Source organism: Haematobia irritans, chromosome 1 (assembly GCF_050003625.1).
Source record: "Haematobia irritans isolate KBUSLIRL chromosome 1, ASM5000362v1, whole genome shotgun sequence".
In the NCBI taxonomy this organism is placed as follows: Eukaryota; Metazoa; Arthropoda; class Insecta; order Diptera; family Muscidae; genus Haematobia; species Haematobia irritans.
The window spans coordinates 83612254-83684342 of NC_134397.1; the positions used below are offsets into that span (position 1 = coordinate 83612254).

Below are 72089 nucleotides of genomic sequence, written 5' to 3' on the forward strand. Positions count from 1 at the left end.
TCTAGCATTTAACACCATTCTAAATGCATTTAAAACTTATCGTGTGTTGTACTTAATTTCATTTTTACCTTTAAGGCCGGTATTAAGTTGGCATTATCGCTCTAAAATGACCATGTTTTGCATATTACTTTTCTTTAATAATTCATTTTAAAGCAAAACTTTAACTTAATGCCCGCTTTTATATTTGAAGGTGTCCGTCAACTCCTCTTGGACTACTTATTAATAAAGAGGAACTAAACTTTGTTTTTATACATTTTACTGTATAATTTTTCAATATTTCCTCCTTTTTTTCATTTTACTGTCCCAACTCTAAGAAGAGTATAGTGCACCTTCGTTATTTTTATGATGATCCCTTCGTATTTTGTGTATATTTTCCACCATTTTAATTTCCTTTGCCTGAATATTTTGACTTACTCCTCGTACGTTCCGGTTTCTTTTAACGAACCAAGAAAAATGGTGTACCCATAATGCCAAAATGATAAACAAAACACATGTCCACACATACGTAAAATGTTGCTCTCAAGGCGAAAACACACACTGTTTTTTTTTTTTCAAATGTCTATTCTCTTGGTTCCGAATCTATATTCTCTTTATTCCGAATACTCATTCTAATATTCAAATTAAATAATATTTAGACTTCAGCATATAAAATTTTTGGCCTTATCATAAAACAGTTTTTCAAAACAACATACAAGCGGTTTCACAAAAATTGCTCTCTTTTGATTCTCTCGCTGTATTATGTTGATATCTTTCGTAAACCCTCCCGGTTTCATCTCTATTTCTTTCTCTATACACTCTCTGTCGCTCTCTGAATAAAATATCGCAACATATATATGTTTACTCGAAATTTGTAAATTTATATATGTTTGCATTCACACATATAATTTTTATGAAACATGCATGCCCCAAGCATAATATATTCTAACATATTAACATATGTGTCCCAAACATTTAGTGCTAGTTTGGAAACATTACATGTTTGCACTTAAATATATTGTGTTTAAAAATTGTGTCCGAAACACATTTTGTTTATATCGGAACATATTAAAAAAATAATTTTCTAACAGTGTAGTTGTTATTGATGTAGGTCGGATCGTGTTGCAAATGGGCCTTATCGGTCCACTTTTACGTATAGCCCCCATATAAACGGACCCCCAAATTTGGCTTGCAGACCCTCTAAGAGAAGCACATTTCATCCGATCCGGCTGAAATTTGGTACATGGTGTTAGTATAAGGTCTCTAACAACTATATAAAAATTGGTCCACATCGGTCAATAATTATATATAGCCCCCATATAAACCGATCCCCCAATTTGGCTTGCGGAACCTCTAAGAGAAGCAAGTTTCATCCGATAAGGCTGAAATTTGGTACATGGTGTTAGTTTATGGTCTCTAATGACCATGCAAAAATTGGTCTAAATCGGTCCATAATTATATATATATAAAAATAGGTCCACATCGGTCAATAATTATATAGCCCCCATATAAACCGATCCCCCAATTTGGCTTGCGGTGTTAGTTTATGGTCTCTAATGACCATGCAAAAATTGGTCGAAATCGGTCCATAATTATATATATATAAATAGGTCCACATCGGTCAATAATTATATATAGCCCCCATATAAACCGATCCCCCAATTTGGCTTGCGGAGCCTCTAAGAGAAGCAAGTTTCATCCGATAAGGCTGAAATTTGGTACATGGTGTTAGTTTATAGTCTCTAATGACCATGCAAAAATTGGTCGAAATCGGTCCATAATTATATATGGATATAAACCGATCCCCATATTTGACCTCCGGAGCCCCTTGGAAGAGCAAAATTCATCCGATTCGGTTGAAATTTGGTACGTGATGTTAGTATATAGTATCCAACAACCATGCAGGAATTGGTTCATATCAGTCCATAATTATATATAGCCCCCATATAAACCGATCCCTAGATTTAACCTCCGGTGCCTTTTGGAGAAGCAAAATTCATCCGATCTGGTTGAAATTTGGTACGTTGTTCTACTATATGGTATTTAACAACCATGCCAAAAGTGGTCCATATCAGTCTATAATCATATATAGCCCCCTTATAAACCGATCCCGAGATTTGGTTTTGAAACCTCTTCATCCATTGTCACATATCGACGGAAAAACTCGGGTGTATTACGAGTTAACAGCTGCAAACACCGCTCAGAATCATCAACACGTTGTTGTTTTTGGTCAAATGTGAGCTCTCGCGGCACCCATTTTGCATATCCAAATATTGATGAATGATATGACCAACACGTTCCTTTGATATCTTTAAGGCCTCTGCTATCTCGATCAACTTCATATTACGGTCATTCAAAATCATTTTGTGGATTTTTTTGATGTTTTCGTCGGTAACCACCTCTTTCGGGCGTCCACTGCGTTCACCGTCCTCCGTGCTCATTTCACCACGCTTGAATTTTGCATACCAATCAATTATTGTTGATTTCCCTGGGGCAGAGTCCGGAAACTCATTATCAAGCCAAGTTTGTGCTTCTACCGTATTTTTTCCCTTCAGTATTTTATCAAAACACCAAATTCCTTTTTTTCCATTTTTTTCACAATAACAAAAGTTGCTTCACAAAAGACGCTCTATCTCACAAACTAATTGACTTACAGACGTCAAATTTTGACAACCTTCATTTGAAGGTTGGTACTATATAAAAATAATATGCATTTAATATTAGCGACGCCATCTATGTGTCAGACCGGGGACTTATCAGCCAACCTGTTACCACATTACCTGAACATTTTATGAATTCGTGCTTAATGAGTTTTTAATAAATTCGCAAATATATCTTAAATTATGGGTTTCTTATTTGTCGCTCATAGTTGCGTGGATGGCTAACACTAGCTATCGAAAAATAAATGGGTATACCACATTTGCTGCACTTACCCAACATGCATTGTTAGTTGTCCAGACCAACATGCATTGTTAGTTGTACATCGAAACAAGTTTCCTTTTGATCGGGATCCCGGGAAATTTGAAAAAGTTACCGCTTTCCCAGGAATGGAAAAGTTCCGGATAAAACGCTGGTCTTCATGTCGAAAAGTTGAAATCAAATAACAGCGGAAAAAGCGATGAAAACACAACGAGAAGCGCATTTTCTCCCACATACCTTTTAGCATTTATTACTGGTATTAATATGGCATTTTAAAACATTTACATACAGTCTTACTTTCTTTCTCCTCGGAATTTGAAAATGGTGCTCAAAAGTCTCGTTCCTATTGCATTAAAAATAGTGAAATATTTTTCACAAAATACGAATGGTACTCGATGTGTGCCACAATATACAAAATATTAGTATATTTATCTCAAGTAAACGAGGTTTCAGTAGTAACCGTAGATTGTCTTGCAGAACATTCATCTGAGGTTTCATCGAAATTCATCACATGTTTTAACCCTTGTGTATGTGATAACACCGGATGCGATACCAGCGTGATAAGGTCCCGTGGGACCTATAATAAAAAACGACTGGTAGAGAGGTTATCCCTACGATATTTTTCGATTTTTTACTATGGGTGGAGTCTTCTATGACTCACAAATTGCATATATAGATATTCGTTAGTAAATATAGAGTTTTTTTTTTAATTTTTAATAGAATACAGATAATGTTTAAATTTTTTATTAGTATTCTAGAGGCCCTGATGTTTGTCAAAGGCGTGGTACCTATAAGTATCCTTATACGTACCAAGCAACAATATATTGTTTTAGAAGTTGAATGTTCTGAACAAACTGGATTTTTGAAGGAAAAACAAAACGATTTTTTGTAGTGACGTTCGTTTTGTTCGCAGTATTATGTGCAGTAGTTGCTTCAAACTTGGTCAAAATTGAGGAACATTTTACCAAATTCCAGGAGCCTATGGGTCTGGAATATGTATAGAAATATAAAAACTTAGACCATGATTTCTATGTAGTTCAAATAACTTTTTTTCCACTTGTAGTTTCGCTATAGTGGATATATCCCCGGAACACATAAAATTATGTACTATGAAGCAATGAAACCAATGGAAACTTCAAAAATGACAAGTTCTTCTAAATAACGGAATTTTCTGAAAGGATGTTATTGTTATTAATTGTTCCAAATATAAAAATCGCATTATCTTTATGCAACTTTTTAAACTGCGCTAAAACCACTGATGCAATTAGTGGTAGGTCCCAATGGACCTCATCACGCAGAATCGCACTAAACTTTTTAAAATACCTATAAAAACCGATTTAATGATTCAATCACATAACAAGTATATACGGCCGTAAGTTCGGCCAGGCCGAAGCTTATGTACCCTCCATCATGGATTGCTTAGAAACTTCATCTAAACACTACCATCCACAATCGAATTACTTAAGTTGCGGTAACGCTTGCCGATGGCAAGGTATCTTAAACCCTCCTAACATTGTATGTAATTAAATCAAAAAAGATCGATCCAATACGTATATAATTCATTTTGACAAAGTAGACATAAAATTTTGACAAATTTTTCTACAGAAATAAAATTTTAACAAAATTTTCTATAGAAATAAAATTTTCACAAAATTTTCTATAGAAATAAAAATGTTGACAAAATTTTCTATAGAAAGAAAATTTTGACAAAAATTTCTACAGAAATAAAATTTTAACAAAATTTTCTATAGAAATAAACTTTTGACAAAATTTTCTATAGAAATAAAATCTTGGTAGATTATTTTTGGCTCGAGTGGCAACCATGATTATGAACCGAATAAAATTTGAACAACATTTTCTATAGAAATACAATTTTGACAAAATTTTCTATAGAAATAAAATTTTGACAATGATGAAAATTTTATTATGAACCGAATCAAATGTTAACAAAATTTTCTCTAGAAATAAAATTTTGACAAAATTTTCTATAGAAATAAAATCTTGACAAAATTTTCTATAGAAATAAAATTTTGGTAGATTATTTTTGGCTCTAGTGGCAACCATGATTATGAACCGATATGGACCAATTTTTGTGTGATTGGACCAATTTTGGTATGGTTGTTAGCGACCATATACTAACACCACGTGCCTAATTTGAACCGGATCGGATGAATTTTGCTCCTCCAAGAGGCTCCGGAGGTCAAATCTGGAGAATGTTTTATATGGGGGCTATATATAATTATGGACCAATATGGACCAATTCTGAGACGGTTGTTAAAGATCATATACTAACTGAATATTGTGTTACGGTTTATAAGCTTGGAGCTAAGGCTCGATAGGAAAACTAAGGTTTTCAACTAGATAAACCAAAGGGAAAAATGGGGAACTAAAATTCCACGGGATTATCCACAGATTGATGGAACTTAGGTTCCTAGATTAATGGGTCATTTCGCATGATCACACTACTACCACGAATACTTACATGGGAAATAATATGTCGGAATGAGAGGAAAAGAGACGAAATGTTCGGGTTATATGAGATAACAAATCTTTTATTGGGAGCAGAGATCCTTTGTCGTCGACAGCTGGATGAAGAAAGAGGCCGGAAACTTAGCCTAGATTTGACAGGTAAATTCAGAGATTCAGAAAAGAAGAAAGAGGAAAGCAAATAGAAAACAGAGTTGCTACTTAAAATTATGACAGCTTAAAACTATAATCTATTACATGTTAACGACTAGTCTAAAAAGGGGAAATTCATTTTAATTTATCTTTACAATAGGAATTCAATATTCATTCAGGTTTTCGATTCAATAATTCAAAATTCAATATTTTTTCCAAACTACATTAAACATCCTCCCGGCCTTGGCCAAGGAGGCCAATTTAATGGTCCAGAGCCTCTTCTAGCTGGCGGAGGGCTTCCATGGCTTTTTTTAAGATAAGTCGGCGCGGTGAAAGCCCTCTGTCTCTTCTGGTGGCGTGGGTGTTGAGGCGTCTCGATCTCTCTCGAATCTCGTTCGCTTTATCTCGTATACGTTGGCGATCAATTGCTTCTTGTAATTGGTGTTCCTGAGCACGACGGCTAGTTAGAAGATGGCGGACATCTGAGGGTACACTACCACGTTTAATCTCATCATATGTCACTCGTACAAGGGGGGCAATGTGTAGAAGGGTATGGTGTTCCTCTCCACAATGACGGCAGGCACTCTCGGAGATGCATTCGTATGTTTTATGAGACCTCGCTAGACAATTAAAGCAATAACCTAGCCTCCTAGCTTCTGTACGTCGACGACCCACGTCCATGTTTAAAAATTTCTTACAAAAACGTAAGGAGTGGATGTCGTCACAGACGAGACACTGGCGAATGTTGCTTGGTGCCCTGTGGAAATAAATTGAAACATTTTAAATATTCGTACAATTTGTGTTATTGGAAGAAATGTATCAATATACAGATACAAATCATGACGCTGAGAGAGGAACTTATTTTATTTATTGATTTTTGAGAAGTGAAGAAAGGGAGAAAATAGAGCAAAGAGAATACCAACGAAGATAAAGGAAACAAAAGGTTGCGACAATTATTTTGAGATAGGGTTTGTTTGAGAATTTGACTGAGATTCGTATGGAAGAGGACATAATTTGGTGATATCTCGAGTGATAAGGCCATTATTTGTGCGAATGTCAACAATACGGACAAGACCATCACGACCTTGATGTACCGCTTTAATACGGCCAAGTTTCCACTCGCAGGGTGGTAGTTGATCATCTTTAATAACGACGAGTTGGTGAATTTTGAGATTTTCCTTTGGATACTGCCATTTGTATCGCTGTTGTAACTCCTTTAAATACTCATCTTTCCAACGACGAGCAAATTCGTGCTGTTGTGACTTTAATTTATCCCAACGATCAGCATATGATAAATTATCTGGCACAGTTTCTGGAGCTGCAACTAAGGGAGCACCTCGAAGAAAATGACCGGGTGTCAAGGCAAGAATTTCAAATGGATCGTCAGTCATGGGAGACAGTGGACGAGAATTGAGTACTGCTTCAATTCGTGCAAGTAAAGTTGTAAATTCTTCAAAAGTGTACTTATGACTTTGAGAAACTTTACGGAAGTGGATTTTGAAAGATTTCACGCCGGCTTCCCATATTCCTCCCATATGAGGGGCATTTGGGGGTATAAAAGACCATGCAAACCCATGAATTTCATATTTTTCGGCAATATCACGAGATGCTGTATTCAGAAATTCTTTGAATTCGTAACGTAGTTTTCTTTCAGCGCCGACAAAATTCGTTCCGTTATCAGACATAATTTTCGAGGGAAGTCCTCGTCTTGCTGCAAATCGAGTGAAAGCTGCGAGGAAAGATTCCGAGGAGAGGCTGGAACATAATTCCAAATGTATGGCTTTAGTGCTAAAACATACGAAAACACATACATAACCTTTTTGATAAATAGCCTGTCTGAGATTAGACGTCTTTATAGAAAATGGACCGGCAAAGTCTAAACCCGTTACAGAGAAAGGAGGTGAAAAAGAGCTTCGCTCTATGGGGAGAGCGCTCATTTGTTGAGATTGCAGTTTTTGTTTATAAATCGTACAAATTTTGCAAGAACGTATACACTTCTTAATCGCTGATCTCAATCTGGAAACATAATATTCCTCTCGTACAGAACGCATCAATAAATTGTTTTCTGCATGTAATAGAGTCGTGTGTAGATAAGAGATGAATAATTTGCAATATTGGGATTTAACTGGGATGATTATGGGGTGACGTTCACTAAATCTTAAATTTGAATTAGCGATTCGTCCATTTACTCGTATAATACCGCTGGGATCAATATATGGATTCATTGTGTAAAGTGAACTTTTGCGATTGACTTGTTTCGATATGATCAGATTAACATATTCTTGGGAATAGTATTTTTTCTGTGTGAGACGAATCAGCAAGTTTCTAGTTTCTTTAAATTCCTGATGAGTGATCGATAACGAGGTGGAGACTACTTGTCGTCGTGATGTTTTGGAAAAACGAAGTACATAAGAAATAACTCGTAAAGCGCGAGCCCAGCATGAAAACCTGTCCAAAATATCTTCGTCGTTGTCACTTAAGTGAAAAGTTTCAATTTTTCGAATTTCTGGGGGATTCTCAATGGAGACAACAGATTTAGGCCAATTTTCGGGAGGCTCAATAAGCCACTCAGGACCGTGCCACCAAAGTGAGTTATTCATGAGTTCCATTGGAGAGCAACCACGCGATCCAAGATCTGCCGGGTTTTCGTTGGAACGAATGTGACGCCACGAGCAGTTTCCTACATTTCGTATTATTTTAGCTATACGATTGGCTACAAAGGTTTTCCACGTATGTGGAGGCTTTCCTAACCAACCCAAAGCAATAGAGGAATCGCACCAAAGAAATAATTCATAGTTATCAAGGGAAATGTCTTTGAGAACATGTTTAATCAGCTGAGAAAGGAGGACTGCACCACAAAGTTCCAAGCGAGGCAAGCTGAGTGGATCAATGGGTGCTACTTTGGTCTTAGACACCAAGAGATTACTCAGTACTGACTCTCCTGTGTCTACTCGAATGTAAAGTACAGCGCAGTATGCCTTCTCAGAAGCATCACAAAATCCGTGTAGCTGAGTTTTGTATTTGGGGGAGAAATGTACCCATCGAGGTATTTTTATTTGAGACGTATAATGAAGATACTCTATGAATTGATTCCATCTTATAAGTGTATTCGGTTTCACATTCTCATCCCATCCTGTACCTTCTAGCCACAAATGTTGCAATAGAATTTTGGCTTGAATGACAATAGGGGAGATCCAACCAGCCGGGTCAAATAATTTGGACACTGCAGATAGAATCTGTCGTTTCGTTATCGATTGCGTGATCTTCGGGGGATCAATCTTATAAGAAAATCCATCTTCAAGTGCGTTCCATTGTAAGCCTAAAGTCTTCATTCCACTTGTTTCATAGAATTTTAAAAATTTTGAATCTAAGACTTTATCTTCGGAGACAGAATTGAGAATTTCCGAATTATTCGAAGTAATTTTCTTGAGTTGAAAGCCAGCGGAGCTTAACATTTCAAGTAGTTGGGACAAGGAATCTATTGCAGATTCTGGATCATGAGCTCCAGAAAGGACATCATCCACATACATATCATTCCTAATTATCTTCGCAGCACGAGGATAAGAATCTTCTGAATCCCGAGCAAGTTGGATTAAAGTTCTTATAGCCAAATACGGAGCACAGTTTACTCCAAAAGTCACTGTCCTTAGGGCATAATCTCTGATAGGACTTGTGGGTGAAGGACGGAAAAGTATTCGTTGGAAATGAGTGTCGTCGTCGTGAACTAATATTTGACGATACATCTTCTCGATGTCGCCGTTAAATACATACTTGAAGATTCGCCATCTGAGGATTAGAGTCATGAGGTCAGATTGAAGGGTAGGACCTACATGGAGTATATCGTTAAGTGAGGTACCAGAGGTGGTACGTTTTGAGGCGTTAAAGACAACCCGAACTTTTGTACTGACACTTTGTGGTTTGAGTACAGCATGATGAGGCAAGTAAAATGATCCAAAAGAGCCATTAATAGAAGATTCTTTTGAAGTCGTGGGTCTCATTTGATCAAGATCCAAATATTCCTTCAAGACATTGTGATAGGTCTGACAAAGTTCGGGTTTGTTCTGAATGGATTGCTCCATTCGAGCATATTGAATAAAGGCCTGAGTTCGAGAATGGCCAAGCGGTGATCGGAATTGATAATCTTCCTTAAAGGGGAGACGGACAATGTATCGACCGTCTTGGTTTCGGACAGTAGTTCTAGTGTAAAGCGATTCACAGAATTCATCCGATGGAGATAGAGTCTTCTCTTCTGGAACTTCTTCTTGCTCCCAGAACAATCGCAACTGTTTACTAATAGGGTCTTCAGTGACATCTGTTACTTGGATTGAAAAAGAGGAAACGAATTGGATATTGATTGGTCCGCTAATTACCCAACCAAATATAGTCGCTTGAGCTAAAAGTGAGTCACAAATATTCTTTACTCCATGAAGAAGTATTTGAGGAAGGATATTGCTACCTAGGAGCAAATCCACGTGACCCGGGCGATGAAACTGTGGGTCTGCTAAATCTAATTCTTGCACATCAGAAACATTGATTTTCTCTTTGGGAACGAAGAAATTAGGCAAAAGTCTAGTGATCTTGGGGACGACAATAGCTTGAGTGTCAATATTAATATCGTGCGATTGTGAAAATAGTGAGAGGGTACAAATATGATTGGAATTGGCAACAACTTGACCACCAACACCGCGAATCTCAAAATTCTTGCTCTCAGTAGGAAGAGAAAGTCTTTGTTGAAGACTTCGAGAAATGAAAGTTTTTTCTGATCCTTGATCGAGAAAGGCACGAGCCTTAAAAGTGTCTCCTCTATGCCTGATGGTAACAATAGCTGTGGGTAACAAAGTGTTTTCTCTAGAGGAAGAGCTATTAGGAGAGGAAAAGTGGGCAGAAGTCTCTAAAACAGTAGCACTATCGGGCGAGTCAAAAATTTGGAACGACGATTGTTCATTTTGGCCAGCTGATGCTGTTGTGAAATTCGATGTCGACGATTGGGGATGAGACTCCGATCCGTTAGGATTGACTGAAGCTCTAACCTTAGGAAAGTGTAAAAGAGTATGATGGTTTCTTTTACATTCAAGGCACACGAATTTGCTTTTACAATCTTTTCGCACATGTCTATAAGAAAGACAATTGAGACATATATTGTTTTCATTTACAAATCGATTGCGAGATTGAGGGCTTAAATCTCTGAATTTAGTACAATCCTTTAGGGGGTGGCTTAGGTCACAAAGCTTGCACTTGAGATGCGCAACGCCTTCAGTTTTGAAAGAGTTGACTTCGGCGGATCTTTTAGTGGGAGAAGATTTCGGACCGTGAATACTGTCAAGTCTTTCAACAATTTCGTATCGATTGGAGAGAAAATTATCCATTTGGGACCAAGTTGGGAGCTCCTTATGAGTATGGAGAGATTGCTCCCACAGAGACAAAGTTTCGTGAGGTAACTTACTCGAACACAAGTATACTAAAATGGGGTCCCAATCTTTAGTGGAAATATTGTGAGTTTTAAGGGCGGCTAGACAATCATTAATGGTTGTCTGAATCCTTTGTAACGCCTCACTACTTTCTGAAGAAATAATTTTCAAATTTAATAAAATTTTCAATTGATTATCCACAAGTATCCTTTTGTTCTCATATCTGCACCGTAATGCTTCCCAAGCCAAATCAAAATTTTCTCCACATAACTGATATTTTCTCACAATACCAGCAGCCTGACCCTTTACCTTGAGCCGAAGATGGTAAAGTTTCTGAACGGGAGTTAATTTGGGGTGATTGATATATACTGCGGTAAACATATCGCGAAATGAAGGCCACTCTTCATAACTGCCTTGGAAATTCTCAGTATCGCAAGGGGGAACTTTAATACAACTAAATGATGATTCTGAATTATCGAGTGGCAATGACGACTGAGATGGGTTGGGAGGAGCTACAAATGACTTTTGTGCATCCATCATTTTTGCCTTGCACGTGTGAAAACGTAAAGTACAGCTTCTGTACTTATCCTTGGCAGCGGTTATGAATTCATCAGTGAATTTCTCTTCTTTAGTGGTGAAGATCTTTTTATAGGACATTTGGACATTTGCCCATCTTTCATGTAAATCCTGAGATGCAACCGTTAAGGAAGAGTCAGAGTGATCTGTCTCAGGTCGATCTTCAAAGTCCGGACAGAACATGACTAGATCGTCAGAAAAGAAAATAAAATCTCCTTGTAAATTATCCATTATGGGCGGATAGTTATATGTGAGCAATTCGAGAGACAAATAGACGCAAGTGAAAAAGTGACAAAAATGAGTGTATCAAGAGAGTCCAAATTCAGGATGAAAGGTTACAAAAATTTTAAAAATAAAATTTTACGACAAAATGTGTGGGCTTAATTTTTATTCGGCGATAGAAAAAATTCTAGTGTGAAATATTCAATTTAAATTCGTTTTAATTCTTCTTCTGCTTTAAACACATTAACGTGTGTATAATGACCGGCATAGAAATATCAGAATGCACCAAGGTTTCCGAGGATTGATTTCGTTGCAGACTGCCGAAGTGAGACATTAACTTGAGCGGTCAACCCAAAATGGCAACTGGTACCGACCTTTGAGTCTGAGTCAACCTTTGCAAGCCATTTGAAGCCATGACACAAGCAAGCAAGTTTGAGTGCTGACCCCAGGACTGATTTCAGGTTTTTATAGCGAGCAATGTTCAATTGGGTAGTCTTTAACTAGTCGTTCACTCAGCAAAACACGAGAAAGCATATATGACTTCGATGGGAAGGGTTTCAAAAACAGAAATGTGAGAAAGATATTGAAAATTTCAGTGATCTTAAAAATTGATATTGTATCTGAGATATAACCTTATAAATCTTATCCGTTAAGATTCAAAAAGTTCCAAAAAAAAAAACAAATTCATTTAATATGAAAAGTTTCGAAATTCTCGAGTATTCTACAAAGTCACCAGAAATTTATTCAAAATTGGGATAAACAGAACATTGGAGTATGATTTGCAATTTGGTTTAAAAACAAGCATAAATAAATTTTCTTCGCACACCAGACCTTAGATCTAAGTGTACGGTACAACCAGAACTCGTGAAATATTATAAGTTTCACCAAATAATAACCATTGGTAATGAGCACAATTAATTTTAAAATAAATATTTACGGTTTTCAATCCAATGAGAATGGATACACCCACTCTATTTCGATAAATTTAAATTCACAAATAGATAATTAAGACGTTTGCATACGCCCAAATAATATTTCGTCTTGGGAAAACTGGGTTTATAAGTCTGGAATTCGTATAAATCTCTTTTCACTTTTGATATAAAATCTTTTCAATTCTTCAAAGTAGTCTGCATGACCCGTGGGTTCTAGTAGCGAACCCCAAAAACATCTGTTTCAAGTGTGTACAACTTCGGTTTCTTGTAGCGAAACCTCAAAACTTTATTTTTTTTCCTCGATCCGATGTTTAAAATGCGATAGTAAAATTCAATTTCAATTTCATAGTATTCGATTTTGTGTTTCAATAAATTGTGTTTATTGTGTTTCAATAAATTGTGTTTATTGTGTTTCAATAAATCGTTTTGATTTATTATTCTTCTTCTTCTTTAACAACGTTTTAAGAGTTTGTGATTGTCGATATAAATTTTTTATTCGATAGAATTATGGAACTATATATTGATGATTGAGAATATTGGTGATGGTAATATGGATTAGTAATATTGAGCAATATATTAATTATGTTAGTGATATACGTAATTGTTTGATGAGCTACGAAATTGTTCTTTTTTATATATATTTTTTTTAAGTATTCAAGTATATCTTTAAAAAATCAAATCCAAGATTTTAAGTTTTGCTTGAGACTATGAAAATGCAATAAATTATTTCTCCTGTAAATATTGCTCATTTACTTTGTGTGCTTTCGTTATGATCAATTGAGAGAATGTTTTGTAATAACCGACAATAATGATATTTACTTTTCAACTTTGCTTGAGTGCTTTGATGCAAAACAATAAATTATTTTCTCTTATGTAAATGTTGCTCATTTACTATGTGTGTTGTCGTTATGATCAATTGAAAAAACGTTTTGTAATAATCGACAAAAAATGGTGTTAACTTTCAGGCGATTCATTAATTAGATTTACGATGTTAAAAAGTAAGAGTATACTTCAGGGGTCACTGAGTATACGATATGAACAATTGACCAGCGAGAATACGGTATAAAAAGTTGTAGATCGTAACGAAGAAAAAGCACCAAAACTACTTATAAGTGGGAAACGGTGACTTACAGAAATTCCAAATGAGATTACAAACTGTTGTTGTTGGTATTTAGATTATGCTGTTGTTGAGAAAGAAGTCCACGCAATTGCTGTTGTTGTTGTATTTGTGGCAAACAGAAATGCAGATTTATCTGTATACAAGCAATTCCTTCGTTGGTCGACAACTCCACAGACTTGTTGTTTTGTTGTAGAGATGATGTATGATGCACTGCTCTAGATAAAAACTTTCCTTGTGTTGCTACGTTGACCAAAAGATTCTCTCTCTTCGTTGTCTATGCGGTTGTAAGAACTGGGTTTGGGAATGGGTTTGATCGAATATTGAATACAGAAAGAGATTGGTGGCTTTCCGTCTTGTTGTCATGATATGGCTAGGCAATAAACTGAGGTAGTGCACCAAAGAGAGATAATATACCGACTTTGATGATGGTAAATGTTCCAAGAGAGTTGACTTTGGTGGCTAATGTTGTATGTGTGGAATGGTGGTGGTTTGGCGGTGACGTAAGCAAAGGGCTGTCGTTTGTTTGTTGCAAAATGTATTTATGAATGATTTTGTTCGGCTTTTTGTGTTACCGAATTGTGCATGGAGACCACTGTGGTTTGATGGTCAAAATATGTTGGACAAAAACAAAAACGACCGACCGTCTAGTTGATGTTTATTTTAAGTACCTAGAAAACAAATTCCATTAGTGATGTAATCTGCATAAATTGGAGTTGTTATCGAAGAAGGCAACAAATAAAATGTTTATGGTTGTAGAATTAGAACACACATTTACTGAATTCGATTGTTGTATGCGTCAGTTGTGACGAATGGAGCACTTTTCTCTCAATAGGAAGAAATTGCTAAGGTCTCCTATGGACGTATACGCACGTTGGATAAAATATGTTTGAGACAACTTACGGTTGACAGGTTTCTATATAATTATTGCTTAATACGCCTTGGTAAATCTGGCAAAAATGAGCATAAAAAATGACCAACGAATCGGTTGTTTCTGCCGTTTAGCGGTTGTCCGACGTGGCTGTTTTTGCCTTGATGAGGGAAAATGTGGACGGTAGTTATCTTCAGCAATGGTATTGTTGTGTTTTTGGTCGTTGCGGCAGTGTACGAAAAGAAAACGTTTGACGAATATGGGGCAGATGGTATAGCCAAAAACTGGGTAAAAGGAAATATTCGTTATATTGTTTACCTGTCACTTCTCCAAAAAATGACGAGCGCTGGAGGCTGCTGCTGTTGGTATCCCTTTTAGCGGGCGGCACTTGGTTCGTCTTCCAAAAGATTTTTATGCGTTTTTCCTTTTTTTTTCTTCGCACGGCAGATTTTAGTCTCCTAACAGCTTGTCTTTTTAGATTTGTGGTGGCCGATGGTTTTTGGTCTCCCAACGAATCTTCTTTCTTGTAGTTTTCACCAGCTTTCAATAATATAACGAGGTGTTGATAGCTATTTAAAATTTTTAATAGCTTTTACGAAAAATATTTCCTCGAAATAAATGTGGTGTGTGGGTTTGCTATTTATGCAAAATGGCTACCTTTACAAATGGCAAATTGTGTGACGTTTTTTGTCCCTCTTTTACAAATTTGCAATCGCTTTCTGAACACTTCCTATGGTACATTTAATGATGGAATAGTGTTGCCAGACACGTTCTCGATAAATTTCGACACTTGTATATGGGAATTTTACAAATTGTTAGATTTTATGATTTTTAATTTTATTAATTGAGCGACTGTATTTACCACAATTTCTGAACAAGGTAGGTTCGAAGGTCACTGGTTCATATCCGGTTCGAAGGACCATGAATATTGTGTTACGGTTTATAAGCTTGGAGCTAAGGCTCGATAGGAAAACTAAAGTTTTCAACTAGATAAACCAAAGGGAAAAATGGGGAACTAAAATTCCACGGGATTATCCACAGATTGATGGAACTTAGGTTCCTAGATTAATGGGTCATTTCGCATGATCACACTACTACCACGAATACTTACATGGGAAATAATATGTCGGAATGAGAGGAAAAGAGACGAAATGTTCGGGTTATATGAGATAACAAATCTTTTATTGGGAGCAGAGATCCTTTGTCGTCGACAGCTGGATGAAGAAAGAGGCCGGAAACTTAGCCTAGATTTGACAGGTAAATTCAGAGATTCAGAAAAGAAGAAAGAGGAAAGCAAATAGAAAACAGAGTTGCTACTTAAAATTATGACAGCTGAAAACTATAATCTATTACATGTTAACGACTAGTCTAAAAAGGGGAAATTCATTTTAATTTATCTTTACAATAGGAATTCAATATTCATTCAGGTTTTCGATTCAATAATTCAAAATTCAATATTTTTTCCAAACTACATTAAACACTAACACCATGTTCCAAATTACAACCGGATTGGATGAAATTTGCTTCTCTTGGAGACTTCGCAAGCCAAATCTGGGGATCGGTTTATATGGGGGCTATATATAATTATGAACCGATGTGGACCAACTTTTGCATGGTTGTTAGAGACCATATACCAACACCATGTACCAAATTTCAGGCGGACCAGATGAAATTTGCTTCTCTTTGAGGCTCCACAACCCAAATCTGGGGATCGGTTTATATGGGCGCCATATATAATTATGGACCGATGTGGACCAATTTTTGCACGGTTGTTAGAGACCATATACCAATACCATATACAAAATTTCAGCCGGATCGGATGCAATTTGCTCCTCTTTGAGGCTTCGCCAGCCAAATCTGGAGATCGGTTTATATGGGGTCTATATATAATTATGGAACGATGTGGATCAATTTTTGCATGGTTGTTAGAGACCATATACAAACATCATGTACCAAATTTCAGCCGGATCGGATGAAATTTGCTTCTCTTTGAGGCTCCCCAAGCCAAATCTGGGGATCGGTTTATATGGGGGCTATATGTAATTATGGACCGATGTGGACCAATTTTTGCATGATTGTTATAGACCATATACCAACACCATGTACCAAATTTCAGCCGGATCGGATGAAATATGCTTCTCTTTTAGGCTCCGCAAGCCAAATCTGGAGATCGGTTTATATGGGGGCTATATATAATTATGGACCGATGTGGACCAATTTTTGCATGGTTGTTAGAGACCATATACCAACACCATGTACCAAATTTCGGCCGGATTGGATGAAATATGCTTCTGTTAGAGGCTCCACAAGCCAAATCTGAGGGTCCCTTTATATGGGGGCTATACGTAAAAGTGGACCGATATGGCCCATTTTCAATACCGTCCGACCTACATCGATAACAACTACTTGTGCCAAGTTTCAAGTCGATAGCTTGTTTCGTTCGGAAGTTAGCGTGATTTCAACAGACGGACGGACGGACATGCTTAGATCGACTCAGAATTTCACCACGACCCAGAATATATATACTTTATGGGGTCTTAGAGCAATATTTCGATGTTTTACAAACGGAATGACAAAGTTAATATACCCCCATCCTATGATGGAGGGTATAAAAATTTACAGTTTTCAACTTAAAACCCTTTTATACAAGAAGTCATAAACCATCACGCTGCAAATCATGCAAAAGATAAAGTTATGTAGGAATAAAAATCAAAAAAGTCCAGCGGGACCACATCACGCACAGAAGGGTTAAAATGCTCGGATTACCACCATAACTTTTAATACCATCAACGTCTATAGAAGCCTCCATCTACAATTATACTTCTGTTTCTAATTATAGCTAAGAGTCGTTAAATAACTTTTTTTTTTTTCAATTATAAATAAATGAACTAAAAATAAATAAATATTTTTTTTAGTAAGCCTGAACCGCGTACATTCTCTCTACTTTTCAGTAGAAATATGTATAAAAATCATCCATAGTGTAGTGGTGAAATTCTATCCATGTCAAACCGTCCGTTGAAATCACGCCAACTAACCGAATGAAACAAGATATCTAAACTTTATCACATAGAATGAAAGTCGGTATATGACGCCAATGTCTCCCTGTCAACATCGACATAAAAATTGGATTATACCGATCCATAGACATAGACCCTCCTGGAAGACATAGACCCTCCTGATATAGGTCTGGGAGATAAACCGCAGTTGCATATTTAAGAAAATTAAGGGGCACATGTTTATGGGTGCTTTGTCACTTTATTAATTCTTAATCTGTTTTTAAACTATTTGAAACAAGAAAAATATAAATTTCCCATTAAAAATCTGAAAAAGGCGAGTTATGAAAAAATTGACTCAAATGAACTTCCTGTGCAGTTAAAAAAAAGAACATCTTTGGGAGGGCATTTTTGGAAGGTCTTTTAACGTTGTGCCTTGAGTAGAACTTCCAATTTTTTTTTTGCTGGGAAGTTATTACTAAAAGAACATAACATAAAACAGACTAGCCTAATCGACTGATAGACTATTTCATGCAAAATAGCATTCGTTAACGATTAATAGCTTACCAATCCTCCAATAACTCCAAAAATTTATTGTAAGATGTAAGGAAGCCACCATGGTTCAATGGTTAGCATGCCTGCCTTGCATATAAAGGGTCGTAGATTCGATCTCAGCTTCGAACAAAACACAAAAAAGGATTTCTGCGGTGGATTATCCAACTTCAGTAATGCTGGTGACATTTCTGACTATTTCAAAACTTCTCTACACTCAAAGAAAACAAACGTTTGGAAAACGTGTACCGAAAACGTTTTTCTTTTGTTAGAGTTTTTTGAATTGCTTCGAAAATTTTAAACTTTTATCACCAAAAAAAAATCGTTTGTTATAAAATTTCTATTTTTTCAATAAAAAAAGTTATTTTTGAAACAACAACACAGTCCATTTCGTTTATATCAAACACTGTTCTTTTCTGACTTTAGGTTTTTAATAAGACACATTTTACAGTTCAAAATTTAATATACTACAATGTAATGTTGAACATTTTTTCGGAATCTTTCGAACATATCTGGAATATATGTAAAACAAACAAAAAAACTGTGGTCGAAACAGGGATCGAACCCACGACCCTTGGCATGCAAGTCGGACGTAGCAACCATTGCTCCACGGTGCCAAACTAAATGTTTGTTTCTGTTAAATAAACTTTGTTTATTCGGTTCGTGGCGCCGCAAGCTATGCTATGTAAATATAACTTATATGGATATTTATCTATTGATGACCATAACAGGTACATAGCTCAGTGGTTAGTGTGTTGGCTTACGTGCATGGTCCGCGGTTCGATTCTCCGTCCAGGCGAAAGGTAAAAAAATTTTAAAAATTTATAAAATCGTAAAATTTCTTCTACATTCTTGGTATTACAGGAAAAGGTGTTAAAGACTAAAAAACCTCGTCGATGTGAGAATGATGTGAGGGAAAATGCAAGAAAACAATGTTTTTTTTAGTTTGTCTTTATGAAATTGTTTTTACACTCTGGAAAAGAATAAACGTTTATCACAAAAAGTATATAATTTTCTTCCAAATACACTTCCTTACAGCGAAAAGCAAATGAGAAACGAACTTTGTTTGTATAAAATTTCGTTTGGGAGGAAAGAATTATTTTTTTGCGTGTAAGTGGTTTCACAGCAATGTGAATCGGCGTTCGGAATCGACTATAAAACGGAAGTCCGTTGTCATTGAGCTAACATCGAATCGGGCAGCACTCAATGATAAGAGAGAAGTTCACCACTGTGGTATCACAATGGACTGAATACAGTCGACTCCGCTTTACTGAAACGTTAAAAATGCAGCCATTTAATTTCAGTTATCCGAAGTTTTTGCTAAAGCGGACTACGGATAACTGAAAAAAACTTCCAGTAATGCGAACTTCGGATAACTGAAAAAGTTTCAGTAAAGCGGACTCCGTATAACTGGAAAAAAATCCACTCAATTTCAGTTAACCGAACTTATGACCAATGCTATGTACATAAAATAATAAAAACAAGGTGTTTGATTCCGTGTGTGTGCCATCTACAATTTTACCTTTCAGTTGATTTTATTTACAGAGTGATTTAAACTGTTTTGAAAGTGCCATCTTCACTTGAAATAAAGCGTTCTCAATACGGAGAAGAAAATGTACTCTCTCTCAATAGCGAGAATGTGGCATTTTCAGTAAAGCGAAGTCATACTAATGTGACGAAACTCATTTGAACACAAAAAACTTTTCAGTAATCCGATTTTTTCAGTTAAGCGGAGTTTCACTAAAGCGGAGTAATTTAAATGAAATGGACAGAAAAAACAACTGGGGAATGCGATCGATTTCAGTTATCCGAGGTTTTTCAGTAAAGCGCATTGCGTAAACATTGTTTGTGGAATATCAATGGTATAGGTTTGGGGAAAAACGCATTTCCACATTTAAGAACATTAAAGGGTACATGTGAGTTTTATCACAATCTGAACAGAAATGTCTGATATTAGGAGCTACAGTTGATTCTGAACCTACAGAGTTAGTATAGCACTAAATTTGGGAAAATCGATCGATGCATATATATGGGAGCTATATCTAAATCTGAACCGATTTTGATGATATTTTGCAGATTTGGTTGATACCACAGAAGGTTACCTTGTGCTAAATTAGAGTAAGATCGGACACTAAACAAGACTATTATGGTCAGAAATCAAGTTATAAGGAGCACATTTTTCAAAAACGAGCGACACATATATATGGAAGCTATATCTAAATCTGAACCGATTTGGATTATATTTTGCAGGTTTTGTTGATATTACAGGAGATTATCTTGTGCTAAATTTGAGTAAGATCGGTCAGTAAATGAGACCACTATGGTCAAAAGTATGGTTATAAGGGGCAAATTTTTGAAAATCGGGCGCTACATATGCGAGTATATGGGAGGTATATCTAAATCTGAACCGATTTGCATGATATTTTGCACATATAGTCAGTACTGTAGAACATTAGTATAAGTCATATTTGAGTAAGATCGGCGGATAAATAAGGGACTTATGGCCAAATTTGGGAAAATCGGTCGTTACATATATATATGGGAGCTATATCTAAATTTGAACCGATTTCGATGAAAGTTGGCACACTTAAAGGGTGACCAATAGGATTACTTCGTGGATTATTTTGTGGCAATTTTGACGCCGATCGCTTAGTAAATGAACGCAATCTGACCCCATTTATCGAAATCGGGCGATACATATATATGGGAGCTGTATCTAAATTTGATCCGATTTTTCCAAATTCAATAGGGTTCGTCCCTATACCAAACAAAAGCCACATACCAAATTTCATCAAAATCGGTTATTAATTGCGACCGGAATCCTGCGAACAACAAATACATGGACGGACGGACGGACACCAAGCGCTAGATTGACTCAGGAGGTGATTCTGAGTCGATCGGTATATATTTTATGGGGTCTAAAATCAATATTTCTGGTAGGCACATTTTTTGGCCGATCAAAGTCATTATACCCATAGTGGTCATAGTGGTTTAGGATATAATTAGCGACACCGATAAAAATTCGGGGTAGAAAGGGTTAATGAAAATAGACTTGATATTCGAATACTATCCAGTTCGATTAATATTAATACCTTTATATAAATCGATTTAACCTGGAAAATTATGTTTTGCCACAAACTAATTAAAATGGTGAGACTTTATAAATAAAATTTCAATGACCTTAAAAATAAGTACAATGCTAATTAAAGTATATTTCTCAAAACTGAATGAATTACTGGATGGTAAATATGGTGATGATTTGGCCTTTGATTTTTTTCATTTTAGTTCATTTTTGCTCAGAAAATTCTTGTTATTTTACACACAGAAAAAAGTGTCTTCGAAGCTAAAGGAAAAAATGTTCATCAATTTAGTTTAGCCATTTTATTTCCATTCAGTTAAATTTTTGTGTGAAATAATAAAATTTACTTGTTTCAGTAAAAAAATCTTAAATTGAAAGCAGTTAGGAATAGTTCATTGACTAGAATAAGGCATGGCATTTTACTAATACTGTTTTCTTCGCTGTGTATAAGAATTTACAACTGAACTAGAAAATTTTATTCACTGCATTCGTAAAAATAAACAAAAACCGAACTAAAACCAAGTTTCCTCAAATTTAGTTATATTTCTTATAAAATGATAATTCTGACTTCTTTTATTATAGAAAGCTTATCATCCATACGAATAACACTTGGCATAGAAAAATATTTTAGTTCATTCGTACTAAGAAGTATTCAATCCTTTCAAAACTTAAGGAAACACACTTGTTAGAATATAGGAAAATTTCCTACAATTCTTTTATCTACTTGTAAACGATACCTGTCATCGATGTGTTTGCGCGTGGGTTGTTTTTTAGTTGGAATCGCGTTGTTATGGTATACGGAGAGATTGTTAAAAAAAATAGTAAAATAATATAATAAACAAAATATATAAAATATTTGTTATTTAAAATTAGTGAGACAAATTTTTGTTTTTCTGAAAAGAAAACAGCAACAGAATAACAACCCCTTCATTCGACTTCATTTTGGAATCTTCAATTAACAGGTAATATTCAGTGACGCTAACCTTTTGTGAAAAAGTTGGTTTAGGATTTTTTTGTTTATATATGTAGGTATTGAAATTGTAAAAGGTGGACAAAATTGCTAGGCAGCAACTTATTCAAAGCCAAAGGTACTAGAAGAAGAATAAAAATGTGTTTTAATATTTCAAGGCCAGTCAATGCTGTTGATTCTAAATAAATATATTTAATATATTAATAAAATATGTCTTCTATTGAAGAAAAATGCTTATATAAATACATAAAATTGTATTTGAAAACGAAGGTAAGCAGTTCTAAATTTGAAGTAAAAGGTTTACCACAAATATGTGAGATTTGTCCAAATGAATGAAAAAAGTTCAATAAAATCATTCCATATATGAATTCAATTCAGTTAAATTTTTTCATTCTGTAGTATAAGGGTACATAAATATAGAAAAATGTTAACTAATATATGGAATGCATTCTACCTAATTTCTACGAAAATCACAACATTCAAACAAATAAAAATGTCTTTGGCGCTATACTAAGTCACTTTTTTCTGGGTGTATCAACGCATTATGTAAATCCCAAATGGAATACAGTTAAGTTCAATTTTCCAAAGAGGTAGTTTATTCTTCTCATAAAATAGTTAACGTTTTCTTATCTTAAGATAATAAATATAACATAGTATTTAAATCAACCAATAGTAATAACTACCTGGCAAAAGTCGACGAATTGTACTATTAAATGTTAAATATTTATTTTCGTTTTGATTAATTTATGACACCAACATTTCTTTGGAACTCACATTCAACGCACATGTCCTAAAATTAGCATCATATCTCATTTATGCATTGTGATGTGGGTTTCGTAGGGCCTACACATCATCGATCTCTTTAGACTGGTATAACTTTCTAAGAACGAAAAACTTGATTTTTCCCAAATTCCCAGAAGTAGAACGTACACCATTTCCTAAACTGGGGTGGGGTTAACTCTTTTCTTGCATATCAAAATGGTTAAGCATATCAAAATTTCCCTGGCCATTATTTATGACTAAAGCAAAACTGAAAAATAGTATTGATATATCTACTCCATATATCAAATATCCTTGTACGTATCTGTGTGTCTTCATCTTTCTCTTTCACACACACACATACATACTAAATTGAGTTGTGTGAGTGTGTGTGCGTATGTGAGATTACACGATGGATGGCCATGTTGAAAGCGAAAATAATCCACGAGAAAAGAAATCATTTAATATTTATCATCAGAGATAACATATTTCCTCAATGAAAAATTCCTAAATCGATTTCTTCGAGCAAATCATATCACACAATTTAATTTTGATTTTGAACAGTAAACAAATATATTATCCTTCCACCCAACTCTCCGATCAACTCACCCACACACCGGTGCCTACGTATACACATTCAGCCAGACATTTATCCATTCGAGCAATGTGCCATATTCATCCACACCTAAAGACAAGGAGCCACAGACAGACAAGGATATAATCGTTGGAACAGACAATGCGATACGTATACTTTTATTACCACTTTATGCATATCAAAATGTAGACACACTTCGCTCCATGGCCAGCCACACTCCTTCATATGCCCATTCCCTTCCAGTCAGTGTGGGTAAATTGTGTTCGGATTTCTAAGGAGTGGAGTTCTCTTGCTTATAAATGTTGAAATTTTATGGCATAAAATTATGAGTTGAGAAATCATTCTAACGATTATTCACGCTTTCTTAGCTCCATTTCAAACTGTGTGCGCGAGTGTGTGTGTGTGTGAATGTAAACAGATGAGTCTGTCCTCCAGAGTTGAAATGTATTTTGCCAGGAAAATATGGCTTAAATATTTATAATAACATGGTTGTGTTTTGTACATCAAATTCATGCTCTTCTTGTTGCTATTTCTCCTCGTAGGTGGAGTGTTTATGTGGTGATGGAGCCCAATGCAAAAAGTCCAACAAATCTTTTCCGTTTTTAGTTCTTTAGGTCTGCCAAGTTTATACATAGAGATTTATAGCGAACTTTTTTCTTATGGATTACGGGAAGCCTGTTTATGCTCGCCACCATTTTCTATGGCTCCGCTAGACTTTAGACTTACATCTCTAGTAAAATATCACACCAAACCACTTTGGGGACAAGATTAAAAAAAACTTTGTTCCGCGTTTGGGTTTGTCTCTAGACCCCAAAAATATTTTCTAATCGACTCACTGAGCCGATCTAGAGTCAGATCCGTCAATATGTTTACTGTATGAAAAAGAGATATTTCAAATTTTCCTGCTTATTTTGTAGGTACAAAGTAGGCACAATGATATTGATTAAATGTTGGTATATATATACGAAAGATACCAACATGACTTAGTGAGAGAATCAACTGAGAGCTCTCTTTGGGAGGCATATTTTCATATGGATAAACGTGCTTGTATGAATATTTTTGTTTTTTTTTTAGGCAATGCGCTTGGTATTGATGAGACTCCTCCAAACATTTGATATGGTTAAATGTGTAATCGAAGAAAAGAAAACAACGACAGGTAAGGAGATGTGCTTTCTGCTCGAAATACTCATTTAATGTGGGTATGTGTTTCTTATCTAATTTGACATTTTATCTTCTTCGACACCAACGATAAAAAAATTGAAACTCCGACAAATATTTGAAATGTCTAAAAGGCGTTCTACTAAAAAATAACGAAAGTGCAGCGTATTTGTTATAAAGTACGAACTGTTTTCTTTTTATACTCTAAGCCACATAGTTGTCAGGGTATAAAATCTTTGATCTGCCAAAAAATGTGCTTACCAGAAATATTGATTTTAGACCCCATAAAATATACACCGATCGACTCAGAATCACCACTTAAATCTAGCCCTTGGTGTCCGTCCGTCCGCCTGTCCATGTACTTGTTGTTCTGAGGATTCCGGTCGCATTTATTAGCCGATTTTAATTAAATTCGGTATATGGAGTTTTCTTGGCACTAGGACGAATGATATTAAATATGGCAAAATTAGGTTCAAAATTTAGGTATAGCTCCCATACATATGTATCGCCCGATTTCGACAAAAAGGGCACATTGGGCGTTTTTAATAACCCATCGTTGTCAAATTTGACACAGAGCAATATTATTCAAAACAATAATTTTAGAGCGATAATGCCACCTTAATACCGGCTTTAAAGGTAAAAATTAAATTAAGTACAAAACACGATAAGTTTTAAATGCATTTAAAATGGTATTAAATGCCAGTAAACACCTGTTCACGCCTAAATAAATTTGTGTGTATATTATGCAAGTTTATACTCGACTCCACGTTATACTTTTGTTAGAGTTTTTGAATTACATCCAAAATTTCAAACTTTTATATCAAAAACAGTTTTTTGTTACAAAATTGTTATCTTTGCAATAAAAAGATAATATTTTATCCAAAAGCTCAGTCCATTTCATTTATATCAAGCACTGTTTCTGACTGTAAATCATTAATAATCCACATTTCGATGTTTCATTATAAAAATTTAATATAGTATAAATATAAGTGTGTAAATTAAAAAAAAATGGTTCGTCGGAACAGGGATTGAACCCACGACCCTTTGCATGCAAGGCAGACATGCTAACCACTGCTCCACGTAACCAACAAATGTATGTTTCTGTTAAATAATGTTATGTTTGCATGGGCTCGTGGGCGCTGCAAACTATGCTATATAAATGTAACTTATAACGATAATTATCTACTGGTGACTATAACAGTTACGTAGTCCAGTGGGTAGTGAGTTGGATTCCAAACTGTATGGTCCTCGGTTCGATTCTCCGTCCAGGCGAAAGGTAAAATTTAAAAAATTATAAAATTCAATAATTTTTTTAGAAAAATATTTGATAAAAAAATTGCCCTGGTGGGATTTCGTTCATACTAATAAAGAACTTCTCGAGAAGCAATTAGAATGTTATTCCTTGGTGTCGTATTAGGATCATATCACACACATTTGAATTGACCTTTAGACGCTTTATATTCAATGGCGTTTGTGGCTGAGTGTGCTAAGGCGTTCTGTTATGGTGCCAGGTTCAACCCCTGATCGGAGCGAAAAAGTTTTTCAAATTGTAAAAATTAGATAAAAGGAAAATAATAGTGTAATAAAACATATAGTTGAAAAAAAGTGAAATTGGTTAATTTTTTTTTTCGCTTTTAAATTTCTTCATTCAAATTAACTTCCAGGGCACAACTTCTAAAGTAATACAAGGGATCCAAAAAGGGAGTACTTCCGTCCTATGACAAGCCCGTGTAAAATTCATTGGAGATGATCCATGTTTGCACTACTTCCAGATCATAGATTGGGGATCCAAACTACTTTTTTGGAAGCTCTTTTTTTGCTGGGATCTTCTTTGGGGAAAATTCATATAAAATTTTTGGGCCCAAAATGCTTCCAAACATATAATATGTTCACATAAAACAAACATATTAATGCTTCGGCAGTATCCAATAATATATGTGCTTCCTGCAAAATATGTTTGGAACATATGTTAGAGAAGCGATTTTTTTTTTGAGGGTGTATGTATCGATTTTGCTAAATTTGACATAAAACCCTTATTTATTAACTGATCTAAAATTTCAAAATTAGATGTATTAGTTGATCTTATTTATGCTTACATATAGCTCTTACATAAAAATATTGCCGATTCCACACTAATTGATCGATATCCTCTTCTTGTACCCTAAACAACGTAATGGTCGGGAAATAATATCTTTGATCTGCCAAAAATGTGCCTACCAGAAATATTGATTTTAGACCCTAGGTTAGGTTAAGTTAGGTGGCTGCCTGTTGTATCAGGCTCACTTAGAGTATTCAGTCCATTGTGATACCACATTGGTGAACTTCTCTCTTATCACGGAGTGCTGACCGATTCCATGTTAAGCTCAATGACAAGGGACCTCTTTTTATAGCCGTGTTCGAACGGCGTTCCACATTCCAGTGAAACCACTTACAAAATATATACCGATAGTCTCAGAGTCACCTCCTGAGTAGATCTAGGCCTTGGTGTCTGTCCGCCCGTCTGGTCGTCTATCCATGTATTTGTTGTTCTCAGGATTCCGGTCGCATTTATCAACCGATTTTTATGCAATTTGGCACAGAGTTATTTTATTGGCATAAGGACGAACGCTATTGAATTTGGAAAACATCGGATCAATTTTAGATCGTCAACAAATTTGGCACAAAGTAATCTTATTAACCACACTTTCAGTGTTCAAAATTTCATCAAAATCGGTTCAGATTTAGAATTTGTTCATATAATCCTTATTAATAAACCGATCTTACTCTAATTCTATTTTCAAAAAGTTGGCTCTAATAACTTTATTTTTGACCATAATGCCCTCATTTATTAATCGATATTGTTCAAAGTTGGCATCATGTAATTTTCTATAGTATAAAATAAGCCTGACAAAAATAATAGCAATCGGTACATATTTAGATATAATTCCCATATATATGAATCACACGATTTAGTCAAATTTGGCCATAAAACTCGTATTTAGTAACCAATATTACTCAAATTTCAAGATATGAGTTACTACCCGATATCATGTAGATTTACATATAGCTCTTATATAAATATATTGCCCGATTTTTACAATATACCCTCAAAAAAATCGCTTCTGTAACATATACCCCAAACACATTTTGTTCAAACATATTATGTTTCACCTTAGGGCATACACTCGTAGTAAAAATTTTTAATGAAATTTTCTTTGTGCGGATATATTTTTAAGGCGCCAATTGGTTACTTCCATTATTTTACTTGCAGCATACTCTCTAGGTCTATCTTTCTAAACACATATATGTTTATAGGCTATTTCCAAATTAATATATGTTTGCATCTAAGCATATAATATTTACAAATATTTTATGTTCCAAACATAATATATTCTAACATATTAACATATATGTCGCAAACATGTTATGCTAGTTTATGAACATTATATGCTTGCACTTAAAAATACTGTGTTAAAAAATTTGAGTTCCAAACATATAATTTTTACACCCAAACATATGAAGAACAGTATTTTTCGTCCGTGTAGGTGCAAAGGCAAATATAGCTATTAAAATCAGGCATTTCTGTTCAGACTGATATAAATTTCCCATAAATATGTACCCCTTATTTTTCTTAAATATGGAAATATGGTTTATATCGCAAACCTATTTCAGTGATACGTCAAAAATGCCTATGTTCACTAGTTCAATAGGGGTGATTTAGGTTATGATATGGTCGGCTGCCCTGACTTTTTACTTTACTTACCTGTTTACAAGTTACATCAAGTGGTACCAGTTTCGGAGATTTTTTCCAAATTGGGGATATTTTTTACGGATGGAGATTTGGTGGGGAATTTCCATAAATTTGCGATCAGTGTTCATCACTGATTTGGACAATATAGAAATAATGAAGATGGTTCATCTTCATATTTATCTATCACCCAATTTTATTACTTGAGTATATAGAAGTACATTTTTGTTCATAAACATATGGTGACGGAACTTCCAGATTCAATTCTCGAACATTTGGAGACGTTCACCGGTCTCCCGGTATTGTGCTTCGAAACACGCAGACAAACATATTTCAAGAGCACAATGTTATTTTTGGACGGCGATCATGTTGCCGGCAACATTCAAAGCCTTTGTTTCTACCGCGGAATTTATCACAAATAGCAGAGGCATGGTCCGACGACTTGAAAAGGCTGTTTAATGTGACTCTGGGGTAATTTATAGTCGGAATTATTTCGCCATCGACTCTGACATTAAACTGTCAACTTACTTCTTCTATCCGTCTAGTGAAAAAAGGGGCTGAAATAACTGGTAATCAACATTAAGGCATGATTGTACAATATTCCGTATATGATACAATCTCGTCGCCGTCAGGAGAGGATGGAAGAGAGGATAGGTAACGATTGAACAGTGGCGAAGATATCACCCCACCTTGGGAAACTCCCTATTTCACTCTAGGGAGTCTTGACTTCTTATTCCTAAATTCCACACACAACTGGCACCCGCACAGATAATTTAGAACCCAACGCTTGGTTCCTGCCGATAAGGACGTAGTTTTGATGTCCACCAAGACCCTGACATGGCACGAGGACTGTCCTATGACTCGGCTTGGGCTGATTGAGTCCTGTATTAATATATGCTGAAATGGCATGCAAAGCAGCAGTCGTTCTATGTACTTTAAGGAATCCATGTTGATTGTTGGCAGCTGGAAAACTCTCTATAAGGCTGGGGAGGAGTAGTGCCTCAAATGTCTTGGCTACTTACTTACCCTTTGCTTAGCTTCAGTAATGGAATCGGTTATAATGAGTGATTCCAAGGATAATTTGAGGGGTCGAATCAGGTTCTCAACTTCCCAGATGCTTCAGCATTAGCATAGTAATTTCGTCGGAGCCCAGTGCCTTGAATGGTCTCGCCCTGTTGATGACATTGGCAGCTTCGGCTATGGTAAATTGTGGTTTATCGTTGGCTGGCAGACCACGAATGAGATGCATGGATCTCTTTTTACTCTCGCACTCACTCATACAACATTCCGACGACTGAAATGTACGGGTTTCTCTTTTTAGTTCATCTTGTTGTGTAGTAGCAACTTGCTATTTCCAAATTTTGGTGAAGTCTATCTTAGTATTTTCGTAAAAAGTAATTACTAGAATCTCACCCTTACAGACCTATCTCCCGATGGTCAAGAATTATCGTACGACCTACCTGTATATATATTTCCTAATTTTATTTTTGTATACGCTCAATACGATTTCATGGCTCTAGTATATCTTTTTTAAATATATTTTGTTTTCATAGCGAATTAATCCCTCAATAGTTCGCTAAGTACTCATTTATAATTTTTGGTAAATATTTATTAATGGCTTTTTAACTTTTCGCTTATTTGCTAAATAACAACAGAAACTCGTGGCTATGAGACCATAAATTCATATTTTGTTGTCATTGTCCTGAAGACAAATGTCAAATATCTTTCTAGCAAAGGATTATTTATCAAAGACCTCATCCTTCAATCATTCCATTTACAATTCGTCCAAATTCATTCGTTGTTATTTTCGTGGAACTTGGGGCTGATAGCCATTAAGAATTTTCTATAGTTGGCTTATTAAAGCAAGTAATTGCAAGCAGTAAGAAGTTAACGTTTTTATATTAAAATTAAAAACATTAACAGGCCCTTGTATTCTCGACAGCTTACTTCTATTAATCATCAACGAGTTCACTACAGATGACCACCCACTGAAAGATACTCACTGGGAGACTCTCATTCCATCATGGAAACCATAGTTCAAAATACAGGTTCCAATTCTAAGGTAGTTGTTATGTTTTCTGAAAATTTCAAATGGGGGGAAAATTAAAATGATAATGATGCTGATGCCTAATTTATTTTTAAGATAACTCCATTCTGTTTATTTTGCAATGTCCATCGCAGAAATGTCGTTGTGTTCAATTACACTCCGTTCGTTTAAGTTTTACGGTGAAGGCCGAAATCAAGTGGAAATAAAGTATGATTGAACTTATCTTTAGGAACTATTGTAAAAAAGGAAAGTCCAATAAAATGAGACAAACAGTGGTCTTTACCAGGGCTGTGGAGTCGGAACTGGAGTCGGAGTCTTGGAGTCGAAGTCTGAAGATTTTGCTGGAGTCGGAGCCGGAGTCGTAGAAATTTTGCTCGACTCCGACTCCTGCGAAACAAAATTTGAAAGAACACATCATATCTTTCTATCTAAAGAAATATTTCGACAAATTAGATTCCATTAGGGTTTTCAATCGAACAACGAAAATCGAAGTACTGGATTTCAGGCCATTCAAAGTGTATTTATATGGGTGAAATTTCAAGGTGATGTAAAAATTAGGTTTGACTAGAATATGGGCTGAATTGGTCAATTGCATTGTTCATTTTTAACATATTAAAATATCGATTTTTGACCCTATATATACTCTTGATAAAGGTACAATTTTAAGGCAATATAACAGTAGAACCTAACGTTCTGAATTTTTGGCAGGCATGTCGAGTTCGAAGATAGGTTATACCGGACAATTTTGTGATATAGCAACACATTTAAACCCAACTTCCGATTTTTTATGAAATTTTTTTTCTAGTCTAAAATTTTCATAAGATTTATCAGAAATTTGGAATTTAGAATTATTTGAAATTCATAAACAAATGCGGAATTTTCCCGGCCCAGATTTTGAGATAGCCCTACATAATTACTTGAGAAATATACACCCGATGTCTTTGGAAGCTGTAATTTTAAATTAAACCACTGCCGGTCTTTTGGGAGAAACTTTGTTTCATCAAATCCACTCGAAATTCTTAACACTAAATTAATGGCCTGTAATGTCCATAACTGATAGACCATTTATAAATCGATGTTTCACCATTTTATTTCTATAGAAACAATATTCGTAACTGTCCACACGGATGAAAAAGACTGTTTTTCATATGTTTGGCTATAAACATTATATGTTTGGAACACAAATTTTTAAACACAATATTTTTGAGTGCAAGCATATAATGTTCATAAACTAGCATAACATGTTTGGAACATATATGTTAATATGTTAGAACATATTATGTTTGGGACATAAAATGTTTGTAAATATAATATGCTTGGATGCAAACATATATTAATTTAGAAATAGCCTATAAACATATATGTGTTTAGTAGCTTGGAGCGCTATTTAACAGGGAGCGATATTGAATTAAGTTGGTCCTTGTTGCTTGTTATTACAAAATTAACGTTTTAGTTTTCCTTGGGCAATTGATCAGCTACTTCTTTGATCCTTACAAACTGTGTGGTCCGCTGTTCGAATCCCCGTCCGGCAAAAGGTAAAATTAAAATAATAAAAAATCATAAAATTGAATAATTTCTTCTACAATGTTTGTATTACAGAAAAAGGTGCTAAGAACTAAAAAATCTCGTGGAAGTGAGAAAGATGTCGGGGAATATACAATTGGGCAGAAACAAAATTTTGAGCATTCAGGTCGAAAACCTATGTTGTTAGCACCTATATTACCTGTTTATTTTCATAATTCATTATGATTGTAAATATATAAATAAATAAATAAAATTTTGAGCACAATATTGTTTGGGAGAATTTTTTTAAGCATATAATATTTTTGGGTGCAAAATGCTTCCAAACATATTATATGTTCACATAATAATATATTGTTTTTTGGAAGGCAACATTATTGAATTTGGATGCAAAAATACAAAATGTTTGGAACTTAGACTACCCAAACATATATTGTTTAGACCAATATGCTTTCAAACATATTATATATTGGAAGAGATCAAACATATAAATGTTTGGACAATATCCAAAAATATATATGCTTGAAGCAAAATATGTTTGGGAGTATATGTTACAGAAGCGATTTTTTGTGAGCGTGCAGCTATTCCTGTCATATGTTGTATGGTAGTTGTTACTTAAAATTCCGCCCGTCCTAATTTTTTGCAGTTTATGTTTGTTTTATATATCCGACACATTACATTTTTTAATGTCTAAACATTCTATCTGATTAGTCCGATATTTTGATTTTATTATTATTTTTCTTTTTTATGTAAATTTATTTTTTATAAAATACCTTTATAGACCAATATCAAGATTTTACATCTAAAACTTCTGGAAGCCTAATTATTTTTTGGGCATATAAACACATATGGTTGTTGTTGTTGTTGTAACAGTTTATTGTGATTTCATCCATTTTTATGTTATACGCTTTGGTACTTCAGCTTGTGGCCAGATCGAGGAACTCTGCGACTAAGGTGGGGTGCGTCCAGAGTGACCTGGCGGTAAGTCGGGTTGGTTTAGCTGGGCAAGAGAAAAGATGACGCGTGTCGTGTGGCCCTTGGTTGCAAATTGGACATACGTCAGCTACGCTGCTATCAATCACTGATAAATAGGAATTGAGGGGGCTGCACTTGCCTGATCTTAACTGAGCTAAAACTACCCTAGTCTGCCGTGGGAGGTCGAATGTGACCCCAAGAATCCTGGGGTAATTTGTGGTCGGAAACACATATGGTAAAATAGATTGCTTATATCGGTCTATTTTTGGAACCTTAAAAATACAATTGGAATATTGTTAAAATGAGATTTAGGTACACCACCTGGAGTCGACTCCGGAGTCGGAGTCGAGGCTAATAAGAAATGCCAGAGTAGTTTAGATTATGCTATATTGGTTTATAAAAGGGACAACCACTTTCCCGATCAAATATCGACAAAAAATTAGGCGTTTGTCGTTGAGAGACAATCTTAAACTTCCCTGAAATTTCAAGAAAATCAAGGAAATTTTTTCCAAAATTCAAAATGTCGGGTAAGATGAGGTCCCGGAGTTTATTTTTTTCACTGTAAATGAGTCCCGCTCCACGAGAAATCGAAAAATATAGTGCGGATCTTTGTCTAGTTGCCAACCCCAACCTTTCCTGAAAATTTCAAGCAATTCTGCGAACTTTGAACCAATTTCCAGTTCAGATATCAGAAAATTTTCAACACGTGGTCACTCTCCACGTTCTCTACAAATTTCATGAAAATCGGTTCAGCCGTTTCCGAGCTTACCCGGAACATACAAATAAACAAATAATTTTTATAACGATCTCGTACAACAAACACATTTATGAAACCAACAAATACTCGTAAATGTTTTCCGAATTCTCTCATGCGTGAGCTCTTTGCTTGCTATTATACACGTGCTCATACTCATTTTGTTCTAACGATATTCTTCAAATACTTTTTTTAGCTTTCACACACGCTCAGCGTTGTGTGCGTCACCAGTCTTGTTATTTTTGTTTTCATATTTATAGCTGTCAACTATTTTCTCAACAAACCAATTTGTTCATTTCAACAACAAATGCCTCAAATTCAATAGACAAATTTGTTGAGCATTATCAGTTTTTACATACAAATAAAGTTGTTTATATTTATTTGCGGCTATTTTGTTGTGTGTGTATGAAATTTGGAGGAGATCGGTTCATAAACACGTCTATTATGACCAAATTGGTGCTAAATATATAGGACAGCTATATCAAACCGTATTTCCAAAATTAATAGGCCTGTCCGTGAAGGGTATATGGTATAATCGGTGTGGCCTATCTTCGAACATTAATTCTACTGACATATTTTACAGTCTTAAAATAAAATTGAAAAACAAAATAAATTAAATAAACACCAATGTTTCCAAAATTTTCAATTCAAATTTCATGGATCGATCGATTCAGTTCATTTTCCAGAAATCAGAATAATATCCATCAATGGAAGTTGCAATCATACCGCTCATTGATCGATTTAAAAAATTCAATGGAATCCAATTTTCGTAAATATTTGTTTAGCTACAAAAATATGAAGTTTTTTTAAAAGTTTGGTTTAGCCGGAGCCGGAGTCGAGCAAAATTTTTACGACTTCTACTCCGATTCCTGCAAAATCTTTAGACTTCGACTCCACAGACATGTTTGTGGTAATACTTGCCGATGGCAAGGTATCTTTATTAAGCTTATTAACATTGTCTATGCAATTAAGTTCTTGCTCGGGAGTCTATAAATAATTACGAATCGATATAAACCAATGTTTGTGCGATAATTAGAGAGCCAGAAGTGAAATGTATATGGGGCATGATTGTTGGAGGCACAACATACCGAATTTCAATCTGATCGGATGAAATTTGCTCCTCCGAAAGCCACATCTGGGGCTCAGTTTATATGGGGACTATATATAATAATGGATGGATGTGGACCAATTTCTGAATGGTTGTTAGGGGCCATATACTAACTCAACATACCAAATTTAATCGGGATCGAATGAAATTTGCGCCTCCAAGAGGATCCGGAGGTCAAATCTGGGGACCGATATATGGGGGCTATATATAATTATGGACCGATATGGACAAATTTTTGCATGAATGTTAGAGGCTATATAGTAACACCAGGTACCAGCTATATAGTAACCGGATTGGATTAAATTTGTTGCTCTAAGAGGCTCCGCAAGCCAAATCTGGGGGTCGGTTTATATGGGGGCTATGCGTAAAAGTGAACCGATATGATCCATTTGTAATACCATCCGACCTACATCGATAAAAACTTCTAGTGCCAAGTTTCAAGTCAATAGCTTGATTCGTTCGGAAGTTAGCGAGATTTCAACAGACGGATGGACGGACATCACAAGATCGACTCAGAAATTCACCACAACCCATCATGGGGTCTTAGACCAATACTTCGATGTGTGGGCCAAATGTTTTGGGGCTCTCGTAAAATATGCAAAATATCAGTCAAATCGGTTCAGATTTAGATATAGCTCCCATATATATCTTTCGTCCGATTTGCACTTTTATGGCCGCAAAAACCAGAGTGTTGCCCTGATTTGCTTCAAATTTTGCACAAGGAGTAATTTTAATAGTATCATTAAGTGTGCCAAATTTGAAATCGGTTGTGATTTACACTCATATTGCCACGGAGGCCAAAGTTATACTCTGATTTCCGTGAAATGTTTGCAGAGATGTCAGAATTATTATTCTAACTACACTGAAAAAAATATTGTCGTGATGCCATGCGTAAAAAACGAATGCAAATTTTGTTTAGCATAGAAGACTTATTTCTCTAATATAAAGTTTTTTCCTTGTCCAAAAGTCGATGAACTTTTCAACGAAGTCGTTTAGTCCTTATATTTAAGTGATTTGACTTAAAAATGGGTATCATAACGTGAAAGAAAAAATTTTTGGGCTAAGGTCAACTTGACTTTAATAATTCAGAAAAATTCTTTCAAATTAATGAAATTGTCTTTAGCTTTGTTGTCTTTTTGCAGACAAAGCAAAAAATCGTTCAAATATAGAACATGTTTTTAAACACTTTATTTTAAAGACGTTTTTTACTTGAAACATAGCATAATTTCTATAGGAAGTCGAGTTTGAATTTGGAAAATAAATTTGTCGTTAATATATTTGTTCCTCCGGTTTATGCAAATATGGCGCAAATACCCACATTTTACACAAACTTCTATGATGATTTTCCCATATCGTAGTGAGATCTAACCAATATCCTTATAAAATCGCCACTGCTAAGTAACACAAATATTTTAAAAATTACTCAAATACCCAGAAAAATTTTGAAACGTTTTCCCTCGAATGTTTTCAAATATTATCGATTTTTCTATAATGGATGTAGCATTTTTGTGGCAAAATTTGAATAATTTGTACCATTTTATTTATTCTTACTCTTTTTTTAAACTATTTGAAAAAAGAAAACAAAAAATTACGCATTAATATATAAAAAAATGTAGTAAAAAAAAACTTCCTGTGTAGGTAAAATAGTTAACTTCTTTGTGAAGACATTTTTGGAAGTGCTTTTAAAGTTGTGCCTTTAGAACAACTCCCAATTTTTTGCTGGGAAAAGTGTGGAACTACCCTACGGGAAATGGATCAACCACAGAACTGGTACAGGACAAGTCCCTGGTGTCTATGGACCAGTCCCAGTTCTGATCAAAACGTATGGAAGGGACCGTCCACTTTAACATGGGTTTGTCATTGACGGAGTAAACTTACATTTTAGGACGCGTCTTGGCCTCATCCCAAAAGACACGTCCTGGGACAATTTAGCAGGAGCAACCCATAAACAGGTCCTCAGGAACCAGTCTCGGACAAACTCTTAGAAATCTCTTTCAATTTGGGCTGCTAATCGAACCCGAAATGAAAAAAAAAAAAACTTTTGAAATATGTCGAACAAAAGGTTATTCTGATAATTTTATTTCACTAAATGTGAAAATTGCTACTAACTGGAGCACAGGTACCAGTTCTGTGATAGGTCCGTCAGTGGCAATTTGCACCAATTTCCCCGTAGGGTACTTGTAGTTGATTTATTATAAATTGATTGTCGAGCTATTTTGATGTCTATTTTTTTATTCAATTTTATGAAATAAAAAATTAGTTGAACCTATAAGTTCAGTCTATAAAGTTAGCCCCTAGGAAAATTGTCTAGCTACGCTAATGTAAATCATAAATGCCTGATAAATCATATATGCTCTTTTGTACAATTGCATCAAAATTGTTCTAGCTTTAAATTTTCCATATTTTGTACTATTTAACATTGTTTTTCATCCCAGGACGTTAGCCGATTTAAATTTTAATTCTAGAGATTTTGTAGAAATATAAAAAAATGGTCTTCAAATCGGTTAAGCTATAAATATTTCATGGGAATATAAATCTTCATAATAACTCCCAACATAATTGAAGGAGTTGAGATGGTAACACAAATTTTACATAGTGGTGAAGGGTATATTAAAGTTGGCCGCCCGACTTAAGACTTTACGAGTACTTACTTGTTTATATTTGCAAATAGTACATATACTTACCAATATTTGTTTCTCGTGGCCAATAATTTAAACCGACGCTATATGAAATAAACTTACATTTTGAGCGAAGTCCCAAATGCGTTAATATGAATAATTGTACGGGAATATATCCGGTTAATAATGCAAATCATTTCCAAGCAATAAACAAACTATCAAAAGATATTGGTATTAAGTATTCCCCTACGACGAAGAGGTTTCAAAGCAAATATTGGCGGTGGGTACTTAAGATTCGGCGCGGCCGAACTTAAGGACGTATATACACGCACAGAAAAACCATGTTTGGACATGGTTGCCGCATCCATTTAATGCTTATCTAGATCATGTATTTGCCGCGAAAACCATGTATTTTGTCTTTGTAAAAATAGTTTTCGAGCGGAGAAAAATTTATGGTGGCAATAAGCATTTGAATGGTTCTCAAATACCGCAAACATGTTCTATCATTTAAATAATAGATTTTGAGACCATTAAATGGTCGGGAAAATCATATATCTGACCATTCAATTTTTTTTACTTTTTTACATGGAAAAAAGTATTTTTATAGGTTAAGTATAGACATGTCTAGAACCATTACATGGCCATAAAGACCATTTACATTTTTTTCGTGACCATTTAATTTTTTAACTTGTTTGCAGCGAAAATAATTTTATAAAAACATTGAGCAGGTACACACGATTTTCATTTTGCGCGTCAGTCGTGTGTTGATTGTTTCTTGGAATGGACGGAGAATACGGAAGTAGTGTGTTTTGTGTTAATTTATTTATTCAGAAGTGGCACGTGGTTTTATGTGAACACAAAAAAGGAAAGTGTAATTGAAAAAATATACCTGTTTATACCCTTCACCACTACTGTGGTACAGGGTATAATAAGTTTGTGCATTTGTATGTAACGCCAAGAAGGAAAAGCCTGAGACCCATCGTTTAGTATGCCGATCGTCTTAGAATTAAATTCTGAGTCGATTTAGCGATGTCCGTCTGTCTGTCCGTCTGTCTGTCTGTTGATGTATTTTTGTGTGCAAAGTACAGCTCGCAGTTTTAGTCCGATTGTCCTAAAATTTGGTACAGGGTCCTGTTTCGGCTCAAAGACGATCCCAATTGATTTTGGAAAAAATCGGTTCAGATTTAGATATAGCTGCCATATATATTTTTCACCGATCTGGTCATAATTGGCGTGTATATCAACCGATCTTCCCCAAATTCCGTACATCCGAATATTTTATGAGTCTCGAAAAACTTGCAAAATATCAGCAAAATCGGTTCAGATTTAGATATAGCTCCCATATATAGCTTTCGCCCGATTTACACTCATTTGCCCACAGAGGCCAATTTTTTGCTCCGATTTAGTTGAAATTTTGCATAGGGAGTAGGTTAGGTTAGGTTAGGTTATGTGGCAGCCCGATGTATCAGGCTCACTTAGACTATTCAGTCCATTGTGATACCACAGTGGTGAACTTCTCTCTTATCACTGAGTGCTGCCCGATTCCATGTTAAGCTCAATCACAAGGGACCTCCTTTTTATAGCCGAGTCCGAACGGCGTTCCATATTCCAGTGAAACCACTTAGAGAAGCTTTGAAACCCTCAGAAATGTCACCAGCATTTCTGAGGTGGGATAATCCACCGCTGAAAAACTTTTTGGTGTTCGGTCGTAGCAGGAATCGAACCCACGACCTTGTGTATGCAAGGCGGGCATGCTAACCATTGCACCACGGTAGGGAGTAGAATTAGCGTTGTAACTATGCGTGCCAAATTTGCTTGAAATCGGTTCAGATTTGGATATATCTCCCATATAAAGCTTTCGCCCGATTTACACTCATATGACCACAGCGGCCAATTTTTAACTCCGATTTAGTTGAAATTTTGCACAGGGAGTAGAATTAGCATTGTAGCTATGCGTGCCAAATTTGGTTGAAATCGGTTCAGATTTAGATCTAGCTCCCATATATATGTTTTTCTGATTTCGACAAAAATGGTCAAAATACCAACATTTTCCTTGTAAAATCGCCACTGCTTAAACGAAAAGTTGTAAAACTGACTCTAATTTTCCTAAACTTCTAATACATATATATCGAGCGATAAATCATAAATAAACTTTTTCGAAGTTTCCTTAAAATTGCTTCAGATTTAAACGTTTCCCATATATTTTTTTACTAACATTGTGTTCCACCCTAGTGCATTAGCCGACTTAAATTTTGAGTCTATAGATTTTGTAGAAGTCTATCAAATTCTTCCAGATCGAGTGATATTTAAATGTATGTATTTGGGACAAACCTTTATATATAGGTTAGGTTAGGTTAAAGTGGCAGCCCGATTAAGATTCAGGCTCACTTAGACTATTCAGTCCATTGTGATACCACATTAACTAAAAGTACCTATTACATATGGGCACTTCTAGTTTTAACCGCTGAACCTTCTTGATTATTTTTCTTTGTTGAACCAACCAGATTGTTCCAAAAACAGTAGCAGACTGCTTAAGTTAACGTTTTCCAGATCCGCCAGTAATCTGAAGCTATATGCTCCTAAAAGTTGCTTGCGCTTTACACAAAATGCAGGACACTCACACAAGAGGTGTTTAATTGATTCTTTTTCCTCCGCATCATGACAGCTCATACAATAGTCATTATACTTCGCGCCAATAGTTTTTGCAAAATCTCCTATCAGGCAGCGACCCGTTATAGCAGATATCAGGAGTGATATCTGACGTCTCGAGAACATTAGCATATCTAGTGTGCGGTTTAAGTTGAAATGGGGCCATATTTGCTTGGTGTCGTTACAACCCTTGCAATTCTCCCATCGAACATTTGCCATCATAACAGCCTTCTCACGCAGCATGAGCTTGCAGGTAGCTAGGGGCATACCAACAAATTCTAGTTCCCCTGGAATATGTAAGGTAGTCCCTAGCCTTGCCAACTCATCCGCTTCGCAGTTCCCCGGTATGTTCCTGTGGCCAGGCACCCATATTAGGTGAATATTGTACTGCTCAGCCATCTCATTGAGAGATTTGCGGCAGTCGATGGCCGTTTTCGAGTTGAGGAACACAGAGTCCAAGGATTTTATTGCAGGTTGACTGTCTGAGTATATATTAATGCCCACATTTTTTGGAACATTACTTCTCAGCCAATTCGCCACCTCTCTTATTGCTAATATTTCAGCCTGAAAAACACTACAGTGATTAGGTAATCTTTTCGCTATTCGAAGTTCCAGATCATTAGAATATACTCCGAACCCCACTTGTCCATCCAATTTGGAGCCATCAGTGTAGAAATCTATATATTCTTTATTCCCCGGGGTCTGTGTGCACCACGCCTCACTGTTGGGGATTAGAGTCTCAAACTTTTTGTCGAAAAGTGGACTCGCCAAAGTGTAATCCACTACGTTAGGCACATCTGGCATTGTTTTGAGGACAGAACTGTGACCGTAACCTTTTTCCGACTACAGCGATAGTTCGCGCAACCGCACAGCCGTTGTTGCAGCTGACTGTTTGGCCAAAATGTCTAAAGGCAATAGATGCAGCACGACATTAAGGAATTTGTTCCTGTCTTGCTGAATGCGCCTGAAATACACAAACACGCCATACGCTGAACTTTATCTAAACAAGTCGGTTTCTGAAGTGCCGGCCACCAGACTACAACACCATATAGCATTATAGGTCTAACCACTGCCGTGTATAGCCAATGCACAATTTTTGGTTTCAGTCCCCACTTTTTTCCTATTGCCTTTTTGCACGAGTACAAAGCTACAGTTGCCTTTCTCGCCCTTTCTTCAATATTAAGCTTAAAGTTCAGCTTCCTGTCCAAAATAACGCCAAGGTATTTTGCACATTCACCAAAGGGAATTTCAATACCCCCTAAGGAAATAGGCCTAACCGTGGGAGTTTTGCGATCGTTGCAGTACATGACTAATTCTGTCTTTGCAGGATTTACCCCAAGACCATTGTCTTTCGCCCATTTCTCAGTCATCCGGAGGGCCCTCTGAATAATATCTCTGATTGTGGATGGGAATTTTCCCCTGACTGCCAGAGCCACATCATCTGCGTATGCCACCACTTTTAGCCTTTCTTTTTCTAGAGTAACAAGAAGGCTATTTATAGCAACATTCCAAAGAAGAGGTGATAGAACTCCTCCTTGGGGAGTGCCTCTGTTCACATACCTTTGTATGTTTGCTTGACCTAGTGTGGCTGAAATACGTCTCTTCATTAGCAGTTCGTCTAACAGCCTGAGTATACATGGATCAACATTCAGAGTTGTCAGTCCATTTAATATCGAGCTCGGATGGACATTATTGAACGCCCCTTCGATGTCTAGAAACGCCACGATTGTGTATTCTTTGACAGATAGTGAGCTTTCAATAAAGCTGACTAGTTCATGTAGTGCGGTCTCAGTAGACCTGCCCTTCGAGTATGCATGCTGTCCTTTCGAGAACAACCTTGAATCGATGCTAGTTCTAAGATAAATATCTATCATCCTCTCCAGAGTCTTAAGTAGGAATGAGGATAAGCTGATTGGTCGGAAATCCTTCGCCCTCGAGTGAGAGGCTTTTCCCGCTTTAGGTATGAAAACGACTTTTGTTTCCCTCCACTTTCCTGGGATATATGATAAGTTAATACATCCTTTATATATCACTGACAACCAGGGGATAATTTTGTCAGTTACAGCTTGTAACTCCGCCGGAGTAATTCCATCAGGTCCGGGGGATTTGAATGGTCCAAAGCTATTTAGCGCCCATCTTATTCTAGTTTCCGATACAATTTCCTCGACAGGAAACGACCGCTGAGCAACTGTGGCACCGCCAGTACATGGTTCAACCGTCTGATTTCCAGGAAAATGTGTGTCCAATAGTACCTCCAGCGTCTCCTCACTGGACGTTGTCCAATTTCCCTCCGATGTTTTAATGAAACCTGGAGCGGAGTTGGTGGATGCTAGAACCTTCCGTAGTCTGGAAGCCTCGGACGTATTCTCAATACTGCTGCAGTAGTCATTCCAAGAGTTATGCTGAGCCTTTCTCAGTTCTCGCTTGTATCCTCTCAGATTCCTCTTGTAAGCGTCCCAGTCCTCAGGGGCTCTGGTGGACTTTGCCTTGTTAAAGAGCTTCCTGCAGGATTTCCTCATATTACTTAATTCCGTAGACCACCATGGTGGTCGATGTTTCCCCCTTGGCTTTCCTCTAGGGCATGCAGCTTTCAGTGAGATGTTGAAGGCCTTAGTAATCCGCTCCACTGCGTGTTCGATATCTTGCACATTTCTCATATTTGTCTCTGTTATTTCCGGTATCATCATATTGAACGATTCCCTATACCTATTCCAGTCAGCTTTCCTAACATTTGGCGAAAATATGGTCTTGGTGATATGAACATCAAATTTGAAACTGATGTAGCGATGATCTGAGAAGCTGTGTTCACTTAAAACATGCCACTCAGATATCATTTCATTCAGTTCTTGCGAGGCCAAGGTGATGTCCAAAACCTCTTGCCTGTTTTTAGTGACAAAGGTTGGGGCATCTCCCTTGTTGCAAACTACCAGATTAGTACGCAAAATAAACTCTATTAGCGACTCTCCCCTGGCATTAGTATCACTACTTCCCCATATACTATGATGCGCATTCGCATCGCATCCCATAATGAGTTTCGTCTTTGTTTTCAGTGACTCCTCAACTAAGGTCTTAACGGCACATGGAGGCATCTCCCTGTCATGTCCCATATAGACCGAAGATACCCAATATTTGCATTTGGCTATTTCTAAATTGGCAACGACAGTGTCTGCATTGCACATTGAAGGAACCGGAGTACTTAATTCACATATTTTGTTCCTATAAACATATGGTTCTTGAATAAGAACTATGTCTATGTCCCCTTTCATCAGGAGAACTTTTAAGGCAGCACATGCAGCCTTACAATGATGAAGATTTATCTGGAGGATCCGTAGGACCATCGAGATTTTCAACAACCGTCACATCAGCCGCTTCGATCGAGTCATCAAGAATGTCCTCTTCAGAGATATCGGTGACTCTCGCAATAACCATAGGTTCGACTTTGGTGAGTTCTGAGGCAATAGAAGCCTCCTCACGCATACGGTATCTATCCATGTCTTCAACTTTGGTATCTCCCTCGACTTCGCAAGAGGATCCGCTTACTTCTGATTCAGACAGAGGCTTGTCCATTTCTGAATCCTTTAGCTGATCGTTTTTATACACCTTCATTTGGATATAATGAAAGCCATAACATACACGGCCCTGGGACTTTGCCAGATGTGGCAAAGACTGAGTGTTCAATATAAACACTGCATGCCGTCTTGGTCCATCCACTTCATCCAAACGGCCAACCTTCCAATCAGCTGTTGGAAGATCTGGATTGCATCGTTTCAGTCTATTTAAAATAGATTCAGGGTCAGAAGGGTTTGCAGGTATCCAGGCATGTGCTCTAGGTCTAGCCGGAGCTCTCGACTAACTCTAGAGCAGCTCCTTCCCAAACTTCACCAATTAGTATCAGAGCAGCTTTAAAACATTCTATAGACCTCTGGTCCTCAAATGCGACTAGCTTAAATCGTCCTTGATACCAACCAGCCTCTTGGTGTCGAGGATCTGGGCCGGGAAACTTTTCCAGCACCTGTGAGTAGACGACAGATAGAGCATTCTCAATTTCCCCCCATTTTTGCTTTGGAACCATACCGTCCAATGCTCCTTTATTAATGATAGCCATCACAAGGCTATCTTTAGCAACTGAGGCAAACGATCTTTGATCCCTTTTGGAGGATGGCAGCTCATCCGGTGATCGTTCCCTTTTTCCAGCCTCAAGAATTCCTTGAGCCCATTTTAAGGAATCGCTTTGTTTAGCCGACAACGTGCTTGGGTCGACTGATCCTAATTTCTTTAGGATAAACAAAGCATTTCTGCGTTCTTTGAATCTCTTTCGTGAGGGATTACCTCCTTTTGATGCCGTTACCTTGGAAAAGGTCCGACTTGTCAAATTGTCGCCACCTGTCGACCCGTCTACAGGTCGACTAATTGGGCCTAACTCTTGGTCATTGCCCAAATTTATAACTTCAGTCGATACCCGTCCACTGGGCCCTGAAGTTAGCAACCCAGTGGATGTCTTTGAATTTCTCTGCATGGTGGCCTAATATCCCACCACACTTGAAATTCGTAGTAGGTACTTATTACGATGATTTTATCCGCTATTAAAAAACACGTCCGTTCCGTTCGACGGTTGATGAAACAGCTTCCTTCCACCTTTATATATAGCCCCCAACACATTTGACGGATGTGATATGGTATCGAAAATTTAGATCTACAAAGTGGTGCAGGGTATAATATAGTCGGCCCCGCCCGACTTTAGACTTTCCTTACTGGTTTTTTACTAAAATTGTGTTCCACCCTAGTGCATTAGCCGACATAAATTTTGAGTCTATAGATTTTGTAGAAGTCTATCAAATTCTGTCCAGATCGAGTGATATTTAAATGTATGTATTTGGGACAAACCTTTATATATAGCCCCCAACACGTTTGACGAATGTGATATGGTATCGAAAATTTAGATCTACTAAGTGGTGCTGGGTATAATATAGTCGGCCCCGCCCGACTTTAGACTTTCCTTACTTGTTTTTGTTCTGCATTTTGCTGTATGGTATCATTTATTTTTATTTGCAGTTACATGATGTCTGCGTTTGTACATTTGATGCGCACGATGTAAATATGGAATAATTACTTATTGTTGAAATTGAAATAAAATAGAGTGTGTAAAAATATATATGATGTTTGCTTGAATGGCATTATAAATACAAATAAACAATGAATTAGTTTATAAATAAATAAAAACAAACAAATAAAGATAATTTTGTGTTTTCTTTTCTCAAGTGGCGTCCTTTTTTCGACGATGAAAAAAGTTTTTTCATAAAGATCAAAACATTTTAGGTTGTGACCATGTTCTTTTAACTAGGAGAAAAACATTTTTAATGAATACCATAACATTTTAATCAATATAATAACATTTTAGATGAGCACAATTACATTTTTCTTAGAACCATGTTCACTGAGCCAACATGGTTGCAGGTTAAAATGTTACATGGTCGCCGCAAAAATAGCTCCTATCATATTATTTTGCTCTTCGAATATGATTGTGACAATCATGTTTCTTCTCTGCGTGTACTTGTTTTCTTTCACCCCGAACCGTATCGAGGTGATTGCAATTCAAATGCATCCAACATCTTTATTCAACCTAATCTAACAAGCAATTTTCCAATTTGATTTGTTGTGTACAACAATTATATTGAGGTATTTTCAATTCGAACAACTTTCCTATTTTAGAAATTTAAAATTATGGTAGATTATTACACTTAATAATCCAGAATGGCCATGAAGCATGTTTCAAATTTGTTTCATAAATATTTGCTAATAAACTTCGGTATATATTAGCAATATACTTTTTGTTGTCGTTAGCTAGTGTTTATCTTCTGTAGAGAAAATTTCATAAATATTAAATTGGATCAAAAATAAAAATAAGTAATTTTATGGTGCTGAGCACTACAAGTATATCAAATAATAAAAATAATAGTAAAAGTAGTTGGACGACTAGCTCTTCATTTCTATTCCTTCTTACTGGGAATGCGATTTCATTGTGTTTTCACCCATGTTCTTAGGCGATTGCATTATTTTTTATAATTCTTTTATGGGCCACTAACACCACTCCATTACCAACATTCATTATGGGGATAAGTAGCTTGGCTTTTGTAAAAACTTAGAATACGAAATGAATGGAAACCCCCCTAACACGTTCGCCCATAAAATTTTTAATTTTCATTACATTTTACTTGGATTCCGGGATGCAAGTAACACCGGCAGTCAGTTTCTTACCAAAGTTTGTGAACTTTTGTTCATGCCAGGTATAATCATTGCCTTGCGATGCAAATTTCCTTCTCCTCTTTAATTTTAATTGTACAAATTTACACAGTCATGTCCGTCCGGACAAGTGTAAGATGCAAATATGTACATGGAAAAGGTATGTGTATATAATAAAAGTATCCAAAGTTTGTTGTGGTCCTTGGCAATAATTATTGTAAAAGGTTGGATCGGTTAGCATTAAAGACAAAAAGGCTTCATAAACATCACAGCCAATATCACTGAGATGATCACTATTCTACATTTATCTCCTTTTAATAGGTGAGGATGAACGGCTTATCATTCAGAGTTAGAAATAATTTTGACAAAACTGAAATATCGGAGACGTGCGAATGTTTCGCATTGCTATTCACCATTGGCCATAAAATTAACAATTTTTCAATTTTATCCAGAACTTGAGCATTTATTATTAATGAGCAAAACCGCAAAAATTCGAAATTTCATATTCGCTCTCATATTCGTAAAAATAAATGCCAGTTAAAAATCCAAATTGAAACAGACATTGCAAAATTAAACAAGTATACACGGCCAGTTCGGCCAGGCCGAATCTTATGTACCCTCCACCATGGATTGCGTAGAAACTTCTACGAAAGACTGTCATCCACAATCGAATTACTTGGGTTGTGGTAATACTTACCGATGTCAGGGTATCTTATTTCTACTTGACATCGTATTCTAAATTGTAAGTTTGTCCGTAGGTGGTATATATTAGACAAAAGGCAGGTTAAATACGTATATAATTCCGTTCTTGACCGCTATATATAGGGAAGTCCACAAATAATTACGAACCGGTATAAACTTTAGCGCGGTAATTAGAGAGTCAGAATAGAAATATGGGGGTCGATTTATATGGGGGCTATATACAACTATGAACCGATATGGACTAATTTTTGTGTGATTGGGGATCGCTTTATCTGAGGGCTATATATAACTAACAACCATGCCTAGTTAGCGGCCATGTACTTGCACAAAGTACCAAATATCAACTAAATCGGATGAAATTTGCTCCTCCAAGAGACTGCAAAACCAAATCTGGGGTCGGTTTATATGGGGGCTATAAATGATTATGGACCGATATGGACCAATTTTGGCGGATTGTTAAAGACCATATACTTGCTCCTCCAAGAGGCTCAGGAGGTCAAATCTGGGGATCGGTTTATATGGGGTTATATATAATTATGAACCAATTTTTGCATGGTTGTTAGTGACTATATACGAGGGCGGTTAGGAAACTTCTTAGCCTATCAATGAAAGAGAATAGTTAGTTTTTCGAAAATATTTTTATTTTCCAATATAATCTCCTGAAACTTCAATACACTTAGTCCAACGCTTTTCTAGCAATTCTATCCCTTGATAAAAATAGTTTTCCTCAAGGTCTTTAAAATAGTGGTTTACAACTGTAATTGCATCTTCATTTGAGGTAAAACGCTTGCCAGCAAGGGATTTTTTTAGATTTGGGAACAAGTAAGAGACTCGCTAAATCAGGAGAATAAGTTGGGTGGTCAAGCAACTCGTACTTTAATTCGTTGATTTTAGCCATTGTTAAAACACTCTTGTGCGCTGGTGCGTTGTCTTGATGACATATTATTTTTTTGTGTTGTAAGCCAATACGTTTTTCTCGAATTTGTACATTTAATTACTCCAAAAGGTTACAATAGTACTCTGAATATATTGTTTTACCTTTTGCAGATAGTCAATCAGTTGCCATAACCTTACCAGCCGATTGAATTGTTTTTGCCTTCTTGGGGGCACTTCCTCCAGCTTCAGTCCATTGTTTGGATTGTTCTTTTGTCTCTGGAGTATAGTGGTGGATCCATGTCTCATCAACAGTTATGAAACGACGCTTAAAATCCACTTTTTTCGCTTAAAACGATCCAAACAAGCTTGAGAAATGTTCATTCTTATGCGTTTTTGATCGACTGTTAACAAATACGGCACCCATCTTGCAGAAAGCTTTTTCATCGGTTCTTCATGCAAAATTAAATGGACTCGATCATTTGAGATGCCCACACAGATAAAAATAAGTTTGAGAACCAATAACTTTTGTTGGAAAACCAATAACAAAATTTGTTAATTTTCCTGCAACAAACTAATTTGTACTTTTAATAACCATTATTACAAAAAAGTTGTTAGCAATCGTTACCATCAGAAGGCAACAAATAATTTGTGTTCTCAATAACATAATTTGTATATAATTTGTTGAGCTTCCAACAGTACAAAATATTTGTTGTTGATCGTTACGTTTAATCCTCAACAAATATTTTTGAATTTGAACGAAAAAAATTGTATGTGGTTTGCTGGAGTCTATCAATGACCTGTAACAAATTTATTGGTGTATTGACAAAAAATTAAATTGAAATTGACAGAATTATTGCACCAAAATTGCAAAATTGACGGAACAATTTTGGAGATATTTTGTTAAGTACACACAGAGAAGGAATACGACCAAAATGCTATTTTTGGACGCGGAACATGTAACATTTTTGTGTCGAAAATCCTATACACGCAAAAAAATAATTCTTTCATCCCAAACGAAATTTTAGACAAACAAAGTTCGTTTCTCATTTGCTTTTCGTTGAAAGGAAGTGTATTTGGAAGAAAAGTATATACTTTTTGTGATAAACGTTTATTCTTTTCCAGGATGTAAAAACAATTTCATAAAGACTAACTCAAAAAAAATTTTTTTTCTGGCTAATTGCATTTTCCCTCACATCTTTCTCACTTCCACGAAGTTTTTTAGTTCTTAGCACCTTTTTCTGTAATACAAACAATGTAGAAGGAATTATACGATTTTATAAATTTTTAAATTTTTTTTACCTTTCGCCTGGACGGAGAATCGAACCGCGGACCATGCACTTTGTAAGCTAACGCACTAACCACTGAGCTATGTACCTGTTATGGTCATCAATAGATAAATATCCATATAAGTTATATTTATGTAGCATATCTTGCGGCGCCCACGAACCGAATAAACTATGTTTATTTAACAGAAGCAAACATTTAGTTTGGCACCGTGGAGCAGTGGTTGCTACGTCCAACTTGCATGCCAAGGGTGGGTTCGATCCCTGCTTGGACCAAAGTTTTTTTTTTGTTTTTTGTTTTTTTTTTACATATATTCCAGATATGGTCGGAAGATTCCGAAAAAATGTTCAACATTACATTCTACTATATTAAATTTTTACTATGAACTGTAAAATGTGTCTTATTAAAGACCCAAAGTCAGAAAAGAACAGTGTGTGATATAAACGAAATGGACTGTGTTGTTGGTTCAAAAATAACTTTTTTTATTGAAAAAATAAAAATTTTGTCACAAACGAATATTCTTGGTGATAAAAGTGTATACTTTTCGAAGCAATTCAAAAAACTATAACAAAAGAAAGACGTTTTCGGTACACGTTTTTCAAACGTTTTTTTTTTTCTTTGCGTGTACTCAGTTTTGTAAATGTATGACGATTTTCAATTTGAGTAGTCGAGGGTCTAGCAAGCATTTTGACAACTTTTTGCCCAGTGATATATATTCTAGTTAATTAGAATTGTAATAACTCTAATCCCGATATTAATATGGTTTTATTAATTATCTCATACAACAAACACATTTAAGAAACTACCAAATTGAAAAATATAAATTATTCACAGACCTTTATAAATGCTTTTCTGTATTCTCTGATGAATGAGCTCTTTGCTTGCTATCATACACGTGCATGTGCTCATCCTCATTCTGTTCTAACGGTATACTTCTTTTAGCTTTCGTACATGTTCTCAGCGATGTGCGCGTAACCAGTCTTGTATTTTTGTTTTTGTTTTCATATCGATAGCACTCAACTATTTTCGCAACAAAACAATTTGTTGAAAATTCAGAAAATTTCTATTATTTCCTCTGTCAAGCATCTACAAACACATTTCAACAACAAATGCCTCATATTCAATAGACAAATTTGTTGAGCATCAGCAGATTTTACATACAAATAAAGTTGTTAATATTTATTTGCAGTTATTTTTTTGTGTGCATGATCATTAGCGTAGCTAGACAATTTTCCTAGGGGGGGGGGCTATAGCCCCCCTAGCTAAAAATTTATAGACTGAACTTATAGGTTCAACTAATGTTTTATTTCATAAAATTGAATAAAAAATTAGACATCAAAACACCTCGTCAATTAATTTATAATAAAGCAACTAAAAGTAGTTCCACACTTTTCCCAGCAAAAAAATTGTGAGTTGTTCTAAATTGTTCTAAAGGCAATTATTTTAACTACACAGGAAGTTTTTTTTAATTGATTTTTTCATATTTTAATGTGTAATTTTTTGTTTTTTTTTTCAAATAGTTTAAAAAAAGAGTAAGAATAAATAAATTGGTACAAATTATTCAAATTTTGCCACAAAACTGCTAAATCCATTATAGAAAAATCGATATCAAAAAATTTTTTAATTCACATTCAAAACACTGAATTCGGATCTCACCTTAAGAAGTGATGCAAATTCTTTGCAACGGCTGTTGAAACGGTGGACATTTGTCCTATGACAAGCTCAAATTACATTCATTGCTTCTCCGCCAATTTTGCACCACTTCTAGACCCAAAAAGAACATTTTCACTACGCTTTCTCGCAGCATTATTAAGATATTAATTTATGAAAGAATAGTTTTAATATCAATTACTATTTTTATACCCTCCATCACAGGATGGAGGGTATAAATTCATTCCGTTTGTAACACATCGAAATATTGCTGTAAGACCGCATAAAGTATATATATATATATATATGTATAACGTATAGTTTGGGGACAGTGTTTGTTTGTACTTTACTTTACAGTAAATTGTTATATTCTACTTTGTCGTACTATATATACTTATTTTTTGCAATTCCCATGTAAGGATCGTTATATACAACATTTTTCCTTTGTATCGCATATTTCAAGGACTGTGTCATTTTATCGCATATTTCAAGGACGTGTACTCAAATTATACGATATATATAATACATAATAGTGTTGCCGCGCATACTTCGTTTTCACTGGTTTTTGTCTTCACTATTTTAGAGTTTCATACAATTACATTACAGAGGGCATTTACTACAAATAATATTATCTCCAGAGGGCATCTTGATACAATTTATTACTATTTCCACACATTGTAGCGATTATCAGGATTGGTCCAAACAAAATATTGTTTGTATTCTTCTAACATATTATGTTTCACCTTAGGTATACACTGGTAGAAAAAGTTGTGATGCATTTTTTTGTGTTTATATTTTTTAATGCGCCAATTGGTTACATCCATTCTTTTACTTGCAGTATACTCTCTAGATCTGTATTTCTAAACACATATATGTTTTTAGGGTATTTTTATTTAATATATGTTTGCATCCAAGCATATTATATTTACAAACATTTTGTATCCCAAACATTGTATTAAAATTTACATTACAGAGGGCATTTACTACAAATAATATTATCTTCAAAGGGTATCTTGATACAATTTGTTATATTTTTCACACATGTAAAAATGTAAAAAATTAATTGTTTGGAACTCAAAACCATATAATTTTTACATCCAAACATATGAAAAACAGTCTTTTTTGTCCGTGTAAATTTCCCAAATCCTTTGTCTAAATTCTCCAAATATATTTCATTTATCAACAAAATTAGTAATCAATCATTTTCTAACATCATTTTTATTAATAGAACCCCAAAAACATCGTATGATTTTAAAAATTCCCAATGAAGGATAAAGATTCGAAAAATGTCTGCAAAAATGTTTTAGTTTTAACTATCAGATGTTACCTTATATATAATAAAACAAGATCCAAAAAATCTGAGTGCAACAGGATTTGAACCTAGACTTCAGGGCTCCTATTCCACCGCACTACATACCGTGCTACGTAAGCGCTGTTTGCTCCTTGACATTAGCACTTACAATACATATGCTATTGCACCATTTAACTTAATAAACAGAAAATCAAATCATTTACAAATGGCGGGAATTTCGCAAAGCTAGTATTTCATTCTAGTGTTACCAAGTGCAAATATATATAGTATTAAGTTACCTTATCACTGTCTGTAAAATTAAGAGTTTTTAGAATATGAATAATATGTATCGTTAAACAGATTTAAACACCACATTATAATCAGATTTAAAAAAAACGAAAAGAGCAGAACTTCTAGAAAAAGTATCAACGACACTTTATTAAAAAAAAAAATAAAATAAAAATTTGTCAAATTTTCTTTTTTTTTTTGTAGAAAACTTTGTTAAAATTTTATTGCTTCAGAAAATTTTGTCAAAACTTTATTTATTTAAAAAAAATCAAAATTTTATTTCTTTAGAAAATTATGTCAACAATTTATTTGTATAGAAAATTTGGTTAAAACTTTATTTCTTAATTACATTTTATGAAAAATTTAATGTTTTTAATTTTCCATATAATTTAATTTTAAACAATTTCTACAAAATAAAATTTTGGGAAAAAAATTTTAAAAGAAATCAAATTTTGACAAAATGATTTAAATTTTTTCCAAAATTTTATTTTTTAGAATTTGTTTAAAATTTAATTTATATGGAAAGTTTTGTCATAATATTATTTATTTAGAAAATGTTGTTAAAAATAAAAAAAAAATTAAATTATTTAGAAAATTTTATCATTTTTTAGATTTTTATCTTATAAAATTTTTTAAAATTGTGTTTTTATGGACAATTTTAAGAAAATTTCTATAGGCAACTTGGTCAAAATTGTGGTTCCCTAGAAAATATGATAAAAATTTGTTAAGAAAAAGAAAAAGCAAACTTTATCATATCTTGTTTCTAGAGATTTTTGCTTCTGTAATTCATTTTGTTGCTATAGAAAGTTTTGTCGAAATTTCTTTCTTTATAACATTTTACCAATTTTTTTAAGAAATGATTGTTTTAAAATGATTTTTAATATAAAAATTTTCCTCCATGTACGTCAAAATGTTTATAGAAATTTCGTCTTTAGAAAATTTTGTGATTTTTTCACTAACTTTTGTTGTTTTCTTGTAGACATTTTTAGAAATTTAATCTCATTATAATTTTCCAAAGAACATATTGTCATATATTTTCTAAAGAACATTTTATTTTCAAATTGTGTTTCTATAAAGTTTCTTCTTAAACAATATATGTATTCCTTTATTAAATTGTTTTAAAAATGTTCTTTGAAAATTTTGTCTAAGCCTTGTGAAAATTCTTGTTGAAATGGTTATTTCTATCGGAAAATTTGCTTCTATTGAAACTTTTTTCAAATTTGTCCTTCTACAGAGTTTTTTTCAAAATCTTTTGTAGCAGAAATTCTTGTTAAAAATGTTATTTCTATAAATAATTTTGTTAATAGTTTGTTTCTAAAGAAATTCCTGTTACCAAATTTTCGTGTAAAAAATTATTTCTACAGAAATTGTTATTAAAAACTTTATTTCTATCAGAAAATTTTGTGAACATTTTGCTTCTACAAAATTTTTCTTTACAGGTTTGTTTTTGTTTTTAAATGTTATTTCTATAATTGTTTTTCATAACAAATTTTAATTTGATAGAAGTTTTGTTTCTATAGAAACTTTCTACATTAACTACATTAATTTTTCCTAAAATGTACTTAAGAAATAAAGTTTTAACAAAATCTTCTAAAGAAATAAAATTTTGAAAAGTTTTCCAAAGAAATAAAATTTTGAAAATTTTTTCAAAGAAATAAAGTTTTGAAAAAATTTTCTGAAGAAAAAAAAATTTTACAGTTTTCTAAAAAAATAAAATTTTGACAAAATTTTCTGCAGAAATTAAATTTTGAAAAAAAAAAATATTAATTGTCCCTGATACTTTTCCTAGACGTTCTGGTCTTTTCTTTTAATATGATTATTATGCGGCATTTAGATCTGTTTAACGATATATATTGAACAAATGAATTCTAAAAACTCTTCATTTTGCCGACAGCGATAAGGTAACTTAATACTATATATATTTCACTTGGTAACACTGGAATGAGATACTAGTTTTGCGAAATTCCCGCCATTTGTAAATGATTTGTTTTTCTGTTTGTTATGTTAATTGGTGCAAATATACCATATGTATTGTAAGTGGTAATGTCAAAGAGCCATCAGCGCTTGCGTAGCTCAGCATGTAGCGCTGTGAAGTGGGGGTCCTGAGGTCCAGGTTCAAATCCTGTAGCACCTAGATTTTTGGATTTTGTTTTATTATATATAAGGTATGATAGTTAAACCTAAAACATATTTTTGCAGACATTTTTCGAATTTTTATCCTTTATTGGGAATTTTTAAAATCATACTATGTTTTTGGGATTCTATTAATAAAAATGATGTTAGAAATTGATTGATTACTAACTTTGTTAATAAATGAAATATATTTGGAGAATTTAGACAACATTTTCTAACGAAATAAAGGATTGACAACATTTTAAATATTACACAGAAAAAATATAGTCGTCAACATATAAAAAAAACAGACGGCGAGTATTTTACGGCAGAGAACGATATAAATTATTGTACTTTCTAAAAGAGGATAATTTTTTCTATACCTTAGTTAGACGATTTGACTTAACAATGGACTTTTATACCTTTTATTATTCATAGAACAAAATTTTGAAAAATTTTAGACAAAAACACAAAATTGTCTAAAAAAGTTTTTTTTTTTTTTTATAAAAGCAAAATCTTCTATAAGTACAACATTTTATATTGGAGAGCATTTTGTATATTTACAATTCAAAAATAGAGATTGTAAAACCAAAATTTTTCATAATTTTGTACAAAGACAACACTTTGGCAAACTTTTGTATAGAAACAAAGTTTTTTTAATTTTTTTATAAAGTTCGTAAACAATTTTTTTTCAATACAAAAGTTTGTCAAATTTCTTTATAGAAACTTTTGTCAAAGTTGTCTTTTTATAGAAAATTTTGTAAAATTTGTAGTTTTGCAGAAGATTTTTGCCAAAATTTTGTTTCTGTTGAAAATTTTGTCAATTATTTTTTATAGAACATTTTGTCATAATTTTATTTCTGTATAAAATTTTGTTAAAATTTTACTTACATAAAATATTTAGTCAAAATTTTGATTCTATAGGAAATTTTGTTATTATAGAAAGTTTGTCAAAAGTATATTTCTGTAGAAACTCTTTTTTCGTTTATGAAAAACTTTATTTTTTGTTAAACATTGAATCTTTTTCAAAATTTATTAAACAAACAAAATTTTATACAAAAAAAAAAAATTAAAAAAAATGGTGAAATGTTTTAAAGAAAGAAAGAAAAAATCTATAGAAACAACATGTGACAAAGTTTTGTTTTTTAAACAAATTTTTCATGGAACCACAATTTTGACCAAGTTGCCTATAGAAACCCAATTTTGATAAAATTGTCAACGAAAACAAAATTTTGATAAAATTGTCCATAGAAACACAATTTCCAGAATATTGAAACAAAAATCTGAAGAAACGACGAAGTTTTGACTAAATTTTCTAAATAAATTAAAAATTTTTAAAAAATAAAAATAAAATTGTGATTTATATTGAACAAAACAAAAAATTTTGACATAATTTTCTAAAGAAAAAATGTTTTTTGTTTTGAAATTCTTTTTTATTTACAATCTATCCTAGGGAAATAAGCAAATTAGATAACAGTTTTATATAATATTATATACAACAATTACAGATGTTATGCAAATCCATCGAAATACATAACGTATAACAAAAAAAAAAACACTTAGTGAGATTTGCTGTGTATTTTAAAACCACAGATTAATTTCTAAAAGGCAAGTCTAGTATATGGTAGCGCTTTAGTCTTCTTGTTTCATTGGATCTGGTTGACATGATCGCCTATTCTGTTAAGATAGTTTTCTGATTGTACATTGAACAAAACAAAAAATTTTGACATAATTATGTAAAGAAATAAAATTTAGACAAATTTTTTAAAAAATAATTTCTATAAAACTTCAATTTTGATCAAATTTTAATTTTATAAATAAAATTTCACAATTTTCTAAATAAATAAATATTTTGTGAAAAAAGATACATTTTTGTAAAATAAGAATTTTTAACAAAATTTAAAATTTTTCAAAGAAATAAAATTTTGTAAAGAAATAAAACTTTCTACAGAAACAAAATTTTAAGAAAAAATTGTATTGAAGCAAAATTTTATATATAACTTTGGGATCCGTTTTATCGATGTGCTTTTTAATTTATGCTTTTACATTGTTTTTTACTCGGATTATATTTGCCTATTTATGAAAAAATAGTTATTTTATTATTTTTAAATCTCTAGGTCTACTATATGCTTTTATATATTAATAAAATAAAAAAAACCTTTACGTGGGAATCGAACCCAGAATTCACGAATCCAAAGAGTATATATCACCCACTGGGCTATACAACCAATCTGACAACCAATATGTAAAACTGTTGTTCGTTGTTCTCACAATTAAGACTTTTTAAGCATTTTTTCAAATACGTAGTTAATGCAAGAAAATATTATAACTGAAGCAAACAGAAATTTAAGCATTGGAACAAAGTTGACGAAACATAGATTTAAACACACAGGTGTTAATATTTCGCTTCAATCTTTTATATTGCTGGACAAAATCTTTAAAATTTTTATGAAACTTCTGGGTAAAAGTTGTGACGAAATTTATCTATCAGAAAAACTGTATTAAATAGTTTTTCTGATATATACATTTCCGTCTTGATCAAACTATTGGAAATTCTTCCCACGACACCTGACTGACGGAGAACTTTTGCATAAAGCAAAATTTGACCACATAATTTGTAGAAACGAATTTTTGAAAAATAGTTAATAGAAACAAAATTTGACAAAATGTTCTTAAGAAACTAACGTAGAAACAAAATAGATTTACAATTTAATAAAAGCATTTTTCATAGGAACAAAAATTTGGTACACTTTTCTCTAAAGAAACAAAATTTTCTAAAGAAAAACAAATGTTGGCAAATTTTCGAAATAAGTCAAATGTTGACAAAATTGTATGTATAAGTGAAGTACAAACAAAATTTTAAATTTTATTAAACAACATCTTTTTATAGAAACACAATTATGACAATAAAATTTTAGATATAAACAATGCTTTCTTTTCTGTATAAAATCATTTTAACATTCTTTATTTAAATGAAATATTGAAATATAAATAAAAGCATTTATTTATATAAAAGCATTTTATCATTCTGTATTTAAATGAAATATTTAAGAAAGAAATAAAATTTAGAACAATTTATTCTTAGAAATAAACTTTCGGCATAATGTTCTAAATAAATAATATATTGACAAAATTTTCCATATAAATTAAATTTAAATAAAAAAACCCAAATTTTCTATAGAAATAAAATGTTTAAAAAAATTTCTAAAGAAATAAAATTTTGAAATTTTTGATAAAGTAATAAAATTTTGACAAAATTTTCTGCAAAAATTAAGTTGTGAAAAAAAATATTATAACACTTTCCCTAGACGTTCTGGTTATTTCTTTACATCTGATTATAATGCGGCGTTTAAATCTGTTTTAAGATATAGATTGAACAAATTACTTGTAAAAACTCTTAATTTTACTGACAGCGATAAGGTAACTTTATCCTATATAATTTTAACTTGGTAACACTGTAATGAAGTACTAGTTTTGCGAATTTCCCGCCATTTTTTATGATTTGTTTTTCTGTTTGTTAAGTTAAATGGTGCAATAGCATATGTATTGTAAGTGTTAATGTCAAAGAGCAATCAGTGGTTACGTAGCTCAATATGTAGCGCAGTGGAGTGGGAGTACTGAGGTCTAGGTTCAAATCCTGTGGCACCCACATTTTTAGATTTTGTTTAATTATATATAAGGTATGATAATTAAACCTAAAACATTTTTTTGCAGACCTTTTTCGAAACCGTATTATCCTTCATTGGGAATTTTTAAAATCATACTGTTTTTGGGAATCTATTAATACAAATGATGTTCGAAATGGATGAAATTTTGATGATAAATGAAATAAATTTGTAGGATTGAGACAACATTTTCTAAAGCAATAAAGGATTGATAAAATTTTCAATATTTCATTGAAAAACTATTGTCGTAAAACAGAGAATGATATAAATTGTTGTATTGTCTAAAAGTCGATAATCTTTATAATACGATTTGACTTAGTAATGGAATTTTATACCAGTTATTGAATCGATGTTAACTTGTCCAAAAAAATTTGAAACCTTCTGTTTTAACACATTTTTGACAAAATATTCAATAGAACAAAATTTTTTATAGAAACAAAATTTTGTAAAAAAAAATCTATTAAAAGGGAACTGTGACAAAATGGGAAGAAAAATAAAAAAAAAATTAAAAAACAAAATTGTCCAAAAAAAAATTTGTTATAAAACCAAAATGTTCTATAAGAACAAAATTTTATATTGGAGAACATTTTGTATATTTTCAATTCCATAAAAAGTTTTAAACCAACATTTTAACATTACTACAAAAACAACATTTTGGTAAACTTTTGTATAGAAACAAGGTTTTTGTTCTAAATTTTAGTTTTATAAAGTTCGTATTTTTTGTTTTCAATACAAAAGTTTGTCAAATTTCTTTATAGAAACTTTTGTCATAGTTGTCTTTTTATAGAAAGTTTTGTAATGTTTTTGGTTTTGCAAAGGATTTTTGTCCAAATGCTGCTTCAGTAGAAACTTTTGTCAATATTTTGTCGAAATTTTATTTTGTAAAAATTTTATGTCCATAAAATATTTAGTCAAAATGTTGTTTCAATAGGAAATTTTGTCAAAATTGTGTTTTTATAGAAATGTTTGTCAAAAGTATGTTTATGTAGAAACTCTTTTTTTCTTTTTTCGTTTTTGAAAAACATTGTTTCTTGTTAAACATTAAAAACAAAACAGATTTAAATTCTTTTGTCAAAAATTTGTTGCTATAAAAAACTTTGTCACATTTAATTTATATAGACTTTTTTCTGTAGAACATCTTGTCAACATTTAATTTCATTAAAAAATGTTGTCAACATTTTTTTCAGTAGAAATTTTTTTTCAGTTTTTTTAAGAAAACTTATCAAAAAATTTCTAAAATTTTTTTTCTTTTGATTAAGCTACTCGTGTAGCTTAAATCAAAATAACAATAATGATTGCTCATATTTTTTTGTATAGAAAATTATGTTAAAAATTACCTTTTTTAAGAAAGTTTTGTAAGAAATTTATTTCTGTAAAACATGTTATTTTTTTAGAAAACTTTGTTTAGTCAAATTTCTTTATAGAAACTTTTGTCATAGTTGTCTTTTTATATAAAGTTTTGATTTGTATACCCTCCACCATAGGATGGGGGTATATTAACTTTGTCATTCCGTTTGTAACACATCGAAATATTGCTCTAAGCCCCACAAAGTATATATATTCTGGGTCCTGGTGAAATTCTGAGTCGATCTAGCTATGTCCGTCTGTCCGGCTGTCCGTCCGTCTGTGGAAATCACGCTAACTTCCGAACCAAACAAGCAATCGACTTGAAACTTGGCACAAGTAGTTATTATTGACGTAGGTCGGATGGTATTGAAAATGGGCCATACCGGACCACGTTTACATATAACCCTCATATAAACCGATCCTCAAATTTAACCTCCGGAGCCTCTTGGTGGAGCAAATTTCAACCGATCCGGTTTAAATTTGGTACCTGGTTTTAGTATATGGTCTCTAACAACCATGCAAAAATTGGTCCATATCGGTCCATAATTATATACAGCCCCATATAAACCGATCCCCAGATTTGACCTCCGTAGCCTCTTGGAGGAGCAAAATTCATCCGATTCGGCTGAAATTTGGTACGTGTTGTTAGTATATGATCTCTAACAACCACGCAAAAATATGGTCTCTAACAACCATGCTAAAATTGGTCCATATCGGTCAATAATTATGTATAGCCCCCATATAAACTGATCCCCACGGTTGCCACTAGGAACAAAAATAATCTACCAAAATTTGGAGAAAGTTCTACAAAAAATATCTTCTATAGAACATTTAGTTCCATTTCTATAGAAAATTTTGCCAAAAATTTGATTTCTAAAAAAATTTTACCGAAATTTGATTTCTAAAGAAAGTTTTACCAAAATTTGATTTCTATAGAAAATTTTGCCAAAATTTGGTTTCTATAGAAAATTTTGCCAAAATTTTATTTCAATAGAAATTTTGTTAAAATTTTATTTCTATAGAAAATTTTGGCATAATTTTATTTCTGTAAAAAAAATTTGCTAAAATGTTATTTCTGTGGAAAATTTTGCCAAAATTGTTTTGCTATAGAAAATTTTGCCAAAATTATTTTCCTAAAGAAAATATTGCCAAAATTTTAGTTATAAAGAAAATTTTGATAAAACTATAGCAAATTTTGGTGAAATTTTATTTCTGTAACTAATTTTGACAAAATTTTATTTCTATGGATGACAGTCTTTAATAGAAGTTTCTACGCAATCCATGGTGGAGGGTACATAAGATTCGGCCTGGCCGAACTTACGGCCGTATATACTTGTTTTTTTTATTTTGCAAAAGATTTTTGTCAAAATTAGAAACTTTTGTCAATTTTTTTAGACCCACCACCATAGAATGGTAACGGGGGTATAATAAGTTTGTCATTCCGTTTGTAACACATCGAAATATCGATTTCCGACTATATAAAGTATATATATTCTTGATCAGGAAGAAATTCTAAGACGATATAAGCATGTCCGTCTGTCCGCCTGTCTGTTGTAATCACGCTACAGTCTTCAATAATGAAGCAATCGTGCTGAAATTTGAAATCTTTTGTCTGCAGGCAGGTCAAGTTCGAAGATGGGCTATATCGGTCCAGGTTTTGTTATAGTCCCCATATAAACCGACCTCCAAATTTGGGGTCTTTTGCTCATAGAAACCGTAGTTTTCATCCAATTTGCCTGAAATTTAAAATCTGGAGGTATTTTAGGACCATAAAGAGGTGTGCTAAAAATGGTGAGTATCGGTCCATGTTTTAGTATAGCCCCCATATAGACCGATCTCCCGATTTTATTTCTTGGGCTTCTAGAATCCGTAGTTTTTATCCAATTTGCTTGAAATTTAAAATCTAGAGGTGTTTTAAGACCATAAAGAGGTGTGCTAAAAATGGTGAGTATCGGTCCATGTTTTGGTATAGCCCCATATAGACCGATCTCCCGATTTTACTGCTTGGGCTTCTAAAATCTGTAATTTTTATCCAACTTGCCTGAAATTTTAAATCTAAAGGTGTTTAAAGACCATAAAAAGGTGTGCTAAAAATGGTGAGTATCGGTCCATGGTTTGGTATAGCCCTCATATAGACCGATCTCCCGATTTTACTTCTTGGGCTTATAAAATCCGTAGTTTTTATCCAATTTGCCTGAAATTTAAAATCTAGAGGTGTTTTAGGACCGTAAAGAGGTGTGCTAAAAATGGTAGCATCGGTTCATGTTTTGGTATAGCTCCCGTATATACCGATCTCCCGATTTTACTTCTTTGGCTTATAGAAACCGTAGTTTTTATCCAATTTGCACGAAATTTGAAATCTAGAATTATTTTACGAGGTGCGCCTAAAATGGTGGGAATCGGTCAATGTTTTAGTATAGCATCCATGTAGACCGATCTTTCGATTTTACTTTTTGGGTTTGTAGAAATCGTAGTTATTGTCTAATTTGCCTGAAATTGAAAATCTGGAGGTTTTGTAGGACTATAAATAGGTGTGCAAGAAATGATTTCATTGTTTGGGATTCTAGAAACCGTAGTTTTTATCCAATTAGCCTGAAATTTGAAATCGAGAAGTATTTTAGGACCATAAAGAGGTGTGCTAAAAATGGTGAGTATCGGTCCATGTTTTAGTATAGCCCCCATAAAACCGATCTCCCGACTTAACTTCTTGGGTTTCTAGAAACCATAGTTTTTGTCCGATTTGCGATAATATTGGTATTTTATACACACAAAAACGTGAATCAGATTTAGGTTTTAGCGGTCCATTTTGTAAGGCCTCCATATAGACCGATTTCACTTCCTGAGGGTATAGAAGGCGCAGTGATCAAGAAAATTGTTTGAAACTGAAAGTAAAATATTCAGATTTTAATTCTCGTAATCATATAAATAATGCAGTTGGAAATCTAAAGATTTGCAAATCAAGGCGTTATTTCATCAGTTTCTTGCACACTTACAATAGATGTTAATGATTCCTCTAAAACTCAAACAAAAATGGTTCTTATAAATCCCAAATATGATATAGTCTTCATAGGTAAAATCTTTCAATTTATCTTCGGCAAGTGTACTAGTTGAACTGCTCTGCGTGGGAGAATATCTGTCATCAAACCCCTGAAATTTCAAAGGAAACTATAATATTTGATTCATGGTGGTGGGTATTTAAGATTTGGTCAGGCCGAACTTACTGCTGTATATACTTGTTTTATAGAAAGTTTTGTAATGTTTTTGGTTTTGCAAAGGATTTTTGTCCAAATGCTGCTTCAGCAGAAACTTTTGTCAATATTTTGTCGAAATTTTATTTTGTAAAAAATTTCTAATTTTTTTTCTTTTGATTAAGCTACTCGTATAGCTTAAATCAAAATAACAATAATGATTGCTCATATTTTTTTTGTATAGAAAATTATGTTAAAAATTACCTTTTTTAAGAAAGTTTTGTAAGAAATTTATTTCTGTAAAACATGTTATTTCTTTAGAAAACTTTGTTTTTTTTTTCTTTCCAATATATTGTCAAAATTTTATTTCCTCAGAACATGTTGAAAAACTTTATTCTTTTAGAAAATTTCAAAATTTTATTTCCGTAGAAATTTTGCGAAACTTTTATTTATATAGAAAATAACTAAAATGTTGTTTCTACAGTTGTTTTGTTAAAATTTTATTTCTTTAGAAAATTATATCGAACGTTTATTTCTAAGAAAACATGCATTGCAAAAACAGTGAGCTCACCAGGAAGAAAACTTTGGGTTAATTTTAGTAAATTTTGAATATTTGTTGAAAATTTTAACTAAAAAGTATTACAAACGTTTGAATCACGCCGATGGCATAAAAATAGGTAAATATTTTTCACTTGTTAAAGAAAATTTTGTAGTTTGAAGGAAAAACATAGAGTTCAAAATTGCAAGAATGTCTTTAGTGACAACGAAGTTCAAGGTGAATGCATTTTTTGGTAAAATTTACTAATTTAAAGAAATTTTGAACTATTTGGTGGAAAACACGAATTTAGTTAATCGTAATGCTTCATTTATGTATATTTTTTTCCTTGGTGTTAGTTAATTTAACTAACGTACATTGATTTCTTAGAAAATGATGTTAAAATTTTGTTTCTAAGAATAGTTTGGCAAATTGTATTTCTTTAGAAAATTTTGTAAAAATTTATTTCTGCGTGCGTCTATCCAACCATCTTGCAGTCTATAGGGCTTTGCCCAAATAAATTTGACAAACATTCTTTTCCTCTACTGGTTAAGCTACACTTGTAGTTTAGTCAATGCATGGTTTTAAGTTGAAATCAAAAAAAAAAAAAAAACAACAATAAAATTTGTTTCTTTAGAAAATTATGTCACAGTTTTTTTCTTTTCTTAGAAAACTTCGCCAAAATATTATTCATTTAGCAAGTTTTTAATGAAATTAAATATTGAAACAAGTTCTACAGAAAAAATCTATTAGAAATTTTTCTATTGGAAAAAACAAATTGTTGACATAAAAATACAATTTTTACTTTTTTAAATGTTTAACAAGAAAAAAGTGTTTTAAGGACGAAAAAATAAAAAGACACACAAGCATCCTTTTGACAAAACTTTCTATAAAAACAAAATTTTTAATAGATATAATATTTAGGCTAAATAATTTATGGAAATTAAATTTTAACAAAATTTTCTACAGCAATAAGATTTTGACATAATCTTCTATAAAAAATTGACAACATTTTCTACAAAAAAAAATGTTGACAAAAATTTTCTGTAATCCCAAAAATTTTACAACAGTTTCTATAAAAGGAAGACTTTGATAAAAAGTTTCTAGAAAGAAATTTGACAACCTTTGGATTGAAAAAACATTTTTTATGAAATTTATAAAACTAACATTTTAAAAAACTTTGTTTCTACACAAAAGTTTGTGAAAATACTTTTCCATAAACTTTTTCATGGAATTAAAAATATATAAAATTTTCTCCAATCTAACATTTTGTCAAAATTTTGTTCTTATAGAAAATTGTTATTTTATAAAAAGCTTTGTTTTTTAAGAAAAAGAAAAAGAAAAAAAATTTGTCAAAGTTCCTTTTCAATAGATTTTTTTTTTTTCAAAATTTTGTTTCTATAAAACATTTTGTTCTATAGAATATTTTGTCAAAAATGTTAAAACAGAAGGTTTCACATTTTTAAGGACAAGTTGACATTGATTCAACGGTATAAAATTCCATAGTTAAGTTTATCGTCATTGGCACAAGACAACAACTTATATCATTGTTTGCCACAAAATACTCGTTTGAAAAACATTTTTGTTTTGTTTACGACAATATTTTTTCAGTGTAATATTGAAAATTTTGTCAGTTCTCTATTTCATTCGAAAATGTTGTCAATTTATAAAATCATTTTATTATTTTCAAAAAATATAGCATGATTTTAAAAATCAAAGGCTAATAAGGAATCGACAAATAGATTAAATTTAACTATTATAGATATAATCAATTAAATAAAATCTAAAAGCATATAATCACTAGGTGCAACAGGATTTGAACCTGGACTTCAGGACTCCCACTCCACTGCGCTACATACTGAGCTACATAAGCGCTGATGCCTAATTGCTGTTAACACGTACAATACATATGATATATTTGCACCATTTAACTTAACAACTAGAAAAACAAATCATAGAAAACTAGCGGGAATATCGCAAAACTAGCATCTCATTCTAGTGTTGCCAAGTGAAAGTACACATACAATTTAGTTACCTTATCGCTGTAGACAAAATGACTTTTTGAATACATTTTTTCAAAATACATCGATAAATAGCTGTAAACACACTACGTTATAAAAAGATCTAAAAACAATAAGAGAATGTCTAGCGACAACATGATAGTATGTCTAAACTGATTTTTTATAGAAATACCTTTTAAATTTGTGGAAAAGTTATGTTTTTATAAATAATTTTTTTTTCTGTAGAAAATTTTGTTGCTGTAAGAAATCTTGTCAACTTTTTGTGTATTACAATTTTTGTATAGAAAAAAAATGATAAATCATTACATAGAAACAAAATTTTAATACAATCAAAATTTTATATAAAACCAAATTTTTTATACAAAAATTTCTCCAACAAAAATGTTTTAAATTAACAAAATTTTTTAAAAAGTATTTCTACAAAAATTAATTTTGACACACATGGATAGGAAAGAGTTTATAAAGTGTCCGTTACGCTATCGCTAGACACTCTTGTTTTGTTAGATCAGTTTATAATGCAGTATGTTAACATCTTACATCATATTTTGAAAAACGTTAAAAAAACTTCATTTTGCCTATAGCGAAAAGGTAACTTAGTTTTATATGTATTTTCATTTGGTAACACTGGAAGGTGACTCTAGATTTGCAATTTATTATGTTACTTTTATTTATTTGTTGTTCTGTTGCTTACGTTAACTGGTGCAAATACAGCACACGTGCAATACGTATTAATGTTATCCAGCAAAAACAGCGTCTATAGCTCAGTATGTAGCGCATTAGAATGAAAGCCCTGAAGTCCGGGTTCAAATTCTATTGCACCCTGAAACTACATATTTATAGTTTTTATTTAATTTTCCGAAAAATAATTTTATTAATTCGTTTCAAAAATATAAATGTGCGAATGACAAATAAAATATCCTTTTGAATGAATTGTAATAATAGTGTATTGCATAAGGCCAATCTTTTAAAGAAGCAATTGAAATGATCATTGCATGAATCAGACTGTAGATGGCTTGTTTAACTTAGTAAAGCTTGGAACCAGTAGTAATATTTTATGCCTACTCATAGATGTCGCCTCACATCTTACAAGTTTATTTTTAATACAGGAGAGGTGGCAACAATACCAAAAAAATTGAAATATGAAAGTTGTTATAAATATTATAAAACAGGGTTATAAATTGTTAAGCAGTAAGTAAATAAGTATAAATGTAACAGAGCAATAAATCAAAAATGCAATCTCAAAATTTTCAAAAACAGTCCCTGAACTATACGATAGACTGAAGTCCGCAAAGTATGCGGTTTATATACGATTTTTTTGAGGACCGTCCCCAAAGTATGCAAATGTCCCCGAAATATACAATATATCGGAAAAAAGTCCCCAAAATATATGGTACGCATATATATATATATATATATATATATATATATATATATATATATATATATATATATATATATATATATATATATATATATATATATATATATATATATATATATATATATATATATATATATATATATATATATATATATATATATATATATATATATATATATATATATATATATATAGTTGTTATCGATGTAGGTCGGATGGTATTGAAAATGGGCCACATCGGTCCACTTTTACGTATAGCCCCCATATAAAGGGACCCTCAGATTTGGCTTGTGGAGCCTCTAACAGAAGTATATTTCATCCGATCCGGCTGAATTTTGGTATATGGTGTTGGTATATGGTCTCTAACAATCATGCAAAAATTGGTCCACATCGATCCATAATTATATATAGCCCCCATATAAAACGTTCTCCAGATTTGACCTCCGGAGCCTCTTGGATGAGCAAAATTCATCCGATCCGGTTCAAATTAGGAACGTGGTGTTAGTATATGGTCGCTAACAACCATACCAAAATTGGTCCAATCACACAAAAATTGGTATATATCGGTTCATAATCATGGTTGCCACTAGAGCCAAAAAATAATCTACCAAAATTTTATTTCTATAGAAAATTTTGTCAAAATTTTATTTCTAGAGAAAATTTTTTTAAAATTTTATTCGCTTCATAATAAAATTTTCATCATTGTCAAAATTTTATTTCTATAGAAAATTTTGTCAAAATTTTATTTCTATAGAAAATTTTGTTCAAATTTTATTCGGTTCATAATCATGGTTGCCACTCGAGCCAAAATAATCTACAAAGATTTTATTTCTATAGAAAATTTTGTCAAAAGTTTATTTCTATAGAAAATTTTGTTAAAATTTTATTTCTGTAGAAATTTTTGTCAAAATTTTCTTTCTACAGAAAATTTTGTTAAAATTTTATTTCTGTAGAAAATTTTGTCAAAATTGTATGTCTACTTTGTCGAACTGAATTATATACGTATTGGATCGATCTTTTTTGATTTAATATATACCACGTATGGACTTACATACAATTTAGAAGATGATGTTAGGAGGTTTTAAGATACCTTGCCATCGGCAACCGTTACCGCAACTTAAGTAATTCGATTGTGGATGGCAGTGTTTAGAAGAAGTTTCTACGCAATCCATGATGGAGGGTACATAAGCTTCGGCCTGGCCGAACTTACGGCCGTATATACTTGTTTTAATTAAATTGACTAAACTAAATCTATCATAAGTTCAACCACAGCTTTATTTCATAAATATCTGACTTCAAACATTGCCATCGGCAACTGCTACCACAACCCAATTAATTCGATTGTTCATGAAAGTCTTTAGCGGAACTTTGTACGATTGTATATACTTGTTTAATTTTTATAAAAATTAAAAAAAAAACTATTGACATATATTGAAAAATGGAAAATCATAAATAGAGTTTCAAATTCTGGCGGGGGGGCTAAAATTTTTCTCAATTTTTTATTGTTGCATATGAAGGAGCACTTTCACCTAACACATTCACCATATCATTATGAATTTCTTGTCCCGATAAACCTTTTTTATATAAATATTTAATGACAGCACGCATTTCTAATTTTTCCATTGGAAAAAAATCTTTTTTGGACACCTGTTTCTATATGAAAGTGTTGCCAAATCGAAACAGAATTTAACATGTTCATAACAGAGATGGAAGTTTCCAAAACACTTAACTTTTTTCTGTTTCATACCGCGCTTTTTGTGCTAGGCTAAGAAGTTTCCGAACTGCCCTCGTACGTACACCACGTACCAAATTTCAACCGGATCGGATGAGTTTTGCTCCTCCAAGAGGCTCCGGAGTTCAAACCTGGGGATCGGTTTATATGGGGGATATATATAATTGTGGACCGATATGGACTAATTTGTGCATGGTTGTTAGAGACCATTTACCAAATTTCAGCCGGATCGGATGAAATCCGCAAGACAAATCTGGGGGGCTATACGTAAAAGTGGACCGATATGGCCCATTGGCAGTACCATCCGACCTACAATAAAAACTATTTGTCGATAGCTTGTTTCGTTCGGAAGTTAGCGTGATTTCAACAGACGGGCGGACGGACATGCTTAGATCGCCTCAGAATTTTACCACAACCCAGAATATATATACTTTATGGGTTCTTAGATCAATATTTCGATGTGTTACAAACGGAATGACAACGTTAATATAACTCCCATCCTATGGTGGAGGGTATAAAAAAAAGATCACGATGAAAGTTTCCATGGTTTCGCAAACATGAAATGGTCTCAAATTAATTAATGTAAACAATAAAACATTTTTATCGTGTCCAGGGAGCATTTAAATGCTTATTGCAACCTTAGGTTTTTTGAAGCAATTACCGCAATGCTTGTTTGTACACGTTGGACTTTTTGAAAGTCGTCTCACGAAACAGAAGAACTCTTTCTAATAATAATTAGAATGAGCGAAAAATAATTTTTCCCCCCAAATGAAATTTTAAAGAAATAAATGTCGTTTTACATTTGCTTGTAAGGATGTTTGTTTTGAAGAAAAGTATAGACCTTTTACGATAAAATTTGACTCTTTTTCAGCATGTGAAAAGAATTTCATAAAATGTTTTATGCTTGGGATATCAATTTTTGATAAAAAATACTATATTTGGCTGTAAACATGCAATTCTATTAAAGAGCTCAATGGAATCTAATTCGTGAAAATATTACACTAGGAAAATACGGTCACATTAGGCAAATATTCGACAGAAATCAAAAAAGGATTCGCCAAACCAACTAACATTTTTAACTCATATTCGATACATAACATCACAATGGGAATGATTTCCAAAAACTGTATCCACACTGAAAGAAGAGGTTTCTTTTCTGAGGAACGAATTTTTAGACAAGCAAAGTTTTCTTTTGACGCTAAAGAATTTTAAAAGCAAATAGAAAGAATTAGGGAAAGTCGTTTAATCGCATATCATAAAATTGAGTGTGTTTGGTCTAAAAGAAAATACTTTATAAGAAAGTGGTATTTCGTTTGTCTAAAATTTTTCGGGATTCGAAGACACCAGTTTTTTGTTCTTATTTTTAAAAAAATTGTAACACTGATTTTGGTTTTTTTAATTGCAAGCCTTCGTCCTCGATTCACTTGTGTAATTGTTAGTTACTTAATTTAATAATATTAAATTTTTATATTTTTTTTATTTGCAAAAATTGTGTTCTTAAAACCTTGTTTCAGTTCTAAGAAAAGTCTTTGTTACAAATTCCAAGCGATTATTCCCTTCCACTTATCCATGTTCCAAGCCCACCCTAATGAACAACCGCCATGTAAGTTTTTCTTCAAGTGGTTGAAGGGCATCTGTCCCAATATTCTTGTATTCCTTGTTGGTTTTTGCCGTAAAAATTAAATCGAGAAGGACATTTTATACTCGTGGAAGTACCATAGTGAAAGAACTTTAATGACATGTCTACAGTGTTCACGTTATGCATAGAGTTCTTTTAATTAACTGCACTAATTATCCATCCTTGGGGATGAAAATGAGGAAATACTCCGAACGGCCTTTTAATGATAACCCATTTCGTACTCTCAAACAGGAAAGAACGAGCAAATTATGAAGCATACACAATTATTGTAGCAATGATGTTGATGCGGAGCTCGCCAAAGCACCATGCCGCTTTCTCCCCTGTCCAGCAAAATATCGTCCCTAGAAGAAGGGAAAAGTTTTTGTGTACTCCGTTACTTTCAAATCCTTTTGCTTAGGGGCTATATTTCTTCAGTGTTTGTTTCAAGGAAACTGGAGGCTAGAACCGATAGTGAATGTTTTAATTGTGTTTACATATTACATATTTTTTTATCATTCTACGATATTTTCTATTTAATTAGTAGTGTATTAACTGTTTTAATTGTGTTTACATATTACATATTTTTTTATCATTCTACGATATTTTCTATTTAATTAGTAGTGTATTAACTGCGAACAGATATTTTGGTAGTGATAGTGAGGGAATTTCTTAAATATTTGTTTAAATTTATTAAACTTCTACAGAAAATTGGTGCAAACTGTCACTGATAGACCAACTACAATACACTGCTCTAATTTAATGTTCAATGGGACGGCGCATTCACTGAAAATCTTTGATGAGATTAACCTATTATTGTCCAGCAAAAAAAGATTTTAACTTTCCCTAAAGGATTTTGGTATTTACTGAGCCAAAGATGTAGCTTCTTTAAGGTCCTATACAGCGTTACCGTTGTGCCACTTTAGTGGAAAATTTGTCACTTATTTGGCCGGTGTCACTAAATGTGATACTATTTATGATTTTATGCCACTTAACCAATATTGTGTGTCACTTTGACATTTTACGGGAAGTGAACACCATTGTAATCACCCTTGGAGAGTGAGAGATATTACGAAAATATACATCACCAATTATTTCAGAAAACACCGTTGAAACTGATTTTAATACAGTTAAAATTAATATTCTAAAATTAAATGTAGAAATGTAGAAGATTGTGTTTATGGGTGCTTTGTGTCAATCTGACTATATCTCATAGTCAGTGTTGCCAGGGAAAATGTTCGGTTTACCCTACAAGGACAAAAAGTTCCCTACACTGAAAAAACAGTGAACCCTTTACCATTGCAAAATGAACTAAACTGTAGTAATATTGACCATGATTTAGCCCTTAAGATTTTTTTCAACTTGGCTAGTTTATAATTTTCTTAAATTTTAGTTCATCTATAACATTGTAGTTTAGTTCATTTTTACAACACCATAAGATTTATATACCCTACCAAGTTAAAAAGTCAGTATTATTTTGGTTTACTTGCTTATTTTGTGAGAAACCCGATAATAAAAATTAGTTAACAGTCTCTTTAAAATGTCGACGACTAAACTATTTTTAAATCAATACTCCCACGGCACAGAGAAATTAAATAATTAAAGGAACAACAAACCGTTTTACAATTATGAAAATTTTCATACATTAAAATTAAACTTTCTTTAAGCAAAAGTACTTTATTATAAAAACTTATGATGAAAGTTCTTAATACAATGTTTTTTGTGAATAAAAATTATGACCACGTGGAACAGAGAGTTGAACTCGCTGTTTGGACATTTTGACTTATCCTTTTTTTATTCATCATAGGTAATTTTTCCACATATCTTGCTGAAAAAAAATGGAAACAATAATGGAAATTGTTAAAAATTAACACGATGTAATGAAATATAATTTTTAATTCTTCATTTTAGCTTGTAACTTACCATATTTGGGGGCATTTTATCAAATGGTGTAAGGAATTCAACTTTTCTTTGGAAAACGTATCTCATAAAATTTGTACCTGAAACAATTAGAGAA

At 33.4% G+C, this 72089-nt stretch overlaps 1 protein-coding gene across 4 annotated transcripts; it reads right to left on the reverse strand.

Moving 5' to 3' along the window:
• Positions 1-5420: 5420 nt before the first annotated feature.
• On the reverse strand, positions 5421-15965 carry LOC142221303 (uncharacterized). Of its 4 annotated transcripts, none has more exons than XM_075290980.1 (3): positions 14959-15313; positions 13784-14440; positions 5421-6271 (listed from the first exon to the last, which is right to left on the reverse strand). In XM_075290980.1, exon 3 carries the CDS (start codon positions 6193-6195, stop codon positions 5776-5778), a length of 420 nt encoding a protein of 139 aa, XP_075147095.1. In that variant the 5' UTR covers positions 6196-6271; positions 13784-14440; positions 14959-15313; the 3' UTR covers positions 5421-5775. The 4 variants fall into 4 exon arrangements, with proteins under 4 accessions (XP_075147095.1, XP_075147096.1, XP_075147093.1 ...); XM_075290981.1 differs by lacking the exon at positions 14959-15313 and adding an exon at positions 14673-14826; XM_075290978.1 differs by lacking the exons at positions 13784-14440; positions 14959-15313 and adding an exon at positions 15752-15965.
• Positions 15966-72089: the final 56124 nt, after the last annotated feature.